At 42.3% G+C, this 72,089-nt stretch overlaps 2 pseudogenes; both read right to left on the bottom strand.

The window, feature by feature from the left end:
- Positions 1-33,707: 33,707 nt before the first annotated feature.
- On the bottom strand, positions 33,708-50,585 carry LOC147723921 (serine/threonine-protein kinase LATS1 pseudogene; annotated as a pseudogene).
- A 1,597-nt stretch (positions 50,586-52,182) lies between these two features.
- Positions 52,183-53,286, bottom strand: LOC147723922 (serine/threonine-protein kinase LATS1 pseudogene; annotated as a pseudogene).
- Positions 53,287-72,089: the final 18,803 nt, after the last annotated feature.

The raw sequence follows: 72,089 nt of genomic DNA on the forward strand, positions 1-72,089 counted from the left end.
AAATCCATTTGGCTTCCTCCCTCCTTAGGGTTAACTCCCTATTCCCACCTCTTTTGTTATTTGGGATATATTGAATCGGATGGAACCAAAAGGTGTCATCATTTACATGTTCCAAATTGTAATGTTCCATTATTGGATGTCTAGTGTCCCTATTAATGATTGCCCTACGGTGTTCTTGAATTCTTAGTTTCAATGGTCGTATACTGCTGCCCACATATATACGACCAGAGGGGCATCCTAGGACATAGACTGTGTAATGGGTATTACAGTTACAGAAATGAGTAATTCTAAACTTGCGGTCACTGTTGTATGAGAAGGCGGTGGTCTTATTCCTACCCATCTCACAAACATTGCATGTTCCACATGTAAAGAAGCCTGGCGGTTTGAGAGGTAGCCAATTTCCTTCATTGTGGGTGTAGTCACATAGCTAGGGCACAATTCATTGCTTAGAGAAACGCCCCTCTTATAGGTGATCAATGGTTTTTCGCCTATATGGTTTTCTATGCCCTCAATTCCAGCTAACAGGTGCCAATTCTTCCTGAATATGTTAAATATTTTCTCACTATAAGATGTGTACTGAGTAACAAACCTCACTCTGCTGGATCCTTTATCAAAAGCAGTTCTTTCATTCTTGTTTGTGAGGGTGGAATCCCTGTCCACTGTCTCAAATCTGGATACTGCTCTATCTACAAATTTTTTGTCATAACCGCATTTGAGGAATCTTAGTTTGGTCTCATTTATGTTTTCCCTTTATGTATCTTGTTCACTGCCGGTTCTGCGCACTCTTGTGAGTTCGCCAAACGGAATGTTTCTAATTACCGAACTAGCATGCGCTCTAGACGCATGCAGTACGGAATTACAGGAAGTTTCCTTCCGGTAGAGTTTGCTTTGAACCCAACCGTCCTGTATATAGAACGTGATGTCTAAAAAGTTAATACTGCTCCTATTATGTGACATGGTGAACTTCACATTGTAGGGATTATCGTTGAGGTAGACAAAGTAGTTGGTAAGTTTCTCAGCAGTACCTGACCAGAGACAAATCACATCATCGATGTACCTCCCCCAGAACAAAATGTGATTGGTCCAAGGGGAGGCACATCGGGCCCAGGCATGCTCCCTCTCATACCACCCCATGAAGAGGCAGGCGTACGAAGGAGCAAACCTGGAACCCATTGCGGTACCACTGGTCTTTTGGTACCAGCAACCATCAGAGAGGAAGAAGTTGTTAAGCAGAATGAGGTCTATCATTTGCATAATCATTTCAATCTGTGAGTAGAGCTGGGCATCCTCTCTATCCAGAAACGACTGGACTGCAGTTTTCCCATATACTCTGTCTATACAAGTATAGAGACTGGTGACATCCAGTGTCACAAAGCTAGGGTCATCCGACCACTCAAAACTATTAAGTTTCACCAAGACATCCTTGCTATCTCGAATATAAGAGGGGAGACCAAGGACGTATTTCTATAACTTAAGGTACACATAGTGGGAGAGCCCTTCAGTGGGTGAGCCCACCCCTGAGATAAAAGGGTCTGCCAGGTGGAAACCCCCCCTCCCCCCTTGTGAATTTTAGGGAGAATGTATATACAAGGGAAGGAAGGGTGAGACATGTGTAAAAATGTAAATTCAGCCCCTGTCAATAGGCATGAATCCTTCCATTCACACAGTCTTTCATTGATGGCATTCACTACATGTGATATCGGATTGCTCTTAATCTCCCTGTAACTGTGACGATCATCAAGTTGGCGTTTGATCTCACTAAGGTAGTCTACCCGGTTCATTACAACCACACTCCCGCCCTTATCGGCCTCCCGTATGACAATATTGGGGTCATCCTTAAGGATTTAAAGGGCTTGTCTTTCAGAGTGAGTTATATTTGCTCTAGTTCCAAAATTTAACTGGTTTGAAGTATCAAGTTTGTACAAATCTTCTGTGACCTTTTTATAAAAAACATCTATATTGGGATGATATCCAAATGTTGGAATAAATTTGGATCTGGGGTGCAAGCCACTGTCATCAGTTATTTCTTGGCTGATACCCAGTTCTGTCATTAGAGCAGGTAATTCTGTCTGTTCCTCCTCATCGATAGTCATGAGGCAATGAACAGCACGAATCGAGGCAACAGTATGTTCACTCTCACACATTCTGTTTGTTGGAGTCTCACTACACACAGCTCTGTTAGAAAAGAAATCCTTCAATTTTAAAAGTCTAGTAAATTTGAACAGGTCAACGTGTACATCAGCAAAATCTCCCAATTGAGTAGGGCAAAAATTAAATCCTTTACTCAAAACTTGCATTTCCATAGTGTCAAGATTTTTATTGGACAAATTTACAATTTTCAATTCTTGTATACCGTCAGTCACATTTAACAAATCCGCAATATTAACTATTTCTTAGCTTTTATAGACTTGTCGGTTTTTCCTACTGCCTTTCCACCTCCTGCTCCCCCTCCTGGTTTTGGCTGTTCCCTTTTCTGTTGGAGGCGGCTTGACATTCTCAACTTCGCCAGTTCCTTTTGGAACGACGAAGAGCCCTCGCCTAAAGGGACTTCAGGTGTGGTGATAGAGGAGGCAACACTACTGGTTGAAGAAATAGAGATGTTACTGACTGACTGGTTATCCTCACCATCATCTCTTTCTTCCCTGGTTCTCTTTTTATCCTCGGCCACAGAAAGATTATCAAACATTTTGGTAAAGGTGTAGATTCGACCGTCCTTATAATCACGGTCATCTCTCTTGATTTTTCGCAATTTTTTGTCCTTAAGGTAGACTTGGTGATTATCCATTACTTGTTTAAAAATCGCAAAGTTTTTCTCAGTGAGATCCTTCTCCCCCAACTCACCAATCTCTTTCTCTATCAACTCAATCTCCTCCTGTAGCTTTTCACCCTTATCTAAGGAGTGTTTAACCAAAATTTTCATCATGATACATGAGGCTCCCTCTAAATTACTCTCCCATTCCTTAAGTAAGTTTTCACTCAAATCCTCAAAGGTGGGAAATATGAGGATCCTAAGCTCCCTAGGGACTTTTCCATTCTCAAGATATTGTGTCAGGGTCACCCCATGCCACCATCTACTTAACTCCAATTTGCGTAATCTCTTTAATTTTAGGAAAAGGCTCTTAAGACTTTTTTCACTAGGTTGTTCTGGAGTAGGTGTTACCCTGGGATTGTTGGGTCCAAACAGATTGAGTGTCATCTCCTCACGTCCATCATTGTATCTGAACATGATATAGTGTCAACAAATGTCCCGGGAGGAAAGAGTGCTATACGATCCAAATATAGTCCAAAGAAAAATGTTCCACCTCGGATCAACCAGCAAGCACCTCAAATTTCCAAAGTCCCTTAGAGTATTCCGTATTGTTGTGCTGTCAACCTCCAGGACCTGCTGCGGTTCGGTCCCACTGGAATTCCAGACAGAAGATTTAACCCCTTCCATGCTCATGACAAGGTCAGCTCGTCATGAGGCACAGTGGAGCTGTACTTATGACGAGCTGACCTTGTCATGAACAATGGGGATTGATTGAATGCAGCACAGGAGGGGAAAACCCCTAGCAGCCGAGGTGTTAAAGAAGAATGGAGGCAGCACCAAGTTCGAAGTGAATCAACAGGACCAAAGTTTTGTCCAAAAATATATTTTTCTTTTTATTTTCGTATTTTCAAAGTGCACAGGACAGCAAACGCGTTTCGCTCCCCAACCATGGGAGCTTTGTCAGGGCTGAAACCAATGTGAAATATACACATATATTAATGACACATACTAACATAAAACAGTCACATTAAAAAAACACACAGGTTTTAAAAACAATGGATACAGCATTCGAAAGCCAACACCTAAATGGACACAATGACAATCCTACTAACTTGAGGGTATATTACCACAATTCCAAATGCACAGAAAATATTGTTGGTACACCACGGTAAATACAGTAACCACATTGTTAAACAGAGTCATATACAACCATAAATTACATCTAAGATTAGAAAAATGGAGTCAGTAGAAAACATGAGGGAGGGCAGGGTTGGAAAAAGTAGGGTGGAGAATGGGTAGATGTGAGAAGGAATAAGAAAAAAGAAAACAAGGGGGTAACTACTGAGGGATGAGCGAGGCACTGAGTGGTAACCCAATCTAATGAATTCTCAGTTGACTAATAACAATTATCCCGGAGAATATAGCGTAAAGTTCTCACCAATTGTAATGGATGGTTAGTCTTGCAGTAGTGCAGTCAAGGTGAATAAGGAGAAACTGGGCAATGTAATGGTACAAATACTGAAATAACAAAGGGCAAAATTTATAAATGTAAATGTAAGGACAGATTTATGTGAATAACGCTCAATAAGAGACACGTCAATTATGATAGCATCAATGTTGAAAAATAAGAAAAAACGATGTCTGTTCAAAATAGGACCATGGAAGAGACTTACAATGTGGGAAACTCTTTAACAAAGGAAACAGTCGGTACCATAGACCCTTAATAAAGTATAACTCTTAACCATAGTAGTGTTAAGGAATATAGACAATAGATGTTGACATGAGGGATAGAACTAAATTTGTAGTCTCCTCACCTAGTGCAGATATTCCAAGGTGGAAATAAAAGTATCAAAAAGCGTCGAGGGCCGTCGGGTTGTTCACATAGATCGCATAAGAGATTATCCCCGCAAGGTAAATCTGAAAAGGTGATAAATGAAGAGGTGTCACAGAGTAAAGACACACAGCTAATATAGCCCAATCGGGAAAAGCATTCCTTAAGTTGCTACTTCCCTAGAAACGCGAGCAGTACTACTGGTGCTGATGCTAATGCGCCTCCAGGACAATACACGTAGTGTTGTTTTGTGAACCAAATTAGACATTATTGTAAAGGGGAGAACAAGTCTAAAAGGTATAAAAAATATAATAGGTAACTCACATTAGTATCCTAGATATACTGGACGTGAAGCGACGTATGTGCAGTCCTTGATAAGCTGCTAACACATGTGCTATAACAAGAAATAAAGATAAAGGATATTATACACCCATTTTCGATCAACATAAGTATACACGTGTATCCTAATTCTGTAACACCTGTCCAAAGCGGTCCCCTTATTTGTATAGCCCGTCTTGCAACCTTACGCCTCTTGGAACCTTCCCCATGGCCTACGCCGCTTTTGGTTCCTCTTGAGGCAAGATCTCCTCCCTTTGAATGAATTACTAGCTAGATGGTATGGTTCCTCCGACAAATGTAACCTGTGAAATAATTTGATCCAGGATACCGCCCATGTTCTCTTCGTATGCCCTGCCCTAATGGCTCATCGCGGAAAGTGGGTGAGACGAATTTGTTTACAATTAAGCATTTTGTCTGCCAAATCTTTAATCGATGCTACCTATAACCCCCCCCAATGAAATGTTTTGCTACAGAATTTTTAACTTTTTAAAATGTTTTTTAGAATTGTATTAATGTATATGATCTCTATATTTCAGTTTCTATGTTTATAGAATGTATTTTAAGGATTTTATGCATCTGTAACTTGTTGTTTTTCATGTTTTGCTTGTATGTGGATCTCAATCGAGTTCCAAATCATATATCAATAAAATTGAATTGAATTGGATGTCACCAGTCTCTATACTTGTATAGACAGAGTATATGGGAAAACTGCAGTCCAGTCGTTTGTGGATAGAGAGGATGCCCAGCTCTACTCACAGAACGAAATGATTATGCAAATGATAGACCTCATTCTGCTTAACAACTTCTTCCTCTTTGATGGTCGCTGGTACCAATAGACCAGTGGTACCGCGATGTGTTCCAGGTTTGCTCCTTCGTACACCTGCCTCTTCATGGGGTGGTACGAGAGGGAGCATGCCTGGGCCCGATGTGCCTCCCCTTGGACCAATCACATTGTGTTCTGGGGGAGGTACATCGATGATGTGATTTGTCTCGGGTCAGGTACTGCTGAGGACTTACCAACGACTTTGTCTACTTCAACGATAATCCCTACAATGTGAAGTTCACCATGTCACATAATAGGAGCAGTATTAACTTTTTAGACATCACGTTCTATATACAGGATGGTCGGGTTCAAAGCAAACTCTACCGGAAGGAAACTTCCTGTAATTCCGTACTGCATGCGTCTAGTGCACATGCTAGTTCGGTAATTAGAAACATTCCGTTTGGCGAACTCACAAGAGTGGGCAGAACCTGCAGTGAACAAGATACATTCAGGGAAAACATAAATGAGACCAAACTAAGATTCCTCAGACGCGGTTATGACCAAAAAATCGTAGATAGAGGAGTATCCAGAATTGAGACAGTGGACAGGGATTCCACCTGCAAAAACAAGAATGAAAGAACTAAATTTGATAAAGGATCCAGCAGAGTGAGGTTTGTTACTCAGTACACATCTTATAGTGACAAAATATTTAACATATTCAGGAAGAATTGGCACCTGTTAGCTGGAATTGAGGGCATAAAAAACCATATAGGCGAAAAACCATTGATCACCTATAGGAGGGGCTTTTCTCTACGCAATGAATTGTGCCCTAGCTATGTGACTACACCCCCCAATGAAGGAAATTGGCTACCTCCCAAACCGCCAGGCTTCTTTACATGTGGAACATGCAATGTTTGTGAGATGAGTAGGAAAAAGATCACCACCTTCTCATACAACAGTGACCGCAAGTTTAGAATTACTCATTTCTGTAACTGTAATACCCCTTACACAGTCTATGTCTTAGGGTGCCCCTGTGGTCGTATATATGTGGGCAGCAGTATACGACCATTGAAACTAAGAATTCAAGAACACTGTAGGGCAATCATTAATAGGGACACTAGACACCCAATAATGGAACATTACATTTTGGAAGATATAAATGATGATACCTTTTGGTTCCATGCGATTCAATATATCCCACATAACAAAAGAGGTGGGAATAGGGAGTTAACCCTAAGGAGGGAGGAAGCCAAATGGATTTTTCATCTTCGAGCAATCAATCAGGGACACAATTCTGATAACGAAATGCACTATTTCTTACAGTGTATCCCCTGCCCTATGTCTCTGGTTTAATTGACATGGTTCAATAGTTTTCTGGCTGCAAATTCAAATTTCATGCTGTCTGTAACCGGTATATTTTTTTTAAATCTGGATATTCCTAAGCATGTGAATTTAGTCTAATTTGCTCCACTATTGGGTTCACTTGACATGTTTCAATTTTCGAGTGACCAAATGAAAGTTCTAAACCGATTCAAATAGTGTGTAATGTTATGCATACTGTATTCTGTCTCTTTACTCAATTTACCCAATCCCTTCTCCTCACTTGAATGCTTGCTCATCACTTATTTGCGCATCTGTTCATTCACCCTTTGCTGTGCTTGAGATCATGAAACTACTAGTGTAAATCCTTTTTTTATTTCATCTTGCAGATCTATCATAATCTAATATCATTACTCGAACCTCGCCGTTGTGAACCTGTTAGTCCTTCGGTCTATACACCACTGTATTTCGTGTCTACCATTATCACTTTTCATACACTGGTATTATGGCTATCATAATGGCAGTAATGAGTTAGCCGTGTTGGTCCCTTTATCGTCTTCTCTTCTACAACATTTTCTCGCTATGTGTCGGAAAACGTTCACCTTATACGTATGTTATGGCTTTCTAATGTAGTATTGACTAGTCCATCATGGCCGCCACACTTTTGCGATGTTGTTGCCTTTTTTTCACTCTCCATACATTGCAGAGTTGGATCACGTGTCGCCTTTCCTTCAAACCCTCCGTACATTGGAGTGCTGGTTCACATGATCGGCGCGCTGGCATTTAAAAACTTGGCCCGATTCCGCTGATGCCGTTCGAGAGAATCCTTCGCGGGTCGTCCTTCCGAGATACATCCTTGAAGGTAAGCGCTACCTGGAATCTGTGATTTGAAACTTTTAAACTGCCAAGTCAGTTTCCTCTCTGTTTCTAGGTCGGCTGCTTTCATATGTTTATGCAGTCTTTGACAATGCGCTAATTTTTAACAAACTTTCTAAGTGTGCCTTACACATGGGAGTGTATATGTTTACTGTGTACTATTCGGGGGTAGTGGGAAATGCAGATGTCTCCCGCATAAGTACCTATGATGCCTCATAAGAGCGAGCTTACATATGTGGCTTGAACAAGGGGGCACATGTTTCTCATTTAGATGTTTGCTGGCCTTAACCTCTTAATATAGCCAGTATGCAACTCAGGTATGTATATATATTATTTAGATGTGTGTCTCTACTACATTATATTAGCGAGCTCACCATATGCGGCCTTACATTGTGGTTCTCATTTCTACCTTGTTGTAATTGGGGTAGGAGGGTGCCGAGGTGTTTTACTTATGTGGCCTACCTGGGACCTTGTCAATGGGCACCTTCAGGGCTTATCTTCGATCTAGACGGGCTATACAAATAAGGGGACCGCTTTGGACATGTGTTACAGAATTAGGATACACGTGTATACTTATGTTGATCGAAAATGGGTGTATAATATCCTTTATCTTTAGTACTTGTTATAGCACTTGTGTTAGCAGCTTATCAAGGACTGCACATACGTCGCTTCACGTCCAGTATATCTATGATACTAATGTGAGTTACCTACTATACTTTTTATACCTTTTAGACTTGTTCTCCCCTTTACAATAATGTCTAATTTGGTTCACAAAACAACACTACGTGTATTGCCCTGGAGGCGCATTAGCATCAGCACCAGTAGTACTGCTCGCATTTCTAGGGAAGTAGCAACTGCTTCTCTCGATTGGGCTATATTAGCTGTGACACCTCTTCATTTATCACCTTTTCAGATTTACCTTGCGGGATAATCTTTTATGCGATCTTTGTGAACAACTCGACGGCCCTCAACGCTTTTTGATACTTTTATTCCCACCTTGGAATATCTGCACTAGGTGAGGAGACTACAAATTTAGTTCTATCCCTCATGTCAACATCTATTGTCTATATTCCTTAACACTACTATGGTTAAGAGTTATACTTTATTAAGGGTCTATGGTACCGACTGTTTCCTTTGTTAAAGAGTTTCCCACATCGTAAGTCTCTTCCATGGTCCAATTTTGAACAGACATCGTTTTTTCTTATTTTTCAACATTGATGCTATTGACGTGTCTCTTATTGAACGTTATTCACATAATTCCGTCCTTACTTTTACATTTATAAATTTTGCCCTTTGTTATTTCAGTATTTGTACCGATAAATTGGCCAGTTTCTCTTTATTCAACTTGACTGCACTACTGCAAGACTAACCATCCATTACAATTGGTGAGAACTTTACGCTATATTCTCCGGGATAATTTTTATTAGTCAACTGAGAATTCATTAGATTGGGTCACCGGTCAGTGCCTCGCTCGTCCCTCAGTAGTTACCCCCTTGTTTACTTTTTTCTTATTCCTTCTCACATCTACCCATTCTCCACCCTACTTTTTCCAACCCTGCCCTCCCTCATGTTTTCTACTGACTCCATTTTTCTAATCTTACATGTAATTTATGGTTGTTTTTGACTCTGTTTAACAATGTGGTTACTGTATTTACCGTGGTGTACCAACAATATTTTCTGTGCATCTGGAATTGTGGTAATATGCCCTCAAGTTAGTAGGATTGTCATAGTGTCCCGTTAGGTGTTGTGTCATCTCTTTGGCTTTCGAATGCTGTATCCATTGTTTTTAAAACCTGTGTGTTTTTTTAATGTGACTGTTTTATGTTAGAATGTGTGATTAATATATGTGTATATTTCACGTTGGTTTCAGCCCTGACGAAGCTCCCATGGTTGGGGAGCGAAACGCGTTGGCTGTCCTGTGCACTTTGAAAATACGAAAATAAAAAGAAAAATATATTTTTTGACAAAACTTTGGTCCTGTTGATCTTGGTGCTGCCTCCATTCTTCTTTAAATGTATTTAATAGTACATCCACCAGGGACCCCACCAACTCCCTGCTTCGTAAATTCACAACCACACAGTCTGACTGGCACGACTTTTTAGTGCTGCCCACCCAACTCACTCTTCTTATCTTTATAATGTTCTGATGAGGTAAATTAATGCCAAAATTAGACTTTAAATAAACACAGTGCACAACCTGATTTTTCAAAGTCTCCCAGAAGTCTGTGTTATTGTCTACAATTTTCTGGACGTTTTTCAGGATGATGACATAGGGAGTTGCCTGGGGTGGTAGATGGAGTGTGGCATTGGTAAAGTTTGTTGGTCTTAAGTTCCTGGTCACTTTATTCCATTGATTAGCACCACCAGACCGTAAGGAATTAATGCTGCTAGCCTTGCTGCCCCTGGATGCTGCCACAGGTTGTGTATTAAGGCGTTCCTGTGGTGATAATATAAGCTTCGGTTGGATATTGCCAATGGTGTCTGGGGTGCTTAATCCTTCTTTTGACCTCTTGACTGATTTTCTTGCGGGGGTTGCCTTGTGCATAGATTTTAGCGGTGATAGTTCTGTTACCAGGTTTGTTAAATAAGGGATATCCTTTTGTCGACAATTTTACAGTGCAGTCTTTTAAAAAGCTTTTAAAAAGCTTTTCAAGGTTTTGCACATTTTGCACATGGTTCACAGTTTCACAGACCGCCGTACTTTTAGCCACCCCTGTTTTTTTTTCCTTTCTTTGTCTTGGCTTTTGCATTTGCTATTGGTTTTACTAAGGGAACAGTGGATATCAATGATTATTGTTTCAACTTTTTTGCTGGTGGAGAAACCAAGTCTGAATTATTAGAAAGTACAGATACATCCAGAGGGGACGTTAATTTGCAAGGGTTTGCCACTCTCGGGACATTAACCTCATTGTTTGGACCGGATCCATGAGCCTCTAAAACAGGTTCCTTTTCAGTCCCAGTTGCCACCAATACTAGTGGGTCTGACCATTCTCTGAACCAGAATCTTTTATGGCAGCATTCCAATGCAGTCTTAGTGGCTGCCAATTGCTCCTCAACTTGAATAATCTCATTATTGATCAACCCCATGGCATTTTTCAAATGTTTAGTAATGGGAGCATTTTTCACGGTCTGCTTCTCAGTAATGGGCGGTAATTTCCTTTTGCCCATTATCCCACGTTAGGTTTATTCATAAAGTGCAGTGGAAAAAACATTTTCTTACCAGTTCTTAGCCGCTCCTGTCGAACCAAGGGCCAGCCTCGTCCTGTCATGGACGGGGGCAGATGGGCCCGCCCCAGGGCTGGTCTTTGCCTGCCTGTGTGAGTCCCATGCTGCTGGAGTCCTGTGGATGTTTTATGCTCCTCCAGTCACGTACAAACAGCAGGGATGGTGGCTGCGTTGACCTCTGGGGCTTGTGGTTGCCCTCAGCATCCTCAGCGTCCGCCTCTGCAGGCAAAAATGGGTTTCCACTCTGCGGGAGTCCTGCGTAGGTTATATGCACCTCCAGGCGCATATGAACAGCAATGATTTTGGCATGCCCGCTGCGTTGACCTCTGGGGCGTGTGGTTCCCCTCATCGTCCTCGGTGTCCTCCGGTGCAGGCAAAAACTGGCTCTCTCTGTGCATCAAACCTGCACACTGGTGCAGTTATAAAATTTCACATGTTCGAGGCAGCACAGTTTTATGAACATCTGTGTTTTCAAAAATCAACACTCTAATAAAAGAGAGAGGGACCCCAATACCAAAGGGATAGGGTTACAGACATTAATAGAAGGAAAGTTACATAAAAAAATCACAAAATTCATATTAGTAAAAAAGGAGATACAAAACAGAAAATTAATTCAGACAAAAGGTCAGAATTATCCTCAGTTCATGTACGATGTATCAACTATTGGGACGACATTATATATTATCTCCTTTTTTACTAATAGGAATTTTGTGATTTTTTGTATGTAACCTTCCTTCTATTAATGTATGTCTCCCAATTTTTAATTGAATTTTAATTGTGTATAAATAAAATGTGCAGGATTATTTTATAATAGTTTTGTTATATTTGTTGCATTGCTTTTACAGTTTTGTATAAGTGTCTGTTCGATATTTGCTTTATGTGGATGAGAGGATTGTTATTTCAAAAATCAACATACATGATCCAGCATTTTAGGACTAGAAATTTTTCTAAAAACAAGGATCAATTTCCATTACCCAACAAAGTCCCTTTACTCTGGGTTAGTGTATTTCCAAAAATTAAACCAAACTTACCAATCTCCAGTACTGTACTCTCATCTCTAATTGGCGACAGTGCACAACTACCTGAATCACGGGGAATGGCGAAGTACCACGCCTCCGCGTTATCACCTGAGATCCTCGCCCCCCCCCGGTAATGGCGGGTTGCTGATGGCGTTTCGGTCCGCTGATGCTCAAGTCCGGGTGCCGATCCTTGAGACGACGCACTGCTTCAAGTCTGCTGCTGTGTTGCACTGCTCAGCTGCAGCAGTAAAGTGGTTACTTTACTCCGATCTGAGCTCGGAGCTGCATGTTTGCTCTTGTCCGAGCTCTCCCGGTTCTCCTGGCGGGCTGGAACTGCGGCAGGTGAGAGAGGAGGGATACGTGGGAGCGAGGAGAGATGCAGAGCAGCGGCTGAGTGTGGGCTGTGGCTCCTGCGATAGCGGCTGCCTTCACGGCTGCAGTGTGCCTGGTCAGCCCTGCATTGTGATTTGAGGCATTGGGTTGGTCTTTTGGACTTTGGACTTCAGCCTCTTCGGTTCTGTGTTTGGAGGTCCACAGCCACAATCTTGACCAATAACCCACCTGAGTGTCAGAGAAACAGCCATAATCCCTGACACAGCCTTTTGAAATCTGCTGAGACATTTGATGACGGAAAAGTATTCTCTCCGTTTTTTTTCTTCGTTTTTTTTGCTGAATGATTTAGACTTGGTCACAAACTGGGGGGTTTCTGAATTTTTGCGGCCAAGAAGAATTTTTTGTTGTTCCACTTAGGCCTGCCCTTGTATTTTCGGAACCCTGATTCCTATATTCCTACAAATGCAATTCTCAGGGAGAAAAGGAATGAGATAACACCCTGACTGACTCGCTCTGAGTATTCTGAGTAACAGCTGTGGGGAAGAAAAAAGATGGACAAAAACAAAATAAAGAAATGAGTTTGGAAAGAGATATTGTCCTACAGGGGCTCTGCTGAGGGAAAGTCAATATCCTTCGGCAGTAGAATAGGAGAAAAGAAACTAATCTGGGTAGAGTACAGGATACATGAGAAAATGGGGAAATCACTAAATGCAAGGATTAAAGCCAGAGCTCGCTGGCTTCAGGCAAAGGAACTCAAAGAAGCAGACAGGCTGATGGACAAGGAATCCGCTGAGAGCTCAGATGGGCAAGAGTCATTTTCCATGGAACATTCAAACCAAACTAGTTTTGTGGCAAGTACGACACTGGAGGAGGAGATGAATGTGTCAATTGCTAGTCTAGAAGTAGCTCAGTCGGAGGAGATTGGATTTAATGTCCCTAAAAAAGAAAATCCCGCTGCTGGCAAGGGACCAAAGCAGTTTCCTCTGTTTGTAAAGAAACCTAATGCGCTACCCACTAGCAGCCCTGCTGAAATTTCGCAGCCTACAGGCGGAAACTCAGGGGTTACCCAGTTAGTGACCACCCCATTGCCTGTAAAGCTGGTTATATCTGACTCTGTTGTAGTTGATCCTGAATCGAATGGCACATCACTGCCGGGATGGATACCGTCGGGACTGATACTTCACCAAGACGAGGCATCATCGTTGTTGACTGTGCAAAAGGACTCCTGTCCTGGAAACATCAAAACAGCATAAGGCGTCAACCAGTCTAAGGGTGTTTCTGACGTCCTCACCTTTTCCAAAACGAAATCCTCTTTGACCGAGTCACAGGTACTACCACAATCCATATTACAGAAGGCGACCTTGCTAACGTCTATGGATGATTTTATAGACAGTCAGCCATCTTGTATAGTGGATCCTTTCAGTCCTATTCTCAGTCTGGATACGGAATCAGTAAGCAAGGTCCAGATGACGATGAAAGATATGGTAAACTTAATCTTGGATGAAGTACGGGAGTTGAAAAGATTTCAGGGACTGGAGCTAGCCTCTATGCATCAGCGATTGGAGAAGATTGAGGTTGCAGTTTCAAGCTTTCCACTGAGACTTCAAGAAGCTGAGACCCGAATCTCAACCCTAGAGGACCAGATGACGGAGGTCAGACAAGAGGTCAAGGTAGTAAATGAAAGTAAACGGGCTCTTGAAATAAAACTGGACGAGTTGGAAAATTATACGAGAAGATCCAATCTCCGAATAGTCGGGGTCTCTGAAGGGCAAGATGGCTCGAATACAGTCTAATGGGTGACGTTATTTATAAAACAAAAAGTAAATCCAGACTATGAAGGAGGTTTGACTATAACACGGGCGCATCGGGTACCTGCCCACCCTTTTTCTAACTCCACGCACAATTCTTCTAAATTTTTCGGACTCTCGTAAAAAAGAAACTATATTACTTAGAGCAATTCAGCAAAGACAGTTTGCAGTTAATGAGACAACTAAGTGCCGAATCAGTGATGTCATGAGTGATGTCACTGACCATGTCATGAGTGATGTAATATGTGACGTCATCAGCAGTGCATTACACGCGCAAGTTATAGTGAGTCCAACTAACTATAACGTGGATTTTCAATGGTTTTATGTAAGTAAAATTTCCAGCTAACTATAACTGGTGTGAAACCTATGATTTTTTCAGTGAATTTAATAGGTTTTTTAAATGCTAATTCCTAACTATAACTGGTGTGAAACCTATGGTTTTTTCAGTGAATTTCATAGGTTTTTTAACTGCTAATTCCTAACTATAACTGGTGTGAAACCTTTGGTTTTTTCAGTGAATTTTCAAGGTTTTGTAAATGCAAATTCCTAACTATCTATGGTCTCAAACCTATGGCTTTTTTAGTGAATTTCAAGGGTTTTTTAATAGCAAATATCTATAGCTGTAAAATATATTCTTCTTTGTAATGAATACTATATTTTCTATGCATATTTCAATGGTTTTGTGTGAGTAAAGTATCAAAAACAACATCGTGACGTGTCGCGTAAGTGTGACCTATCGCCTAGCCCCTTGATGCGTCTCATGACGCGCTGCGTTAGCGCACCCGGAAGCGCTCCGGAGCGCTACAGAGTGCGACGGGCAGCACCCCGGAAGCGCTCCGGGGCGCGGGGCGCGGGGCGCGTAACGTAAGCCTAACAGGTCATGTGACCTGAAAATAACACTTTTCATTGGTTCAGAACATTTTTTTTTTCTCAAAATTATGAAAGCCCCCACCTTTTTACCTCATTCTTACTTTCTACTTCCAGAGAGCAAGACCTGTTTTTGACAATGGCTTCTATAATAGCTGCAGCTGGTGCTTCTCAGCAACCACCACCATCACCACCACCAAAAGGACCACCTCCAACACTGGACTTTGGTAGAGAGGAAGATAATGAGGACGAAGAGGAGGAGGAGGAAGAGCAAGACAGGCAGCAGTTCCTGCCAGAAACACCAAGGCAGAGCCATATTAAAGAGCACTACATATGGCAATTTTTTAAAATTCCACCTGGACAAAAGAAGGTCAATGCACCCCACGTGTCTTGTTTGATATGTAAACATGTACTTTCTCGTGGCAACCCCAACAAGAAATACAGCTTTGGGAATCATACAATGACTCGCCACATGGAGCGGTGGCATCCTAAAAATCTTTCCCAAACACAAGTAAGGGATCTTGCTGCCAACCCCCCAAATGTCATCCCCAGCACCTCCAGTGGACAAACATAATTCGCCGGACCAGAAGGCCGAGAAATGGTCCCCAATATTCAAAGTCCTTTTGAAAACTACAAAATAGTTTGTATATATTGTGGAGGAACTATTTCTTTTGGAGAAAAGAGCATTACTTTGATTAACCGAGCTGGAGAAAATCATAAATGCAACAAGAAGAGAAAACAATGAATCCTTTTTATTTTTTTTTGCTCCTGTTGAGACATGTTAAAACCCTTCTTTTTTGTTATTTCCCCTAAAAAAACACAAAAAAAATCAAAATAATTTTCAAAAATCAAAAAATTGTTCCGAAAATTAATAAAAAAAATAAAAAAAGAAGAAAAAGAAAAAAAAAGTTATTTTCAGAACTACCTTCCATTTATAACAAAATTGCTAAAATTTTTACACCCTGTCTTTCTTTTTTTCTCCTTGTTCCGCTTCCCGGAGCGCTGCCCGGTTTGCGTACCGGGCGCGAAACCTGCAAAAATTATTATTTTTTTTTTTTGCTTTATATGGGCATTTTCAGCCACCCACTTCAAATCTAGGGGGTCAGGGGGTGTCTACCCTGCCCCCTTTTATTCATTTCCCCTTTCGTTATTGCCACCTCTTGTCTCTCGATCTTACCGAGAGACAAGAAGGCGGCCGCTCCGGACTGTTTCGAATGTTTACAGACACCCAAGAACCAATCAGCTTTCTGCGCGCAAGTCGCGTGGCGCACCCCGAGCACTCCCCGGAGCGCGTACCGGGGCGCTGCCATAGATATATATATTTTTTTGAACCTAAATTACTCAAAATCCACTGAAGCACATATCTTGAGACATAGCAAAGGCACATCGGGCTACCAGTCCCTACAATTTTGCCAAGTTTGGTGAAAATCCATTCAGCCATTCGGGCTAAAAGTGAGGTCGACCGCCCTATGGAAATTAGCATGGGGAAAACACGTTTTGGGACCCTCCTTTTATCTCGGCCCCGCTTGATGCATCCCCCCCAAACTTTCAGGGAAGGACCGGAGCTCGACGAGGCCATTTTGAGGATTCGTCAACCGGCGCCAAAGTTATTCCAAATAGAATTTTGAGATTTAACATTGAAAAAAATCCTAACTATAACTACCTACTGGCAACCGCCAGTAGGTAATATATATATATATATATATATATATATATATATATATATATATATATATATATATATATATATATATATATATATATATATATATATATTTAATTATTATTTAATTATCCACTAAATGCTGGGACCCCTACCCCCCAGTGGGGGGGTAGGGGTCCCAGGGGTGTAACAACAGGACACCCGAGGTGCTAGGGGGAAGGGTTGTGTGGCCGGCATGGGGGAGGAAGGTAGGGCCGCAACATGGGGGTAGGGGTACCGGGGTTGGCGTAGGAGCACTGTGAGGGGTGGGAAGGGGGTGGGAAGGGAGTAAAAGTGAGGAAAAAAGGACGTCCTTCATATTTTCTGTAAGGTTATTCATCGATTAAGGTTTAACTTAACGTATCAAGAGAATGGGCCAGTTAAAAAATATGGTAAATATTTAGATGTTTAGCCAGGAGCAATTGAAAGTAGTGTTGTTTAATGTTAATGGTCTAAATAATAAAAAGAAAATGCGAGCTATAGAGATGTGGATTAAAACAGAGAATCCAGCTGTAATTTTGCTACAGGAAACTCACATTCCATCCATAAAACTGCCTGAGTTCTCGATGTTTAAGGCATGGGCCTCATACCGAGGTTTATCTTCGATTTCGGAATCTCAGAGAGGGACAGCCATTTTTTTAAATAAAACTATCCATGGAGAGATAATAAATTTTGAGAGCGATGACTTAGGGCAATTAAACATAGAGAGAGACCTATAACTTTTGTAAGTTTTTATACGGCAGTTGAAGACAACTTTATGATATATGAAGAGCTGTTTCAATCTCAGTTGACGGTGATAGGAGATGTGGTTATTGGAGGAGATTTTAATATTCTTATCGACCCAATACTGGATTCCACCACTCAGACAAGAAAAAAACCTAAACCAAAATCTTTGAAAGTTCTCCAAAATTATAAAGCAACTCTGGATCTCCATGACCCGTGACGCTCGAATAATTTAGCTAAATTAGAATTCACATGTTGGTCAGGAAGATTTAAGTCTTCATCGCGTATACATTTTTTTTGGCTTCTCGGAAACTTCACTTTAATCAGCAGAAAATTTTTAACAATGGATTCTCTGACGATGCCATGTTGTTTGTAGAGTTTCTTTTAGAAAATGGGGTAAGAACTCCTAAACGGTGGGTTTTTAATAAACAGTATTTAAACGATGAAGTATGTGTCAATTCTATGAAGTTAGAGAATAAAGAATTAATCTCCCGAAATCGTGAGTCCGCTCTGATTAATATCGTTTGGGACACCCTAAAAGCCTTTATTCAGGGTATTATCATTGGCAAGGATGCAGCTAGGTTGAAGGCAGTCAGAATCAAGAAGAAGATCTTAGAACAAAGAGTACAGGCACTAATCACTATAAGGTTGCATAATCCATCTAGCACTAATCAACATCAGCTAGACCAGGCCAAACAAGAACTCAGTGCCTATTATTATGTCCAAAGTGAAGATGTCTTTCGACCACAATGTCAGAAAACATACGAAGAAAGCAACTTCACGGGGAGATTCCTAGCCTGGCAGGCCAGGGAACAAGCTGCCGCTAATCTTATCAATGTGTTAAAGTGTCCAACTACCCATTTAGAGATAGATGATCCGTTTAAAATAGGTGATATAATGCTTAATCACTATGGCTCTATTTATAGCCAGCACCATAGTGTTGACAGCCGAAAGCTGGAAACTTTTTTACATAATCATATATTGCCCTCGCTTTCTGAAGTTGAACAACTAACTATGGCTAGTCCATTCTCAATGGAGGAACTAGAGACAGGTATTAAGAATCTCCCTAGTGGTAAGGCCTGTGGCCCAGAAGGGTTTCCCTCCGAATTTTTAAAGGTATTTTTTTGGGCCTTTGCTGATTTTTTTCTTATCTTAATAAATTCTATTTTAGAGGGAGGTGCAGTACCGGAATCCTTTAGACAGGGTAATGTGGTGAGCTTTCTGAAGAAGGGGAGGAACGCTAAAGACCCAAATTCCTATCGTCCAATAACTTTATTAAATTCAGACTACAAAATAGTAACAAACTTCTTTCACTACGTTTTAACCAGTACACAGCAGCATTGCGAGCAGGCAACTCGTTACAGACACTCATTATTATAATTGAAGCTTTGGATAATTTAGGAGACAAGAAGGATTTCTGCCTTGGTTCCGGTATTGGATGCTGAAAAAGCCTTTCATTTGGTGGTTTGGGAGAGGCTGTTTATTATTTTGGAAAACTTTGGTATCCCCGCTAAAATTATATCTTTGATTCGTAACTTGTATACCAATGCTAAAGCTAATGTCATCATAAATAGCTCGATGGTTGAGTCAGTTTCTGTTAAACAAGGCACGAGGCAAGGGTGCCCCTTATCGCCAGTCCTCTTTGCTTTTTTTATCGAGCCTCTGGCAGTAGCATTGAGGAACTGTGCTGAAATTCTTCCCGCGATTCCATCAATGACTAAAGTGAAATTGTATGCAGATGACATCATGCTTATTATTAATCCCGAATTTCGAACTCAAGCTAAAGTATTCCAGCTTTTTGAGGAGTTTGAAGCCTTGGGGGGATATCGCATAAATAAAAAGAAAACAGAAATTTTACTTTGCAGGGCTAAAGCTTTGGAATTGCATCCCTGTATATGCAGTTGTATTATTACTAAGCCCAAGAGATTTCTTGGAGTCTTTTTCTCAGCATCGGTTAGAGATTTGTATGTCCTGAATTTTGATCCCCTTCTATTTCATGTTTTTTACCGGGTTCTTTTTTTACTCAGGTCGAATCTATGTTCACAGCCTTCATTTGGGCAAAGAAGACTCCTCGCATTGCACTAAGCACCTTATATGAGGATCTAGATCAGGGAGGGCTTGCCCTGCCAAATCTCAGGGACTATTATATTGCATACTTTGCACAGTATCTATCAAGATTTAAGTGTCAAACTTTTAGTAAAAAACTATATATTCATTTCTTTTTTGATTTAATGTGTAAAGAAGCTCAGATACCGGCCCCTTTACATGTGCTCAAATCCCCCAAATTAGTTCATTATATGTCTCTATTATGTTTTTTTTAAAAATGCCAGTCTTTGTTTGGAAGATATTCAGTTCCCGTTATTAATGCAACAACTTTACTGTCTAGCATTTTTTGTTTGACTCGGGTTATACAAGGCTCAGATCTAGCTGGGAACTGGGCTGATGCAGGATTTGTTAAAGTGTCAGACTTCCTGAGATATGGGGTTTGGATTACTTTGGCAGGAAATTTCATAATTCATCCCTAGGAATTTTATTCTTTTAGCGTCTTACAATATTCTGCATAAGTTCTTTGCCCAATTGGACATTACCCAGCTGTTTCAACCAAGTCAGTTGATTAATGAACTCTTAATTATCGAATCCGATAAAAAACCTGGGGATTGGAAGCATTGTCTTGCCCAGAATAGGAGGGCTGAGATAAGTCAGAAGGCAATTAAAAAATGGCAGGATCTGGAGAACCACGCAATGACCTTGAATACTCAGTCATGAATAGATTTAATTTTAGTACACTGCGTGGGGCTAATTGGAGGAGAATGTTATTTTTTAGTAAATGGTTACACTATCGTACACCTGCTTCGATCTCTAAAATGTATTCTAATCATTTAGCACACTGTTTCAGATGTACTCATCATTCACCAGCCAACTGGTCATGGCTCAATGCGTTAAGATTGGGACATTTTGGGAAGAAATTTTTACTTATTGTCAGATCGAATGTAATATCACGATTTCAGTGAATGAGGGACTAATCCTATATGGTTTTGACCCTGATCTTTTCTTTTCCGATCAGATGGCTAAATTATTATATATTGCTATGGCAGTGGCCAGATCTCTCCTGCTACAGCAATGGCGTACAGAACAAATTCCATCCATGTATGAATGGCTACAAAAGATGAGACGAGTGAAAGCTAGTGAGCAGATGTTTGCACTGCGGGTAGGGGGGATTGAAAGATTTCATAGGATCTCCGGACCATTTTTTGATTAGATTTGAGAGGAATTATTGTCTTTCTGTTTGAGAGATTTTTTTCTTTATGAGTATATTGTAATTAAGTCCTGTGCAATAATGTTTTGTTTTGTGTATAGACCTTGCTTTATCCAAAAAAAAGGCTCACGTAAATTTTTCAAGTTTAAGAAATGACGGTGGAATGTATATTGCTATTCATTTGTGATGATGTTAAAGGACTTCAATAAAAAAACTTTATTAAAAATAAAAAATAGATCTCTAATTGGCGATGCAATCTTTGAATAGTTGATTACATTTGGCAAATCAATACTCTGGAACGAATCGCTTCTAATAAAGACAGGCTCACTTGTAAATTAATAATGTTTATCTAGATAATGTGAAATAAATGCTCTTTGGTGCTAACATATAGCATAATCATAGAGAAAACAACAAATTTGTATCAATGACTATGCATAAAGGAGTGGAAAGGTGAACAGACAAAAGATTCAGAGGCAAAATACATTTGCAAATGATTATGCAAATTCAGATTTCAATCTATACTAACCAATATAGAAATAATAAATCTATTCTATGGCCATGAGAGCAGCAAGGCCCCTCAAGAAAATTTGAAGAGGCAAAAACTAAGTCAGGAATCTATAGACAGGAAACAGGACAGCAAAACCAACAACAGCGACGATTTCTCAACAGTCTCACGAGTCAGTATACAACCCCTTCCACCAGGCACCACAATTATACCCTAAAACCCAAATGTCCAACCCACACTTGTATCCAGCTAAAAGTTTTCTTCACATTTGATTGGTTAAGGAAGGGGGTGTATAGTCACACCACTCTCATCAAGTCCGCCTTACTAAATGTCCAATTGTTTCATTTATTCAATGACATAAACCTCAGGAAATATAAATTGGAGCCATAGTCACTTTTCTCTTCCTCTACTCAATCAATGGTTGCACGTTTTGTATATCTTTCTTTGCTGAGCGCCTCTCTGCAGAGGGAGCTTCCCTCTGTTTTTCGTATTGTTCTGTCATACAAGTCTTGGCATGCACTGAGGATATGAAGGACAGAATAATGTTTTTAATTTCTGATGACTCCTTGACCCATTATTTGCCATGCAGAATGGAAAACCATACTCCTATAAGACAACACAGGCATTTATAAGTCACTTCTAATGCTTTTCCTCTACTAGCCATCCCAATGCTGCTTTTATCCCTGAGCAACCCATATTAATTATTACCTATTCTGTAGCAGACATTAATAACATGCTCAAAAGCAGCATTAGTCCTTTTTATTTTTGTCAGTCAAAAAGCATTTGCGGCCTACTTTTAGTGCTTTAGTACTCACTTGCGCAGTAGCATTTTTCCTCATGTTAGGCCTTTTCCCGCATCACTGCACATGGTTAGTAAATGTTACTGAGGGTTCAATCGGAGCAGGTTTTATTTTCACCAAAAACCTGGTCCATCACACACAATAACACAAAACACACACACACAACACACACACACTGTTTGCCTTCCCAAATGTCTGGTCTGGCAAAGTATAGCCTAGATGACACACACTCACGGTTTGCCTTCCCACATGTCTGGTCTGGCCAGATGCAGCCTAGATGAAGGCCAGCAAAATTAGCAGGCTACACAAATGGACATTCTCCTAAGCATGCCTAAGGCTAAAACATCATTAACAAAAACCTAGACAACGAGGGCAGAACTATCCTGAAGGTCGAATGCAATAGTTTGATGATAATTTGTGCGGCTTCCGAGCAGACTAAGTTGAAAAAGAGAACAAGGCAACCCTACTCACAACGGAACAAGGGTGATTAAGTATTTTAAGAAAAACAATGGTTCCTGTGGAAAGGATACTTAATATTGATTGGTAAGACAAAGCGACAATCGCATGTATAGACAGGGATTAGATGGGATGTCAGGTAGAAAGAGAACAGACTAAGGGCCAGATGCACGACCATTCACTTTTGCGAGTCACAAATTGTGTCGAATTGCGACTCGCAATTTGCGACTCGCAAAAGTGAATGTACAACAGTGTCTCAGACACTGTTAGTGATTCCCAAAAGTGTCGCAAAGTACATGCCTCATTAATATTTATGAGGCAAGCCCAATTTGCAACCCCATTGGGAATGGCTAGCACTCACAGGGATGGTGGCCTGCTGGGATCAGCAGACCATCATGTCTGTTTTTCTATAAAGCAGTTTAAAAAAAAATGCAGCCCCTTTTCCTTAAAGAAAAACGGAATCAATTTTAAAAGAAAAACAAAACTTTTGGGTTTCAATTTCTAAGGGCAGGCAGTGACCCGTCCTTTGCAGGCAATATTGTTTTTGTGCAGGAAGGGGCACTGTTTTCTGCCCCAAAACAATCCAGATAGGCATTTTCCTCTTTACATGTGTGCTGAAGAATGCATCACAGATGAAAAGCGGAAAAAAGTAGAAGAAATGCAAATACTTCTCCTTGTTATGCCTGCTCTGGGGAGGCGTAAGATTTTGGCACTGCCCCAGGTTTACGTGATTAACAAAATCTGGGGCAGTGTCAAAATTCATGGATGATGTCTGGGAAAACCCGTAACAACAATTTGAGAGAGAGGGAATTGTAAAGGACACTCTCGGTCCCCCTGGTCAATCTTTTCAAACAACAAAAGAGTGTTGTGAAAAACAAATGTATGAGCACAGAAAGCAGAGAAGGAAAAATGAACCTGAATGAGTCACATTGGAAATCATTAGGGATTTCTTAGGAAGCCCTCACTCACCACCCTGGGTGGTATCATGCTTCATCATCAGGCCCACCAGAAGAAGACGAATGCCTCCCTGGTGTGCTACAACGCCAGATTACTGCGGAGCTGGTTATTTGTGGCAATAGTGTCAAAAAATGTGATTTAAAAATCTCAAAGGCTGTACTATACAAAAGTTTTATTCAATGGTCAGCCTGACATAAATGAAAATATATGTTTAGGAAATCTACCAAATAATGGTTTGGTTATTTCCACTTAGAGTGTGGTCGACAGGTTTCTGCCCATCTATGTGTAATTTTACTAGGCTTTCATCAGGACCGTAAGTAGTGTACCTCGGCGGTATGGGCGCGCTAAGGCCCACCCTTACAAGAGGACGTGAAAGTTAAAATCAGGTGTGAAAATTAAAGGGTGCAAAAAACAAACCATCAAGTTGTGGGTTTTCCCTCAGTTTAGAGGAACCTGTATAGTTTGTAAGTTAAAAGATCCACACCCCATAGGTCTCGGGGGGGGGATTGGAGGCGACAATGGCACACCGCCTGCAATGCCTGACACCCGCTCGGCACCTAGCGTCTCCTACAACCGTCAATTTAGATGATCTCTTTCCATTTCTCAGCCTTTAAAGGTGTTACTGGGATTTCTTACAAACTTTATGTCCTACTGATCATATTCTGTTTGTAATCACAAAATTGTGGCTTTCTCATTTTGACTCAAAAAATCTTTCATAGATAAATCTTTTAAAACTTCTTCCTGAGTTTGTAGTTTATTACAGGAAAGGTAAATGTGTTTAAATACTACCGGTTTAAAAACGAACTCCCTTTTCGATCCCCAGGACTTATAGAAAGGGTGACAAGTATTTGAAAGTCATGGTTTACAGCTATATGTCCTGAAAGGACTCAAAGTACTGATAGGGTGATTAAATTAGTAAATCAATTAGGCAGGACTACTAGTTAAAAGTGTGAATGTTTTATATGCCCAGGTGAGTATGGTAAAACTGAGCTAGTTTGTCCCTGCGCACTCTATCAGCATACTTTTCTGGTAGCAGTATGATGGTTAGGGATTAGTTAAAATAGGTAGTTAGTTGTGTATCGAATATTATTGATTATTGATTGAATATTGATTTTTATATACTAACCAATATCCGCTTGTGTTGTTTGTTGTCTGGAATATCCTGGGATAAAGAAAGCGGTTGGTAAATAGAAGCCATACTGCTGTGAGGTTACTTACCTTGAGGAATAGGTGCGTAAAGTTAGGCAAAACTTGAAGCACTAGTTAGAGTTTATTTTTCTAGTATAAAAGTTAGAGTGATTGGTAGCAAAGGAGTTCGCTGGTGAAACTTTGGTCGTATATCACTTAGAAAGGGTAATTCTGAAGGACTAGCAGGTTCTTAGTTTTTTTTTGCTTAAGTGAAGAGTCAAAGAGAGATTGTTTTACTCGCAGTGTTTCAAGAGTAGACTGAGTTAGGTTTACTCGTTGTTAAAGAAATTGTCTTTTCTTTTGAATTTAGTCAATCAGGCACAGTAGCGAATGTTTTCATGTTGTCAATTAATGAAATGTGTAATTAAAATTTGAAAGAAATTGAATTGTCGTATTACCTTACAAAGGAGGGAGTTAGTCGCGGGTGTTGCTCTGACGTCACGGAGAGTCGCCCTGGGATTGGTAGAAACAGCGGGTGTGTAGCCGTAACAGAAAAGCCGCGCAATCATTAGTTAACACTGCTTGTAAGTCTAAACCTCATTGGTCATTTAAAATTAAGAGAAATATTTCTGCAAAATAAACAAACTAAATTAATTGAATTTATTGACATTACATACAAATTTAAATAGCAGTATATATGGCATTTAGATCCAGCATTTATATGAAATCGTCCTGATAGAAAATATTTAGGATTTGCTAGAGAACAACAAATTAGAGGAAGACCTTATATCATGCACGGAGCAAAAAGAAAGATGTCGCTTTTCAGCAGAATAAAGAATTAATTTAAAAAAAAAACAAAGCTAATAAAACCAGAGAAGGAATTATTATTCCACCACCTAATATGCCTGCATCATACATGATGGTAGAAAGGGGCTATCACACATATGTGTGGTTAGAATACTGGATAGAGTACACTAAAGAAGATGGTATTTTTACATTTCCCAGAACATGGTACCTTTAATGGAAGAATTTTGTATAACTTAAGAAATTGTATGAATAAGCTAGATCCCAGACCAAGATTAACACAATATGAAGCTCTAGAGGAGTGGGAGACAGAGGCGTTTGAGTAAGACAGGTCCAGAAGTGACAGAAATTGGAGTAAGTTTTACCCTAAATTTTCAAAAGAGACAAGAGATAAGCAAATTAAAGGTGGAGACAAACGATGTTAGTAGAATGATTATATCCTGTTTTTACCACAGCAGAACCATCAGGAAGTAAAAGTACAGGGCAAACAAAAAATGTAATGACTAGTGGTGATTCGGATGATGATTTTTTAGATGACTTGTTAATGAAAAAGAAGAAACTCAGAGGGTTACTCCTAGTGCTCCATTCTTACAACCACCTTTAGTTCCGCAGATTATACATGAAATCTCATTAGAAAAGGTACTCCAAGAAAGAGAAAAGGAAGCTTTATATAAACAGCTTAGTGAATTAATTCAGAAAATTTCCCAATTAAATACAAGTCCAGAAGCTTTGTCAATACCTGTAACAATGGGTCCTGTAGTTCCTTTATATGGAGATAAGCAAGCTAATCCTAAAGCTCCCGTTCTGACTAGACCCTAGTTCCGCCGAGAAAAGAAACCCTAATAGTTAATGATCAAGCAAGTGAATGTGTGTCAGTAATTTCCCTAATGGATTTACCTATACGAGAACCAGTAGCTGACTTGATCAGGAAAATTACATCCCATGTTCAAAAGAGGTACAGATTGAAATATCCTCAGGAACAAGGCATGCAACTGTAGTAAGTCCAGAAGAATTAGATAGATAGACCCGAAATATAGAGAAGCCAAAATCACAGTCGAAAGTATTGGACATATTCAAATTAAGGGTGGAATTAGAAGAAATAGTAGCGGGAAATGTGGGACTGGACAGACTGAACTCATTTGATGAAGATGAATTATTGTTCATATGCAGAAGTATAACTCGAAATGCAAAAATATACCATGAAAAGTTAATGAATTTGGCTTTGGAAATGGTAATTGACATTGGCAAATCCAAGGTATTACAGAAACCATATAGAGCTGAATTTTCTTATAAAGACTTAGAAAACATAACTGTGACAGGATGAAAAATGTATATAAAGGAATTGTTGTCGTTGTTGCAAAAATGGAGAGATTTAGACAAATGAAAAGTTAGATGGACAAAGAAAAGGGAAGAAGGCACAGGCAAATAAAACATCTTCTGAGTATTTACTAAAAGAAGCTAAAGGTTGTGTCCGATGAGAGAAGTGCCAGGAGGAGGTTATGTACATGTCCCATGGTCCCAACAGGATATTTTATCATTTACTAATGATTTTCAAAAGCTTCGAGAAAAACCTGTAGAATGGTACCGACAAGTTGAAAGGTTTGTGAAGGTGTCGAAAGTACTGTTAAAAGATTTAGATGATTTTTTTGACATTGTTGTTTCAACTAATTTATGGACCGAGTGTAAAATTACAGTAGATTGGCCAAATGATGAATACCCTAGAAACCCTAAAACAGGTGCACCATCAGATTATATGATGAAAAAATACAATCAGGTTATAACTTACTTAAAGGGAAAGATTCCTCCAAAAGAAACCGATTGGACTAAAATAGATAGAACCACCCAAAATAAAGATGAATCTGTACATGCATATTATGAATGCCTCTTGCAGGTATTTAAACAGTACAGTCGTTTAGAAAACATTGATAATAAGGACATGACGCATTTTATTTATCGGTTTGTGTCTGGACTAAAACCCGAAATCGCCCAAACAAATAAAGAGCGTAAACTGTGTTGGCAAGCGAAGCCTGTCAACGAAATTCTCAAGTATGCAAAATACTGTGCGGATGAAATTGATAATAAATAAAAGAAATTAGAAGAAAAGGTAATGTGGACTCAAGTAAAAATGGCAGAACAACAGGAACTTCAGTTAAGTCAGCAAGCAAATAGTTAGAAAAAAGGGGAAGGCCAAGGTGAAGGAAGTGGGGGCAAACACAGAGGGAAAATGAGTAAAGAAGAGGCAAAGAATAAGTTTCCTTGTCATGGGTGCGGAAAATTGGGACATTGGAGAAACAAGTGTAAATTAATACAGAATATTAATGTCCAAAATCAAAATTTGTATCCACAGTTGCAGAATGAGGTGTCAATGAGACAGCCGCAACATGTAATACAGAATCAATTACCTCAAGCCCCAATGCCAGATTTTGTGAATCAACCCAAAGACAGTGTGGACATCAGATTTCGGGAGGGAAGTGGTAAGAAAAATATGGTAACACCACAGTTTCTTTTGCAGGACACATTTTTTAATCAGACGAGTACTGACGGTGCCTGAGAGGGGGAGAAGAGGATTGCGTACTTGGTACATCCTTACCGGTAGATCTGTCAGTCCTTACATTGAAGGGTAAGAGGAGGGAAATGATGTTACCTTTTTGTTGGACACTGGTGCTACCCATTCTACTGTGAGAACATCAGACATCTCAAACCTCCCCCTCTTGGGAAAAACTATCCAAGTAGTGGGAGTTTCTAATAAAAAAATTAGGACCCCTGTCACAGAACCTATGGAAGTCTGTATTGGCAACTTCTGAGAAATGCATAAATGTGTAGTGTGCGATCTAGCCCTGTAAACTTGCTAGGAAGGGACCTATTGTGCAAAATGAACTGCACAATCTGTTGAAATTCAGACTCCAGATAAAGACGGAGTGTATAAACTTATGCTAGCCAGACAATAAACAGTAGGTAAAAAGATGTGCCTAGAAGACTTACCAAGAGAGCTAAAAACTTTTGTGAATCCTGATGAATGGGATTTTACAGGTAAAGAACAAGTAGGCTTAATGGCAGATGTCGATCTTATAAAAGTGACAGTAAAAGAAGGTGCAGTTTACCCAAATATTCGACAGTACAAAATGAGTCCTGAAATAAAAGCAGGAGTTGAACAAGAAATAGGGCGTTTTGTTGAACAAGGCAATCTGAAAGAAATAATGAGCAGTCCTTGTAATTCACCTATAATTGGCATAAAGAAACCAAACGGAAAGTACAGGGTGGTCCAAGACCTGCATAAAATGAATAAGATTGTAGTCCAATGTTGCCCAGTAGTACCAAATCCACAAATCCAGCTGTGATACTGTATCAAATACCCTGGGGAGCCGGATGGTTTACTGTAATTGATTTATGCCATGCTTTCTTTTCCATCCTGCTGCATCCAGATAGAAACTTTTTATTTTCGTTCAAGTGGACGAAAAATGTTACGTTTTGGAATCATTTTGCTCAGGGGTACATGGAAAGTCCATCGATCGTTAATCAGATTTTCAAAAAGTGCCTTTAATCACTGGTGCTGCCCAGAAAATCTGTCCTGGTGCAGTATATTGATGACCTATTGTTGGCATCGAGAACACAAAATGTCTGTGTGATTGATTCAATTGCATTGATGAATCATTTAGTAAAAGGTGGACATAAAGTATCCCCAGAGACATTGCAATACTGTACAACCTCAGTAAAGTATCTGGGAAACCAGATAGAAAGAGGGGCCTGGAGAGTGACATCTGAAAGAATCAGAATAATTCAAAACATGAAATTACCCAAAACTCAGAAATAAATCATAATGTTTCTCTGAGTTGTAGGTTACTGCAGGCAGTTGATTGTGGGATTTGCAGTGCTTGCAAAGCCATTGATTCAAATGACAAAGAAACGAGCAAAAGACCCAGTCGAGTGGGATGATGACAGCATGACTGCTTTCTTGAAACTGCGTAACAGTCTGTGTGAAGATCCAGCATTAGGGATGCCTGATTATTCAAAGGAGTTCACACTATTATGTGACACAAGAGACAATTGTGCTCTTTCAGTTCTAACCCAGACCCATGGATTGATGCGACAACCTGTAGCATATTTTTCGGCTACATTGGACCCAGTGGCATAAGCACTGCCAGGTTGTCTGAAAGCGGTTTCTGCAACGTGCATGAGTCTTGAGCAAAGTGAATCTATTGTCATGGGACATCCTATAACAGTGTATGTTCCACATTCAGTCGTGATTCTGTTAGCTAGAACACATACTCAGCACCTAACACCTAGTCGGATGACTAGATATGAAAGAATTGTTCTTGGTTCAGAAAATGTGTCAATAGTGAGATGCACTATTCTAAATCCAACAACCTTATTGACAGATTCTCACTTTGAGGAAGTGATAGAAGAAGTCGAACATGATTGTGTCGGCTTCACTGAATTCAGTACTAAACCTCGCGCAGACATACAGGAAGAACCTTTAAAAGACACAGAGGATCAGTTATTTGTAGATGGCTTGTGTATGCACCATGTGGAAGGAGGACTAAGCACTCCTTTTGCTGTATGCACACTATTGAATATAGTCAAAGCATCCTATTTACCAGGAGTCAAGTCCGCAGAAGTAGCTGAATTGATTGCTTTAATAAAAGCGTGCAAAATTGGGAAACATTGGAGAGTAACAATTTACACTGATAGTCGGTATGGTTACGGGGTTGTGCTTGGCTATGGCCAGCTATGGATGCAAAGGGAGTTCATTACTTCTTCAGGAAATCTTATTAAAAATGGACAATATGTAAAAGAATTACTTGAAGCGATCAAATTGCCCAAATATTTGGCCGTGGTCGTGTGCTGCTCACCAATCTGGAACTGACAGAGTGACAGCCGGTAACCAATATGCTGGCCAAGTGGCTCAACATTGTGCCAAGTATAAGATGGCAATAAACAAGAAAATGTAAGCATGTGGAAACAGCTGCCATCTTATGCTATTGAGTGGTGTGAATACATGGGAGGAAGTGAGAGATTTGCAAGGTGAGGCAAATCCCAAAGAAAAGGAAGACTGGCAGAAAATAGGATATCAAATGAGACCTGATGATGGCATAATAGTCTACCTAGATGGGAGACCAGTGTTACATGACTGTATGCTTGCACCAATGGCCAGAATGTACCATGGGGACAAACACATAGGGAGAGATGCAATGGTGAGGTTGTTTAGAAGGGATTGGTTCAATGCGAAGTTCAGGAATGTAGCAGAGAGTCTTTGTCAGAGAGGCCTAACACGTCAGCGATTAAACCCTGGTAAGAAAACTGTAGTGTGCCCTGGGAAAATTGGGAAAGCAGAAGGCCCTTTTATTAGATTACAAATTGACTTCATTCATTTACCTGCTTGTCGAGGATTGAAGCATATTTTGGTCATTGTCTGTCTATTTTCAAAATGGCTGGAGACATACCCTACCCGCAGGAATGACAGCTTAACTGTAGCCAAACTCTTTTTAAGAGAACTCATTCCTATGTTCGGTTTTCCAGTAACAATGAGTCAGAACAAGAAAGACATTTTAATAATGCAATAATTAGTCTGATCTGAGAAGCATTCAAAATTGAGCAAAAACTGCACTGTGCATACCGCCCAGAGGCTTCTGGAGTGGTAGAACATTTGAATGGCACAATTAAAGCAAGATTGGGAAAGATGTGCAAATCTACCAATTAAAATGGCCTGATGCTTTACCTCTGGTTCTGATAGAACTCAGAAGCATTCCAGACAAGAAAACAGGCTTGAGTCCCCATTCGATATTCATGGGAAGGGCAATGAGGCAAGCATGTTTGCCAGGACATCAGCTGTTAACTATATCGGATGATTTAGTGTTGGAGTACTGCAAAGAGTTGGCTGACCAAGTGCGTTCTATCTCTTACCAGGTTGGGGAAGATGCTGAAGCCAGCCATTCAACTCCAGCACATGATTTGAACCCAGGAGATTGGGTAGTGATAAAGAATCACACCCGGGAATCTTGCCTAGCACCAAGGTGGGGAAAACCACAACAAGTAATATTGGTCACCACCACAGCTGAAAAGCACAAGGGAATCCCCAACTGGATCCATGCCAGCCACACTAAACGGATACCAGAACCTGACGAAGTTGAGGCTGAAGGTTGTCCAGCTGAAGGGTCTCAAGAAGTTGATCCTGAAGTAGTTGACAAAGAGCAACCAATCACCAGTCAGGATGAATGAAACCCAGAGGTTGACATACCTGAAATAAGAGTGAGAGCAAGAAGCCAGACATATTTAGATAGTCCGACTGATAGTGAGGATGAGATAGGTATAGAAGAACGTACTCAGATTAAAGAAATACACGCTAATGGTAATCATGAGGAGGACCAGTTAAGGAAAGAGCAATATACTCAGACCAACAAAACCCCTATCAGAACTCCATTATCTGAGGAGGGACCGATAGGTACTAGTCAAAAGCACAGGCGGAAGACAATCAAGAATCTGCAAGACCTGTGCAGGACCAGACAGGATTATTAAAACGGGTTCAGGATGAAGAAAAAATTCCAGGCCCAACAAAGTCATATCCTGGATCAGGTCAGATCAGTCTAAAAGAATCCATCCAGGCGGAACAGTCAACAGTAATAAGCCCTGAACAAGGTAAGTTAGAAAGGAAACCTGAAGTTGAAGAAAATCAAGTTGTGCCACAACTTAAAGAAAACAAAACAACATTTGAAGAATCAGAAAGCACAGTGCCAGCTAAAAGACTCGGAAAAGGTGCTAGAAGGCCTGGTTTTGTTAAAAGACTGAAATATCGCCTAGTCACAATAGATGAAGAGCCAGAACAAGCAGATGAAGTGACAAGTCAAACTGAACCGTCTACAAGCAATCAAAGAAGGAGAAGTCCACGCCTGAAAAAGCTGAACAATAAATTCAAAGGCCCTGAATTGACAAACGTCTAATACAAGGAACTAAACATATGAACGGATAATTCAGTAAGAGGGCCTGCCCTCGGGTAGTGTCATTCTATCACGGATTAGGACGGACTATTTCCAGAAACAGTAAATGTCTATAGGCACAGTTTATAAATACAATATTTGCATAAATCAGAGAGATTTCAAGGACGGAAATACTTGTTGGGTACGATTAGCAAAAAACCTTTGAAACAGGTTGGACTGACTAAGATTTGATAAAAGCAGGAAAGAAGTTTTATTCAGAAAAAATAGGATCAATTGATTTTACATATGTACAAAAAGCAAAAAAGAAAAAAAACTTATTTTAGCAATCTTACTATAGTACACTCTATTTTAGGTCTTCCAAACAAAAGCATAGCAATATAAAGTTGTAATATACAGTTCATTCTGTTTTGTCTTTAAAAAGAGTATTAAATATTTCTAAATTTCTAATTAGGAAAAATGGAAACCATGAATATTTGTAACTATGTTCCACGCTTTCGGAAGCTGACAAATAATGTACTGGAGCCAAAAATATTTGAATGTACTTATTTCTTTGCACAGTGACTTAAAACCATTGCAATAATAACACCAACGGTACAACCTTAAGTACATTAGTAGTACTGGACTTCACATGTATTAGTATAAAATTGTTACTCATAAAAGGCAGTCTTACGGAATATCCCTACTAAAAATAAAACCACTGAATCAAGGTTAAAATGTAAATTACACCAGCAGCTATTGTTTGTCTTGTCAAAATGTCAGTGCCAAGGTTTGAACAGTGTCCGGTCAGCCCCTAGGAGACAGAATGGCAAGTTCAAGTTTGTGGTGGGAGATGCCAAGTGTGAAGCTGGGCTGAGGGTGGAGTAGGCCTGATTGAGGGCTGCTCCTAATCGGTGAGGACCAGAATCCCTTGGCTATATACAGAAGGTGCTGTTGGTCGGGGGCCGAAGGTGAATTGGAGCCTGTCGTTACTTCTGTGTTGGCCAGCCTGCCCTAGTTTGTCAGAACCAAAAATATATAGGAGGACTGAGGGTCATATTATCAAAAACGACAATAACATTATTGCCGCTTTAGTGGCAGGAAACTGCTGCTAAAGCGGCGATTAGGGGCTTGATAATATGCCCTAGAAAATTCCAAAAGAAGCCCAGGTTTGTGGTCTTTCACACTAGAACATGGACTTCTATTGGAATTCTCTAGGGCATATTATCAAGCCCCTTATCGCCCCATTAGCGGCAGTTTGCTGCCGTTAAAGCGGCGATAATATTATTGCCGTTCTTGATAATATGGCCCCTGAGTTTTTCTTTATCGGAAGGCTGCATTATTGTAACAGTATAATTTCTTTTCCACTCCTTGACCTATCACTCCACAGCTTTTCTGGATCCACCGGGTCAAAAGTCGAGGTGTTTGTTGAATAGGATATTTTCAGAATGTACAAAGCTTGTTGTTGTTGGATGTCACTAGAAAAGTGGATACTTTAAAAAAATAGATGCACTAATATTTCATCTGCACCAGTACTTAATTTGTGCCAGAGCTTTCCGGTGCTCAGCACCAGTACTTATTTTGCAGGGTCGGGTCTATTTCATTTTCCCTCCCTGGGAGTTGTGCCAACTGAAACTTAAAATTAAATGTATCTGTTCTTGTTCTCCTTCGGTTCCAATGTCTGTCTGGTGTGTCTGCATGAGAATGATAACTACATCACATTAGTGATGTCACCCGTGCATGCCTGCCTTTCACCAAGGCACGTTCTCATTTCCATATTCCATTGGATAATTGTGGTTCAGGGTGGGTGATGGCTGAGCTGGCGTCGGGGAGGCAGGCTGGGAAAGTGCAGGACTACGTTGAGAAAATGATAAGTGCATCACTGTAAAACTACGGTGTGCAGAGATAAGAGTTGAAATGACACAAACGTTTTGTTCCCTTCTGGGCTTCTGGAGTTCGGAAAGGTCAAGATCAAGAAACGGGCATGTGTTGAACTTAAGGTGAGTGTGATATGAAGATAATGATAGTTTGGTTGAAAGATTCCAGTTTTTCACTGCCTGTCTCCCCTCTCCGTGCTCTTGGGCTCACTTCTCCAAAAGAAATGTTTACTTAATGTTCACACAATGGCACATACAAAACATTGCATGAAATGCAGCATAAAATAGAACAGTGTAAAGCAAAGTTATCATTTAAAAAAGTTCCTTACAATGTTGCCTGCCCCTTCCATTTTATTTTCTTGCATTTCTTTAATCCTTTTCTGATAATAATGTGCTCGCTTAGTGCCAAGAGGCCTTTTTTAATGAGAACACAAATTATTTTATTTTGTGTTGCTATAGTTTATATTCAAATCACTTTGTTGTGTATGGGATGCTTTGCTAAGAAGTCCTTACATGTCAGAAAACAGCAAATAAAACGAGGTGTGCAAAAAGCACGATTTTAACACTGTGTGCTGATAAGCAGTGCATTCACATCTTAGTGCCAGATGTAGGTAAATGGCATTTACCGATTCGTAAATACCTAATTTTACCGATTCGGTATTTACAAATCGGTAAATGCCATATTCGGTAACATTTACCGAATCGTTAGGATTCGGTAATTACCGAATCGGTATTTACCCCATATGAATCAATGGCAATTACCAAATTGGTAAATACTGATTCGGTAAAATTACCGAATTCTCATGGGGGACAGGGGGTCACTTTGACACCCTGTTGCACCCCTGATTCTGGCTTGTGTGCCATGTGATACACATGCATGCCCTTAGGGCATGTTGAGGAACCAAAATCTGAATTAGGCCTAGTAAAACACATAAATACGGTTAGAAATTAGCGTGATGTACCTATTAAACTAATTTAGGTGTTCGAGTATTAATAAGCTCACATATGTAATATCATTGGGATTAACGTACAACTTTTTTAGCTTTTCGTCTTCTCACTAGCAATATAGTTTGATCCGACGGGGGCCATCTTGGGGCCTAGTTCGCTTGCAGCTTTAGTGGAAACCTAACATTACACTTAGTAAGAGTCGTTCTCCTGAGAAATAGTCTGACAAATGTAACAAGCTGCTGCAACTGCACGTCAGGCCTGTCAAGGTTGTAGGTGGGAGTAGGCTGGATAAGCACATTGCAGGAGGCGCTGTGCGGACTCTCCTAGAACTGGCAGAAGGAAGTCACCCTCCTCGACCTTGCTATACCGAGCTGAGCTAAAACTAAGGATGCTCTGTGTGCCATATATGGTCTTTTCTTTGCACCAACCTGTACCAACTTGGATTTTTCCTTCTTAGCTAACGGTTTTGAAATGTAACAGTATATATGTGATCTGTTGATAATGTGCCAGCAGTCTTCTCGGCGGACCTCGACGGGTTAGGTTGCGAGAGGCTCCTCTGGCAGATTTTGTTTGTATAATAAACGATTGGACCTTCTGCACTGCCAACTGACTGATTATTAGTAAATGGTATTAGGGCTATTTGTAAGTATAGCTCTATTGGGTTGTAATACATTTTCAGTACTTCAGTTGGGGACTCCGCGTTGGGGTCATCCCTCTGTAATCAGAAAGGAACGGTACATTGGGAAGGGTGATCTTGATCGGGGCGAAGGATTGACCGAAATGTTTGAGGGTTGCTCCGCTCTCCCGATCGAGAGAGCCCCAGCTGCTAGTGGCCTCACGCCGGAATCCTACGGGTGTAACCCGGGAACAGACCACGTTGGTCTACTGGAGTTGGTAGTGGAGAATGCGCAATCAAACCTGAGTGCACCAGGTGAGTGACTTGTTTTGTTTTGTGTTGGATATCCTTTGGATTTGGAATTTGGTGGTTTCAGGCCACTGAGAACTCAGAAGGGGGTTTGACGGGGCAGTATTGAGACTGCACGGGCAGACACTCCTGTCTTGGAATATTTTGGAGCGTAATAGAGATTGGAACCAGACGCCTTGGTGTAACTTGCGAAGTGTACACCCAGCCGGACTGCTCTCGGAAAGGCTGACAGCTGAGATTGGGTAGCCCTCGGACAGATCTGGAGCGGCACTTGGAAAAGCGGGCTCAGCCAGATTAGTCTGGGAGGTGAACCATGAAGGTTGCCGGATGGTCCGTAGGTCGGTCAAAGGTTTGAAGAAACCTGTGTGGCTATCTCTAGACAGTCTAAGGACAAGACTGTTTGATTCTGATGCTTGATTTGGGTCTTTTCGTTGTGGAAATATTGGAAAGAGTTCTCCATAGGTAGGAGTCGAAGGGCTCCACCTTCTGTCTGATATACGTTTGCTTGTCTTTTTATGTCGATGTAAAGGTTGTGGTCGATCTATATGTGTGTAATTGAATTTGATTGTAAACATGGCCATGTGTGTGAGAGTGTTGTACACTAACCGTTTCCTTTTCAGCTAGAAGTAGTTAGATTCTAGAGAAGGGGCAATGCTGTGTATTTGTAAGTTATGCTTCGGCTGCATTTGCCAGAGGGGTACGAGACTGGATGAAAGCCAACCAGCCCCTCCAGAGGGAAATCCCAGTCATGATATGTATTGTAAACATGGGATTGGCCCACTCCTATTTAATACTTTATGGAATAAGTACACCAAAGATAATGTAGAACTACAGTGGCCGCTGACAGGATCTTTTGATGAGAAAAAGATCCAATATTTGCAAGACCGTCTGTTTGCTAAACGCAGCAGACAGGCCATGTTCGATACTCTCAATACATGGCAAAAGGAGGCAAAGCGGATACGTATCAGGGCAGAGAAATTAATAAAGATAAAGCAAGGACAAACTGTGACTCAGAAAGCCATTGCTCATGATAAAAATCAGACCGAGCAAAATATTGAATGTTTAGATAGACAGTTCAGGTTACAGGTAGACAAGAGTTATGTGACTCGAAATGAAGCGGAAGATGAGATAGAGGATTTATTGAATGTTCGGCCTCCGCCACCGTATGCGCCTCAGCGCATATACCCCGCTGTGCCTCTTCATCTGGCTATTGCCTCTTTAGCCTCCGCCCCGGAGGCAGGCGTGTCTCTCACCCCCGTAGGTCCTACTTGTGCCACCACTACCAGATTGAGAGACACGGCTACCCTTATCCCTGACACACGGCAACCCCCGGAAACTTCCTGTATAGTTCTGGCAACCCCGAGTCCCATATGGACATCTCAATCAGCTAGTGCGACCCCTGAGGAGAGGGAGCTTACTCCATTGGCGGATCCAGGTGGAATGAACGCTAGGCGACTGTTTACGAGAGCCTCTTTGGGCTATAGTGATAAGGAGGCTATAGAAGAACAGGCTGTCAAATGGATGCGGAAGGATGTATATACAGTGGCCGATTTATGGAGTACCATAAGAGACCTCGAACCGGTTATGCAGCAACATGCATTGCATCAAATGTCCCGTTACCTTATTGACGCATGGGAACAATTCTTTCAGGACGGATTAGCCCCTCAAATATTGTATGACATCTTGGACCGAGCTCATAAGTTTGATCTGAGTCCGGTGGAAGTGTACAAAAACGTAGAAACCTTGGTGAAATACCGGGGAAGAATGTTCGTGAAATGTCCCAACTGGGATTTCCAATATCCCATGAGGGAAGTGCATCCTATTTTCCATCCTGAAGTGCCTGAAGCACGTGATGATAACAATCAAGTTACAAGAGCTCGAGTAGATGCACGGTTTCAGGAACAATGGGTATATACACCATGGAAATGAAGCGAGGTCCTTGCTTTAAAATCACAACTGCCTGACCCTCGTAAGAACCCCACCGCTTACTATAAAGAACTAACTGAAGCTGCGGCATTGGCTGTAATGACTTTAGCAGATGTCGAACTGTTTTTCGGGTTGCTGGTTCCTGTAGACATATGGTGACAGGTTCATGACACTGATCACGTAGCTGAACTAGGGGGGGACTTGGAATCAGTTAAAAGACTGGGACCGAGACCGCAAACCTGGGGACAAGCCCAGAGATGAAATTACTACCCTCCCCGCAAAAATAATTGCCTACATGCACACGCTGATTCCCCCATGTAAAGTTTATTGGGATAAAATGACTGCTTGTAAACAGAAGAAAGACGAAAGTGTTTCCGATTTCTTCACTCGGTTTGAGGGTACTTTCATCGACTTTAGCGGGCAGGACCTAGTCACGGAGAGCGGGGTGCGGTTGTTTGTAAACCGTTTTGTGACTAACTTGATACCTGAAATCTCTGCTGGGCTGCAGGCCACCGAGAGTACTTGGACTACCTCTACTCCCTCTGTGATATTAAGTATGGCCCAATACTATGAACAAAGGGAAAATGAGAGCAATGATAAAGTGGAGAAAAAGGCAAAGGATCTTAAGACTCGAGTATTGCTGCAGCAAGTAATTCGAGGACAAGGAGGAGGGAGAGGACTGATTTATCCCTAACGGCGCGGCCCCGCAGTTAGGGCTAAATCAGTGTGCTTATTGTAAACAGGAAGGACATTGGAAGGACATTGGAGAGCTCAACGTCCGTTACTGCTTGCCCAGAACGGAGCTGTCCGGGGGGGGGACGTGGGCGAGGCGGCCCAGACCAGAGCGATATGAGTAGGGAAGAAGTTGCTCAAGGCAAGCGTGAACAGAGACATTTTGATAACCCTTAAGATAGGCAATACTATAATGAGGATTACGCATTTGGAGAACAGGATGGACATGATCATCCACAGGACAGCCAAGGACAGAGTAGGGGCCAAGTGTCGATCCCAGTCAATCAACAAGGACCCTATGTGAAAGGGGAATTGATGGGGACTTCCGAGAATTTTCTAATTGACACAGGAGCAATGAATAGTTCTGTTGCTCGATCATTGGTCACAGGGCAAAATAATGTATCAGTGGGATTTTCAGGAGTTCCGTGGTAAGCCCCATCTCTAAACCCCTCCCATTCACTATTGGTCCTGCAACTATTGATTCCCCCTTTCTGTTGACCTCACATTGTGGTGAGAACTTGTTAGGTTTAGATATGTTGAAGAAGTTGAATGCGAAAATCTATTGTTCCCCCGATGGTGTTTACTTAACGATACAGCCCCACACTGATAACATGAAACAGTGCTTTGCCAAAAATGAACCTCTTCCCTCTGAGTTTGATGCCATCCCTACTACATTATGGGCAACAGGGGATGCGGATGTCGGTAAATTAGACATCCCTCCAGTCCATATCATACTGAAACCTGGTGCGAAATTAACACGTATACCCCATTACAAAATTTCGCCTGCTGGCGAACGAGCCTTACTCTCAATTATTCAGGACTTTATTGATAAAGGGGTTGTTGAGGAAACAGCTGCTAATATTTGTAACAGTCCTATTCTCCCGATTTTGAAGAAATGCTTCGTTTCTGGATCCCCTGTGAATATTGATGCATATCGTTTTGTGATAGACCTGCGGGAGGTTAAAAAGATTGTAGCACCACAGTACCCTTTAGTGATTGATATCACCACTATACTAACAATGATCCCACCAACTGCCCAATATTTTTCAGTCATTGATCTGAAGAATGCCTTCTTCAGCATCCCGATTCATCCAGACAGCCGGCAGATCTTCGGCTTCTCGTTATCTGGCCGAAGCTTTAGATTCTGTCGTGCACCTCAAGGCTATACTGAAAGTCAGAGCATCTATAGTCAGGCCCTTAAGGCCCTGTTGGACGATTTAGTGTTACCCTCAGGCAATGTGCTCTTGCAATATGTGATGACCTGTTGATAGCGTCCGACACTGAGGAGGGTTGTAAGGATGCCACTGTTAAATTAATGCACCATCTGGCAGCGAAAGGCAATAAGGTGTCCCTGTCTAAGTTTCAATACTATCGACATGAGGTGACCTAATTAGGTCATCTACTTTCGAAGAAGGGTAGACGTTTGACTCCTGAACGAATTACTACTATTTCTAACATGTCTGTCCCTTGCACCCAACGTAAAGTTTGTGCTTTTCTTGGCATCACTGTCGCCAAAGGATGCCTAATTTTTCTCTCCTTGCTAAACCTTTGTTACATTTAACCCCTAAAGATATGCATGAACTTCTTCCATGGACTGATGAATGTCAGCATTCTTTTGATTCTTTGAAATCTGCTCTTTGTTCTGCACCCATCTTGGGTACTCCTAATTACCCTAAACCCTTTGTACTATACGTGCATGAGGTCAACGGTTGCTCACTTTCAGTGTTAACGCAAGGATTTGGTGGTAACCAAAGACCTTGCGCTTACTTCTCGGCCACATTGGATAATGTTGCCAGAGCGCTTCCTAGCTGTCTGAGGGCCACTGCAGCTGTTGCGGTGGCCATCTGGCAGTCGGAGGGGCTCGTTCTAAATTCTAGCCTAACAGTGATGGTCCGACATGCTGTGGATGCATTGCTAAATAAAACCAAAACACAGCATCTTACAAGCGCTCGCCTCACTGGTTATGAATTGACACTATTTGCTCCACATATTACGATTATGCGATGTGCCACGTTAAATTCTGCCACATTGCTACCTCTCCCTTCAAGTGAAACTACAAATGATGTACATGATTGCATATTTCGAACTGACGAAGAAACGGAGGGGGGGATTGACCTCACTGACATTCCTCTATCTGACCCCCAAGGGGAATTATATGTGGACGGGTCTTGTTTCAAGTTAGAAGATGGCACAACAACAGCTGCATATGCAATCACCACACTGAAAACGGTAGTTGAGACTTCTCGAGTTCCCTATCGATCAGCCCAAGCAGCTGAACTGGTGGCATTATTACGAGCCAGTGAATTGAGTGAGGGACTCAAGGTTAACATCTATACAGACAGCCAATACGCCTTCGGCGTGGCCCATAGCTTTGGGCGGCTGTGGAGGGAGCGGGGTTTCCTCACCTCTCACTGTCAGAAAATACAGAATGGCCCCTTGGTGTTACGATTACTTGCTGCCCTAACCCTACCCAAGAAACTAGCCATAATCAAATGCAGTGCCCATAAGGCGGTGGTAAATGAAGTAGGGGAGGGGAATGCCTTTGCTGACCAGGTTGCTAAACAGACGGCTCAGTCCACATTATCGACTATGTTTGTAACCTCTTCTGCAAGATGGGTGGAAGAATCTGATTTGTTCAATAATACCATAGTGTGAAAGATATACAGAAGGAAGCCACTCCAGTTGAATTGGTGCGATGGGAGCAGGAAGTGGGAAGGTTGGACGAAAATAACTGTTGGGTTGATTTGACGGAAAAACAAAGATGGCTGTTACCCAATGCTTTGGTTCAAGCCGTCGTAACTATGGCTCACGGTCCAGCTCATATTGGAGCTAAAGGTATTTGTGCTTTGTTGGACCCAGTATGGAAAAATCCCAACATTCAAAAGATGGCTGTCCATTTGGTCCAATATTGTATGGTCTGTTTACAACACAATCTGGGAAAGGGAGAAAGTGTTTTGAGTGGGAATTTTGCACCTCCTATTTTACCGTTTGAAGTACTCCAGATGGATTACATCCATATGGAGCGCGTCAACAACTTAAAATATGTTCTGGTAGTGGTTTGTGCCTTTAGTAAATGGGTTGAGGCTTACCCAACTAAGGAGAACACTGCTTTGGCTACAGCAAAAGCCCTTACCAAAGATTTCATCCCTAGATACGGGCTGCCCCATTTGATTTGGTCAGATAACAGGGGGCATTTTCCTGGGGCCCTTGTTAGACATATCTGTGACGGACTGCAGATACAACAGAAGTTTCAAGCAGCTCGGTACCCTCAGTCGGCAGGATTAGTGGAAAAGTATACTGGGATTCTGAAACCAAAAATGGCTAAGATTCAGGAAAGTACTGGTTTAAAGTGGCCTGATACCTTGCCCCTGGCCCTCATGTCATTACTTGTTATCCCTCATTCACGTTCTGGTCTGTCTCCCTCCGAAGTAATCTTTGGGCGACCTGCTAATGTATGGGGAGTGCCCAGACCACGGTCCTTTACCGATGTAGAATATCCTATGTTAATTGATTATCTATATACTTTGACTAAAGACCTCCGTTCTATTCATCAGCAGGTAGCATCTATACTGCAGTCCCTGCCAGAGGGTCGTGGACATCGATTGGAACATGGCCATTGGGTACTGGTCAAGAAGTACGAACGAGACACCAGCCTGGCTCCGAGGTGGTCTAAGCCATATCAAATCCTTCTTGCCACGCAAACGGCTGTAAAGGTGGAGGGGAAGAAACACTGGATCCACATTTCTCATCTCAAACAGTTACCACTCCAGCTTCCTTATGATCAGCAGCATCCAGTTGGAATTTTGACCCAGGAAAGTGAGAGAGTCACTGCATTTGTTCCTTTTTCCGACGCCTGTGAAATAGAACAAAGGCAAGAAGAAGGAGTGACAGGATCGGGCCGAACGGTCCCAAGTGAATCCGCAATTGCCCTTCATCCTGTCACCGATATCCCAGTAAGCAGGGGCTCTGATGAAGGAAACGTACCTTCGGTGCTGTTCTCTGATCAGGAGGTGCCAGGTCATGTATGTTACAACCTGCGGCCAAGAAAACATCACAGTACCTCAGATGCCACGGTTAGGAGATAAGGAAAGACTTGAATAAGTAGGGTTTGTTAGAATTCAAGTCTGAGGTACTGAGCGAGACACTGGACTGAACTAGTTGAGAGCTGGAACTTTGGTCTTGCGCTCTGCTCAGAAAGAAAGACTGTCACGTGTAAACGGCCAGGTTGTACATTGGATTTCCTTGATGACAACGTTTTGCTTTCTTGAGATGAACGATAGGAGTCTGCCTGTGAGACTCTAGACGGACACAGGGAGACCCATAGTACTACTATTATGACCGATTGTTGGGTTTGTGGACTTTTGCCATCAGTTATGCATAAACACGACTTATTCCGCTCTCTGCCCTTATCATACTTAGGTAGCTGTGAAGCATGGTTCCAAATATTCTCCGCCATGTACAACCATTATGTGGAAAACCCCAAACAGTACTCGGAAAAAGATTATAATATGATTCTATCTTACATTGAAACACACCAGGGATTCGATCCAGCGGGAAATGGGGGAAAGGGGTCACTGGACCAAGATGCTTGCATGAATTTGTATACTACTAATGAGAACAGTACTTGGTTGAAAGATGAACTTTATGATTTTGCAAATTTTTATCAATCTCAGTATTTCCAGCAGTTTGTCACCAGGAATGTTACAAGTGAACGCATTATGCCAGTCCCTATCTTGAATACTTCCTCTGCTTTCTGTGTACAATGAATTGGGCATGTACAAGTTGGGAATAGTGTTTGTAATTACACATATAGAATGAAAATATTTAGCAGTCCTCCACTGTTGACACCACCAAATGTGTATTTTGTATGCAGGGAAAATGCTTACACCTGGTTACCACGGGGATGGGCTGGGCAATGTTACCTGTCTTTCCTGTACCCCCCGTATACATAGCATCATCAGATTATCACAAAACTCTTCAACTTCATAACACAAAAATAGTTTCCAATAGACAGCGAAGGCAGCTCGGAATGACTGAGGTTGATAACACTGATACTTCCTTGCAACAGTTTACGGATTTTACAAAGGGATTGGTCCCTTTTTGGGGACCGATATTCAATAGTAGAGAAATAAGACGATTGTCCAGGATAGTGGAGAATGTCATAAATATCACTACTGAGATTATGACAAATATTACAGTAGAGCTTCAGGCTACGAGGCTCGTTTCTCTTTAGAACCGGATGGTTCTTGACGGTATCTTGGCTGATCGGGGAGGAGCATGTCGGGTGATCAGCAGTTCCTGCTGTGTTTACATTCCAGACTCCGCCCCCACGGTTCACTTGGCTATTCACTCAGAAATTGCATAGCATTATGGCTGAAATGCACACAGAGAATGGATCCTGGTCACTCTCTAGTTGGTTTTGGGGGCTTCTATCTACTTGGGGTTGGAAATTATTGATGATAGTTGCTGGAGCTGAAGGCATCCTCTTCACTTGCTGCCTTTGTATGCAATGTGGTCCAGCCTGTTGCTCCTGTTGTGCCACCAAATTGACAGCCATGCTTGTCCCCTCTCCTACCCTTTCTAAGCCTCAGATGCTCCAACAAGAGATTTGTGAGTTAATGGCCATTGATGAGGAAGTTTTTCAGGATTAGTATTTCTCTTAGTTAGCTACATCACGCTAAAAGCAGGGTTTGTTGAACCAAAATCTGAATTAGGCCTAGTAAAACACATAAATACGGTTAGAAATTAGCGTGATGTACCTATTAGACTAATGTAGGTGTTCTAGTATCAATAAGCTCACATATGTAATATCATTGAGATTAACGTACACCTTATTTAGCTTTTTGTCTTCTCACTAGCAATATAGTTTGATCCGACGGGCGCCATCTTGGGGCCTAGTTCGCTTGCAGCATTAGTGGAAACCTACCATTACACTTAGCAAGAGTTGTTCTCCTGAGAAATAGTCTGACAAATGTAACAAGCTGCTGCTTCACCACGTCAGGCCTGTCAAGGTTGTAGGTGGGGGTAGGCTGGATAAGCACATTCCAGGAGGCACTGTGTGGACTCTCCTAGAACTGGCAGAAGGGAGTCACCCTCCTCGACCTTGCTATAACGAGCTGAGCTAAAACTAAGGATGCTTTGTGTGCCATATATGGTCTTTCCTTTGCGCCAACCTGTACCAACTTGTATTTTTCCTTCTTAGGTAACGGTTTCGAAATGTAACAGTATATATGTGATCTGTTGATAATGTGTCAGCAGTCTTCTCTGCGGACCTCGAGGGGTTAGGTCGCGAGAGGCTCCTCTGGCAGAGTTTGTTTGTATAATAAACGATTGGACCTTCTGCACTGCTAACTGACTGATTATTGGTAAATGGTATTAGGGCTATTTGTAAGTATAGCTCTATTGGGTTGTAATACATTTTCAGTACTTCAATGTATGTGTGCCACATGGCACAGGTGTACATGCACATATGTGCATGTACACTAGAATTCGTTATTTACCACAAACTATTATTTCGTGGTAAATAACAAATTCTTTTAAGGGCCTGTGGCACTGTTTTCAGTGCCACCTACATCTAGATTTACCAATTCGGTAAATTTACCGATTTGGTATTTTACAAAATCTGTACATTTACCGATTCAGTAAATTTACCGATTCAGTATTTTACTGAATCTGTAACTTTACCGAATCGGTACATTTACAGAATCTGTAATATTTAGGCCCCCTACATCTCAAACTCCAAATACCGGTCGGTAACGGCCAAAATCGGCCGTTACCTACCGGTATTTGGCCACCGACATCTGGCCCTTAGTGGTATTTGATACCTAGGTTCCTACACATCTTGTGCTTGGAGGACATGTGTAACAAATTCAGGCACACAAACGCCCGCTTCAGCCCAAGCTACAAGGTGTGAGTAGGCGTCCCATTGTGAAATGCCCTTTCACTTTCACCAGCCGTCCTGAAGCAATTTGATCTGCATGTGCCCTGGCAACTGATGATTGCTGAAAAGGCACTTGGAGTGATGCATTCTTCTGCTAATTTGTCCGTCAATAAAGACAAAAATCACTTGAGCAAACACTTCTGTGTTCTCCTCATGCCGAGCAAGAGACAGCAGGAACTGAGGAAGATATAGGGCAGCAGCAAATATGTGGACGAAGGGCAGTGTAGCTGATCAGAGAGATGCTGCTATTGTCTAATGGAAACTATTTTCTGACCTGGCTGGGAGCACAAGCAAAAGTTGTGATGATGTAAGTTTCAGGTGGGACCAATTACACATTTCGACACAGAAAAGACAATGAAAGAAAGAAACACCTGTTTAATATTCAAACTTTTGGTGACTCCCTCTTTTGTCTTTTAATATCTCAGGATGAGAAGGGGAAGGGCAGAGAAGGTGAGATGCGTGCCCCAGTGTGAGAGTCAGGCCCTGACTGATTTCCAATCCCTCCCCAGCAATGTCTGCTCTCTCAGCCTTCCCCACTCTACTCCGTCTCTCCCCAGCAGAGCTGGACCTCACTCTCTCCATACCCTTCCTGCCTGGTTATTCTTTCCTCAGAGGTCATTGCTCTTCCTCTTTCTTCCAAACCTCTTGCCTGCAAACATTTTGCTCTAATCCCTTTTCCTACTTTTGCCCTCTCTCTCTTCAGCTACACCTGCTCTCTCGCTCCCCCTGCCTGCTTTGTTATCTGTATTGCCTTCTTTTATATCCTCCCTCTCCTTTGCCCCTTTCTTCAGCAGTACCTTCTTTCTAGCCTGTCCCTTCTCCTCGCACTGTAGTTTTTCTCTGCTTTGTAAAAACGGTGTTTCACTTTCCCTGATGAGACTTACCACAGTCACAGCCAAATCATGGTGCAGTGTATGCACAAGATGAAAGTTATATGGCTGTAGAGAGAAATTGGGCAGTTGATTGAGGGAGGAGGCCATGAGCCCTTCAGAAGCAACGGTCACAATCCAAGTCAGGGTTAACCTTAAAAGTTACTAATTTAATATGTGCCTAACCCTCTGATAGCTTGGCACAAAAGCAGTCAGGCTTAAATTAGAGGCAATGTGTAAAGTATTTAAGGAACACACAAATAGCTATATTTGAAAACACAACACAAAAAAATTCCGCACCAATTTAGAAAAAGAGTAAAGTCTAATAAATTATTTGACACTAAAAGGCCAAAAATCAAATTAGTAGAACCGGAGATGTGCAGTTTAAAAGATTTAAGGTAGGTATTGGACCTTAAAGCACAACGCTCCACAAGTAGTCATCTAGTAGTCAAGACCAGGGGAAATTCACAAGTTCAGGCTGACTTCTATGTTACGGGGACCAGGACACAACCCAGTATTCTCTTTTCCTCAAATCAGCACATAGAGCACCAGAAAATTTCATGTATTGCCTTTCAGTGCATTACTAATTTTAGAAAATATATGTCAAAATTGTCCCTCAAATGCACTTTTAGATTTCATTGTGTTTCAAAACTTTCTCTTTTCTCTGTGAAGTAGGTCTCATATCGAAACATTACTTGGGGAACGCTGGCTGTCTATCTGAAATTCAGATCAGGTATTAAATCTGGCATTCAGCAGTGCCAGTTGTGGGTGTGTTCGGAGCATATTGAAAATTAGGTGGAGCCAATGGATGGATTAGGTGGAGCTGGTGAAACAGGGTGTGGCATCCTAAACACATTGGAGCACCTGCACTAAATATTTTTCAAATTAAGCACTGATCTGCTCCATCCACGACTAGTTTGATAATAAGATTAAAAGCTTCTAGGATCAGCTTGGCATGAGGATGCTTACCAATTTATCACCTTTATTTGGGTTTCTGGGGGTGTCTGAGCAATAAACTGAGGATGTCCAACTAGCATTTCATTAAGAATAACACCTACACTCTACCAGTTGCAAAGGTACATATAACCTGTTGCTAACAATACTTATGGTGCAATTTAGTTTGGTGTCGCAATCAATAAATGTATCAGGCAGCATTGATGCCGGAAGGTTGCCCTCCGCTCAAGTGTCTTGGGCCAGTCTCCACAATGACAGTTAGAAGGGTCTCCCAAGTCATTGTTGAAATCCATGCTGCCTTGTTGAGGATGGTCACTACTTTGGTAATATTTGGAATCATGAGACTATCAAAATCCTGGCCAAAGCCTAAAGTCTCTCAGTTACTCCGGCCATCGCAATCAATCAGAATGTTATCAGGTTTGACGTTCCAGGGAATGAAATCCAATTTATCAACAGCACATGTAAGTTCAGCGATAAAGAAATGTGTCAGATTCTCAGGAAAGATGCCCATTCTTATAAGCAAGCTCATCATGTCTCCCCAATGAATGTAGTCCATCACAAAGTAAAAATTATCCTTGTCTTGGAATATATATTACAGGCGGACTACCACTCAATGACAGCCTGCAATGATGTTGCTCTGCTTTAATATGGGCAACCTGATTTTGCAGAAGCACGTCTTTCTTTCTGAGCGTTTTTGTGGCAAGAAAACATTTGTTTACGTTTTTCTTGCCAGACAGACATCACTAAATGCCCCAATGCTCAGTGTTTTGATTTTTCCAAACATGATTTTAACCATCTTGGCTCGCCTGGGGAAGATGTAGTTCCATTCTTTCTGGCACAGCATCTTTCTCAACTGATCCTGTACATCTTGGGATAAACCTAACCACATCCTTTCATTCTCCAGCTGTTTATTCAAATGCGTTCTAAGGTAGTGAGACGTTAGGATGTCCTGCACATGCTATTCCATGAAACATTTGAAGGCCTGGGGTGAGTAGCTCTAGATGCCAGGCTCCGTACGCTGTTCATCTCTCTTGCTTCTCGTCAGTAGAACAGGATAAGTAGCTATCTGCTTCATTTCTTTGTCTATACTAACAAGACACTCAGAACTCATTTCCCCCTTCTCCTCTTTATTCAAAGGCAAGGCTAAACAAAGTTGTTCCACTTTTCTAGGTTGTGTTAATAAGGTATCATATGAAAATACAAAGAGGTTCTTAAGTAATCAATCAAACAGTACTTGTATAGGTGGCTAATCACCCGTTAGGCTATCCAGGCCCAGATCCAGGCCCTGCATAGATGGTCTTGTTAAAAAAGCCAGGTCTTGAGTCTCTGCCTGGTCTGTCAATGTTCGGGATGTTCGGAGGCGGAGGCATTCCAGGACTTGACGGTGAGGTGTGGGAAGGAACAGCATACACTGTGGCTATGATGGATGTACAGGGTCTGTGCAAGTGCGAGGGAGGCAAAGTGGTATCTGGATGGTTAGTGGAAGCTCAGTCTGTGGTTCATGTATTCTGGTCCTTGGTCATGGAGGGCTTTGTATGCATGTCTGTAGTTTGAACTGGTATCTTTTCTGAATGGGGAGCCAGTGGAGTTTCCTAAGGTATTGAGAGATGTGGGTCCATTTGAGTAGGTTGAGGATTAGACTGGCCACTGAGTTCTGTATTGCCTGGAGTCTTCCTATGAGTTCAGGGGTGGTTCCTGCATACAGTGCGTTGCTGTAGTGCAGATGGTTGGGGATCGGGGCTTGTATGACTGTTTTCATTGTGCTCTGTGGGGAGCCATTTAATGTTTCTTCCTAGCATGCAAAGAGTGTGGAAGCAGGCAGAGGATACTGTGTTGACTTGTTGTTTCATGTAGAGTTTGCTGTCAAGAACAAAGTTGAGGTTGCAGATGTGGTCTTTTGATGAAGGGCTGGGTCCGAGCTCTGTGCGTGACCAGATGTCATTCCAGAGGGAGGCCTGGTTGCCAAAGATCAGTACTTCGGCCTTGTACCTTTTGAGCTGCAGACTGTTGTCCTTCATCCAGGCTGAGACGTTCTACATAAAGTTGTGGAAGTAGGTCTTTGTGGTGGCGGGGTCTGCTGAAAGCAAGAGGATGAGCTGGGTGTTATCTGAATATTATATGATGTTGATATTGCGGGTTTTGATGATGTTGGCTAGAGGCATCATGGAGGTGTGGAAGAGGGTAGGGCTGATTGATGAGCCTTGAAAGACACAGCAAATGGTGCTCGTGTGTTTCAAGGTGAAGAAGGGCAGGCAGATTTTCTGCGTTTGTCCCGTAATGAATGATGCAATCTATCTGCAATCTATCTGAGTGCATCTCCTTTTTTTTCTGATATGGTGAAGTCTCTTGATGAGTGTGTGGTGGGAAATGGTTTTGAAGCTGCAGAGAAGTCATGCAGGATCAGGCAGCCAATTCTCCTCTGTCGAATAGGGCACAGATATCATCTGTGGCGGCAAGCAGGGAGGTCTCTGTGCTGTGGTTGACTCGGAAACTGGATTGAGAAGTGTCTAGCAGGTTGTTTCTCTTTAGGTGTGCAGTGAGCTGGTGGTTGATGGCCTTCTCAGGGACTTTGGCGGGAAACTGGAGCAGTGAGATGAGGCAGTAGTTTTGGGGTTCATTACGTTCTGCAGAGGTTTTCTTGAAGATAGGTCTGACCTCTATATGTTTCCATGCATTGGGGGAAGGTGGCTGCGGTGATAGATGCGTTATGGATGGTGGTGAGTTGGTTGCTGATATTGTTGATTCCTAGGTTGAAAAGGCAGTGAAGGTAGGGATCCATGGGTGTTCCCCAGTGGATGGAGTTCATGATGGCTGTGGTGTATGGTGCAGTGAACTCTTTCCGTGCAGTGAGTAGTTGGTCAGGGGAGGCTTCTGTTGGAGGGAGGAGGCAAAGGAGGCTGGTAATTTGGGGTTTGAAGTTCCTGTAGGTGGTGGATATCTTGTGAAAGTGATTTGCTGCTAAGTCACAGAATCCTTGCGATGGAGGGGTCATGTTCTCTGTGGCTGTAGGGCTGGAGTACTCTCTGATGATGGTGAAGATTTCCATGGTGTGGTTGGTGCTAGCCTCAATGCGGACTGCTATTGTGTCCTTTATTGCATATTTGAGTCGGTTGTGGTATCTGTTGAGTACTGACTTGAAGGTGGCTTAGCCTGATCAGCTCTGCTAGTATGCCATCTTCACTCCAGTTGTTTGCAGCTACATTTCATTGTGATGAGTTCTGGGGCTGTATTACAGAAGGTGCCCTTGGGGCTCAATGGGCGTTTGCACTATAGACAGGGATGCAGACGCTTGTGCATCCCCTTCTATAATATTGATAGCGCTGGTGCACTTAAAGCACCAGTGCCATCAACACAGAGAATTCCCTCATTTGCATAGGGGCGTGCCCTAGGCAAATGAGGGAATTCCTTTGACTCTGTGACAACGCCATATTAAGGACACAGGCGATGAGTCAAAGAAGCCCTCAGGAGGCACACTGACAGTGTGTCATTTAAAAGGTGGCACTTAAAAACTGTCAGTGCACCTCTTGACAGCACCCTCTGCGAGGGTAAAGGGGATCCAATGGGTCCTTGCAGGCTGATGCAGTCACTGACTGCACCCGTCTGCAAGGGGATCTCAAAACCCCACCTGCAGTATGAAAACACGGAGCGGCTGCTCTGTGTTTTAACATGAATGTGCTACCCAGAGGGCAGTGCGAGGTCTCAGCTGCCCTTGAGGCAGTGCATACACCATAATGAGGGGCATTATCATTGTTTGCCCCCGGCGCACCTATTGCACGGTGCACTGGACGCAAACAGTGATAATGTGTAATACGGCCCCTGGTGTGTTTCAGCTAACTTGTTTGGTGGCTCTGTGGCTTTTGACTGGTTTGATAGGTTGGGGGTTGTTGATCCAGGTGTTGAAGTTTTTGACTGCCTGTTCCAGGTTGGTTGCAACGTGGGGTTGGGTGGTGTTGAGTGGGTCCATCCATTGGGTCAGTGTCACTTTCCTCCAACTGCAAAAGGAGGTGCTTGGAGGATTGGAGTGGTGCGAGGTGCTCATGTGATAGTGAAGAGGATGATGGAGTGGTTAGTCCAGGTGTTTTCAAAATTATGGCTGTATTTGATTTGTTGCTGGATGTGAAGAAAGGGCCCATTGCGTGTCCTGCCCTGTGTGTGGGATCTGTGACAGCTAGGCGAGGCCGAAGCTGTCCATTAGTTACAAGAGGCTTGCAGCATTGCTGTCTGTGGAGTTTCCACATGAAAGTTGGGGTCGGTGAGGAAGATGTAGTGCTTGGTTTCAATAGCGAGATGGGCGATGATGTCTGTGATGGCATCACAGAGGCTGGCACGAGGTCCATGGGGTCAGTAGGCGAGGGTGCCTTTGATTATAGTTTTGCCATCGTGTGGATTTGGATGTTCAAGTGCTCCATGTTCGGAGTGGTGCAGTGATCGGTGGTGGTGCAGTGGGTTTATTCTTTTTGGATGATGGTGATGCCACCTTTGTGTTTGTTGGCGTTGCCCAGTTGTGTCGTCTTATAGCCATGGAGTGTGGTAGTGGCAATGTAGGGGGCAGAGGAAGGGTTCAGCCAAGTTTCTGTTGAGAAGGTTACGTTAGGGTCGAGCATGGAGATTGTGTCCCAGCCTTTGATGGTGTGTTTGCAGAGCTATTTGGAATTGATCAGGAGGCAATGGAGAAGTTGAAGGGAGGTGTTGGTCGGCGTGGTGTGTGTGTTGCAGGTTTTTGTTAGGGCGATTGGTCCTAGGTTGTAGGAGAAGAGACAACATTTGCAGGAGAAATGTTCAGCTGTGGAGTGAGGCGATGCGCGGCAGCAGTTGTTGTAGTATCCCGGGTCCAGGGCTGAGAGACCTGCAGTGGAGTACCTGTGGGTTCCGGAGGGCCAGGGTTCTGGGCACTGGGTGTGGTCTAGTAATAAGTACTTTGGATAAGGTGGTGGAGGGCCCTGGTCATTTTGATCCTCCAAAACAGGTGACATAGGAGTCACATTTGTAGCTGTACACTTTGTGAAGGGTGCAGGATGGACCGTCTGCATTGGGTGGAGCATCTATGAAGGATGAGAAGAGCTAAAGCAGTGTGGAGCTATGATCATTACACCAGCATGCTTTTCACAGGTTGTTGAATGGGAGCTGGTGTCATTGCTGTTGCTGTAGTAACAAAGGACTGCCTGTTGTTAATAAGGCCATGACAATTTCCAAGGGGGTTATTAAAGCAGTTTGATCTAAGTAGATTATTCTGTTTTCTGGAAGGCATCTCATGCCCACTTACATGGGCTGACTGAGGTTGGGCATAGAAGGCTGTGGTCAAGATGTTGCCAGGCCAGGCAAAGTGATATTGTAAAGTTCCATGCTGTGCATGTTTCAGGTTGGCACCTATAGAGAGAGAGGTAGAATGTCATTGGTATACCCATAGGTTACAGCAGTTCCTTTTGCTTGCATTCATAGGACTGTAGCACTCTGTTGATTTGCAAGCTATTTGGTGAGCAGCTTGATGATTCACCAAATTACTTCTTTCTTGATGTGCCATAAAGTCTGACTGACCATTGCCACTGCCATTCTCCAGGTCTCCCAGAAGAATAATGGAACTTGTTGGAGGAGCTCTGCATTATGATGGCTTGCCTGCCTACTGGAACACGATTTATGGCTCTTGAAACCTGCGTAAGATGATTCATCGATAGTGCTTGGGATTTTGTGTACCCATCTGCCCATCCTCCATATAGAACAGGAGAAATCTAAGAGATCATGCACTCCATATTTCCATAATAATGTTTAGCTTGTGAGCTTGAGTCCCAGGAAGATGGTGTTGGAGTGGTTCCCTTAGGTGGTGGAGCTTGTCCTCTCGGAAGTGGGGTCACACTTCTTACTTGGGGTGGAGGAAGTGGGTTCACTCTCTCTCCATTCACAGGATATCGTTCGAGCCGTCGGCAATACGGAATGTAGGTGTTCTGCAGGGAGCCGTGCGCGTTGAATCTGGACACGGCGTGAAGATTACCCGTGCTGTTTTGTGTTCAGGATGAGGGTACTGGTCCTCTACCAAGCATTTAGCTCCTGAGAAGTTCAGTGAGCCGCCACGGGTAATAGCCGTGAGTAACACTATAGTACGATAATCTTTTTCACACTGAGAGCCTCACAGGAGGGTGCACCTTAGCGAGTGCATACCACCGGAGGACTACTTTTTTATATTTATAGGTCCTGACGAATGCTGAGCGAATTAGCTATCATAAAAGCAGAAACATGTTGACCACTTGCTATTAAGGACACAGGTTTCATAAAATAGAGCCCTGTTTTGTCCACCTTGCACTGTTTTTAATCCAATACTGGTTGGCCTTTATTAAAAAAAATTCTATAGGTTATAACCATGTATTTTTTTATTTCACTCACAGTTTGAAGCACATATTAGTTGTAGCTGTGAGTGAAGGTCCTTTTAAAAGAGAAAGATTCCTTCCTCTTTTAGTGTTCATATAAGGGCAAGGTTTGCCCCCATTTTTTTGGTGTTTTTTCACTAATTCTACTTCGCCTTTTTAGGGGGATAGGATAACACAGAAATATAAAATAATAATTTTTTTGGTTTCATACTTTTTCACCTAGTCACTCTTCAGTTGTTTAAAAAAACATTCACAGAATAAGCCTGCACAAATGCAGCTATTTCAGATCCTGACATGGGTCTTCATTTCCTGTTTAATATTGGTTTTTTCTTGAAGATATAAACCATCAGAAAGTGAAGGACTTTGTTGTTGATGGTGTAAGGATTCTCTAGAACCTTTCCAACTCTGTCTCTGAGAAACTGATTGCTGTGCATTCCCAACAAGTGTTGTGTAGTTCCTATAACAACTTATACAGGATCTGTGCATCCAGACATCATACACTGTAGGATTGGTGTCAGACTGACTCTAAACACACCCACCGGGTATGTCGGGTTCTGTATCAGCTAGCTCACAGTGCCACTAGAATCTCCTCTTACCAAGGAGGGAATAGTTCTTGGCAACCATCCAACATGAGAACCCTGATCCCTCAGGATTGTGGATACAGTGGACTACTTTTTGCTCAGTCACTCATGCTCACTTAGTCTCAGGAAGATACAAAGAATAAACGGTCTGGACTTTTTTCAATAAGCATTTCTTAATCAATCATTATTCTAGTGTAAAGTAGATGAGCTGCAACCACTTCTAGACAGTAACAGATATAAATAATTAGAAGCACTGTGAAAGTAAAAGGATGATAGAGTGCTACCATCTTGCAAGAATCATGAATACATACGAGTATATAAAATAAATGACTATGAAAATGCGTACTTCTACGATGCCTCCCTAACTAGATGTACCTAAGTGTACCTAGCATGTGTGCAGGTGTTAAGTCAAGAATCCCTCTACGATAAATTCAACCCCTTTACCTGGATTAAGAGACTGTGGAACTCTGTCCTGATCTTGGGTTGGACACCCCGCAAGGGAAGTTAGACCACAGCGAGCTAGAGTATCTGCATGCAGGAACGTCAGCATCTCTGGTCAGTGTGTTGGGTGGGAAGTCCTTGTCTCCTCTGTCTATCTTAGCAATATGTGAAGTATATACATTCATAGGTCTCCCCGGGGTTCTACCTCACTGTATTACTTTGTCAGACTTAGGATGACATCGGGAATGAACTTTGTACATAGATATTATACAGGAAATGTTAGCCCTGCTGTGCTTCCAAGAATCCTCATGCATAATGTATGAAGTTTCTACCAGGGAAAATCCTGCGTTCTGAATACAGTGTTGTATGTATGTAAAAGGTCAGTCCCTACGAATCGGTATGTTTGTAATGCAGGGAAGAATATAAGTGAAGGGTACAATGTTACCTGAGCCTATATTAGGGTACCCATATGGAATATAGCACTAGTTTTATCCCTCCGTTGGTCGGTTGAGTTTCTGAAGCAATCATTTGATCCTTCTATGACTCTTGGAAATGTATGCATTAAATCGGTGCCTACATACTACTGCTGTTAGGTTGCCTGAGAGGTTGTGTAACCGTATTAGCTTCAAACCCAGCTTCGAACAGTTCTAGATACATTTGCTGGTTGATATCGGAGTCCCCATGAGTTGAGGGACTTGATTTATTTGCAAAGGGACGCAGGGAATTCTGGATATGTTGTAGGGCATTATGATGCGTCAAAAAGGTTGATGGGATGTGTCCTTGTCGAGGGACTTCAGCAGAAATGTTTCCTATCTTCTGCTTAACCTTGACATTTTTCGATAGCTTCAGCAGTTGCCAAAGGCTTTCCCTTATTTCCTGCAACATCTGTCAACTTCTGCCAGGAAAGTTACTGGCAGGAAATGTTTTAGACTTCATTTGTGGATGGCCTTCCAGTTTCTCTCCCCTCTTCACGAAAACATGTAAATTATGTAGACCCTGCCTGGGATTTCAGCACACAAATCCTCAATGAAAGGTGCATGGCTTCCTGATTCGCGACTATGCATGGATTCAACCAACTGTCTTTCTTCTGTTCTCATAATGTTGCACATCGGAGAGTTCCCCTTCAATTGGCTAGACACTACCTACTTTTATATTAACTTACCACTTATGATTTCTTTTTATTTTCTGAACTATGTTTTTGTTTTGATAAGCTGCAGCATGCCGACATGCTTTTCTTTATGGAAGCATATATGCTTGAAATAGCTGCCATGAGTAATACAGGTGATCCTCACAGGAATTGCTTTACAAAATACAATCCTGATTGTTTGGACTCTCAGGAAGGTTAATCATAGCTCCCACAGAGACCCACAATATCAAGTTAAAAAAAAAGCCAACATTGGAGAAGCTTAAAAGCAAGCTAGATTCTCCTGAAGTCACAAATTTTCCCTCCTGGGAGATTTAAGTTAGTTCTTTTTCCTCTGCAGAGGAGCAATTAAGGGTCCACAATTGCTCCAGATAACCAAGCAAAATAATAGTGAAATGATGTGAGTGCCCCTTGTCCCCCTCAAGGGAGCACCACAACGGAATATGCCAACTTTTAATGGCCCCTGGTGCTTATGGGTTCCTTCTTAGACTGGAGCCTTTCCTTTCAAGGCCTCGATTGAAGCCACAGGGGAAACATAATTTACTACACAGTCTGAACCATGCAGTGCCTTTACAACTCAAGCTGAACAACAACTACGGCTTTACCATGTGTTCCTTTAGCACACAAGTTGTTACAACTTTCTTTAGGAAACACACTGTTGGACTGGTGTGGGATTTTAACACCTTCCCTACTGATAAACAGACTGGAGTTGGAATAGTAAATTATACTATTCCAAAGTTTAACTCTCCCCTGAGGCAAGTTAGTGTAACAAATTGTGTGCTGAGGGAATGCTTGGTAAATGCACAGTCATTGTAGTTTAGGCACGCATGGTTCTGTCATACAACCCAGCCACAGATGATTCAGTAAATATTTTTTTCCCTTTTCAAGCCTGTTTTTCAAATGATTATGTGTATAATGGGTGTCCTTGTCTCTGAATACAAGCCCACACAACCAGCCTTCTTCAAGAAAGCTGGGTCTGTACAGTAAACCTTCCAGAGCTGCATGGGCCCTTGGTCTCTCTCAACCCCAGCACTCTCTTGCTTGTGTCACCATAAATCTCACACAATTCTGTAGGTGCTGTACATCGAATTGCTGATGCTACTGCTGTGCCCTGGGGCCCTCTACCATACTCAGAGAGGCTACAGAAAGATCCAAGGACTTAACAGTTGAATATTAGCAGTTGTTGTAAGTGTCCACATCTCTTATAGGGAATACATTTCAGTATGCAAAGCTACATGGCATCCATGGTGCATCAAAATACTACCTTTGAGTGGCAAAACATTTTTAAGATATCTTGGGCCTCACTTGACCAATTTAAAGAAGAATTATTTCATTGTTCTTCCAGTGGAATGGTAAATCCACCAACAGTAATATTCAGACGGCCTTCTGACCCCAAACATTTTCAGCTTAGGATTCTTGCAGCCTTTCTGCAACGTTTGACATTTCTACTTTCTCTACCTTATCAGCAGCTTGGCTTTTAGGTGCCTGAATCCTCCCTCCTGTTCAGTGCTGGTGTTCTCCAGACCTGGAGTTTGCCTGGAAATCCAATCTATTTGACAGCGCTCTCAAGGTACCCAACCTTTAATCACTTGAAAGGTGTGTGTCTATCTATCCAAAGCTGATAGTGTACTCTCCAGGCTAAACAACCGCAGAACCAGACCACACCTGACATGGGTGCATTAACTCTGAGTGTTTTTTCCTCTGTCTTTGCTGTCCTTTTCCAGACCTCTGATGCTGTGCCTTGATTGTAGTGAAAGAGTCACTCTTGTGGTTTGGCACCCTATGATGACATTCGACTTTCAGCATTTTAATTGAATGTAATGTGTTATTTTACCCTTGCCTTAATGTAAGACAGTTCTGTATATGCCTGCTTCTGTTTTGTCTTGTAATCTTGCCATCTTTTAGTGGGAGCTCTCACGGAGTAGAACAGTACTATTTGCTTTGACATGGCCTCATGTCAACTTGTTTCCTGACTTTGCCTTGCTTCTGCTTGCACAGCAGTGCTTGCAAGTTGTCTGGGTTTATTATGAGTTATTACTATTGGCTTTGACATGGCCACATGTCATCTTGTTTTCTGGCTTTGCCTTGCTGCTCGCAGGTAGCTGCAAAGTGGGATGGGGCATGCTTCTGCTCCTCACTTGTTTTTCACTTTTCACTAACCAGAGTGAACTGGATGTTATCTGAAGAATGTGCAACTCTGCCTCAAAGTCAAAACACAGGAGCTTGGCCATCCTCTGTCTTGGCCTTGATGCAGGCTGGTATAGCCAGCTCTGTTATTTCTCATGAGAAGGGGGCAAGGTTTTCTAGAAGCTTCATCTCACGTTGACTAATGGTATTAAAGTTGGGCGCCTTCGGGGGCCAGGTGGAAGTTCACCACAATATAGACGTATTGTTGTGTAGGTGACGGAACTTGAGTCCTGATTGAATTACTTCCTGGGCTGTTGAAGGGCTTCCCCAGCTTGAGTTGGCAAGGATGATGCAAATTCAATCGGTGAGGTGTTCCTAACCATTTTGTATATATTTTCTACTCTTTGCTACTTGTATATACTGCATTTTATTTCAATTCTTCATTTAATTGTTCACTTGATATTTGGGAGTCTGCATTTACTGATATATTTGGCGTACTGTTCTTATTAAAACATTGTTATGTTATTTTAAATGCACCTGGATTTGTTTTCTTGCCTCGCCTACAGGGAGTCGTGCGTCTTTTCTGTATCTTTAGGTGGTGCTGCTCAAAGTGTATTATTTAAAGGTACAGTGCTTTTTTAAATGTGCCTGGATTTATTTTCTTGCCTCGCCTCAAGGGAGTGCTGTGTCTTTTCCTCATCTTTAGGGGTTGCTGCTCAAAGTGTATTATTTAAAGGTGTAGTGGTATTTTTGCCTTTCAAAGTGGGAGTGCAGAGTTTGGGTGTGTCCTTTTAGTAAAAGCACGTTCACTACACTTGATCTGAAAGTTCTTTATTTTTTATGTCACTCAAAAGACCCAACCTAATGCCACTAACACCCCTTTATGCACTCTGGGAAGGCTGAAGATAGTAACTCCCTCTGAAATCCTAGTACATGTACCCCCTGTGCAAACCTCCACTAACCCAGGCTTTGTTTTATTGCTTTCTAACTACAAGGGAACCCCCTTAACTGACTGGCATCAGAGGCCTGACATTTTTCTCTTTGCTCAATTGGAACATCCTTCCTTCTAGCCACTCAGGTTGAGGTGCTATTAACATCTTTGAAGATTCCACCTGCCCCATTCTTGCACTAGGCGGAACCAAGTTTCCTTAGAATGGGCCTACCAAATTGTATTTATGGGACAGTTGTTAATGTTATGTGATGAGAAGATGTTGTGTTTGTAACGTAAATGTGTTTTTCTTGGAGATATAAGATGTTGTGATTGCAATGATTTTAGGTAATCAAGCAATAAATATTATATATATATATATACTGGGGCCCACCATAGTCAGGGGCTTTGAACTGCCAGCTGCAGCATCAGAGCATTCAACTCTCTCATAACGGTAGCTCAAAACAGGAATGTCATTGACAATTGGCCAAATAAATGTGTCCAAATATTACACATGTGAAGGAATTCAAATATTTCAAATCTGACACCAAATGTAATTTCTGGGGTTACTGATTTACATACAAGTAAGGACCAATATACAATAAGCCAATTTGGGGACATTAAAAAATGTACACATATAGTGCAGGTTGTACTATAAACAAAATGGGATGGACCATTCCATTTTGTTTCCAATTTAGACCAATGCAACCATTACACAAATGCAAAGTTGAATCAAACAACTATCTTTCTCACTCTGACTGCACACATGTGCAACTTACGTTATTTTAAAAGTTGGGCACTGGAGGTTACAGCTCAAACCATGCAACCAGAGAACATACAGTACTTGAGGATCTATTAAAGTGTTCCACAACAAAGCAAACATTAAAAAACTTGAGGTCCAACATTGAAATGACCTGGGTGTTTTCACAGGCTATAACCCACTTCATACAGAAGCGCTATAAAGTTGCAGAATTTCGGGGCATATTATCAAGGGATTTATCTCTGCTTTTTTGGCTTTAAAAGCCAAGAAAGCGGAGATAAAATGATCTCCCTATCAGCAACAGGGTGCTAACATGCAAATTTGCATATTAGCACCCTTTTTCACTTTGCTTCCCTTTGCATCTCTAATGAGATGCAAAAGTGGGCGTTCCAGAGCAAAATAATAGGAGAAATGTCGCTAAACGACATTTCTCCTATTATCAAGCTTTACGCTAACCCTGTTAGAGACAAAAAAAGTAGTGCTAACCAGGGTTAGTGCTGCTTTTTTTACACCTGGTATTTTCCTGACTTAGCCATGATATCCTATGGAAGGTGGATATCGTGGCTTAGTTTGTGAGCCCCTATCATCAAGCTAACACCAAACTTCGAGAGATTATCGTTGGTTTTCCAGCGATAATCTCTCATTTAGCAGTTAGCGTGAGGATTTTTATCACTTCTGAGATAAACTTTGCTAATAGCAAGTTATCTCAGCGATAATTTCCGGCGATGCGTAGCGATAAAAAAATCATTGCAAAGCCTAGTTAGCGATAAATATCTCTACTCGTTGGTAATATGCCCCTTTGTGTTTCCCCTCTGTCACTTGAGTGATATTTGAAAAACAAAACTGACATCGCTGGGCCATGTCATTTCTTTTGTTCTTTCCAAAAAGTCATACATTGGGTATTTCCACAGTGGGAAAAGATGACAGAGTAAGGCACTGCTGAAAAAAGGATCAATGGCTGTCTGTAACAGTCCGTGCAGCCACAGCTAAGCCGCCCCTGATGGACAGGGCCCATTCCATGTCCTACATTTATAAAACTGATATGTGTACCTACAGAAATGTATGTGGGGCTAGGATTAAAAAAAATATATTGGATCCCCCACTATGTCTCCATTCTCCTCAATTTATGTATTACTAAATTTGAAATAGTAAATTTAACCTATTTCAGATATCTACACTTTGCCCAACTTTGTGGGACTGGAGCAGTTAGTAAGACTACCTCCTACAGTAGTTGCACTTTCTCCAAAGTTTACTGGGTTGGAGTTGAGGCAATAATTCTGCCTCATTTAAAAAAAAAAAAGGTACATGGAATTTGTGTTGGAATAGTAAATCATATCACCTATATGAGTATTCTCCCCAATATTTGTAGAACTAGGATTCAAATGGAGATTATGCCTCCTTCCCAATGAATAGGCAATTTCCAAGATGCATGCAGGACTAGAGTTAGAAAATGATATCCCAACCTCACCTTTATCTATAAGTTTCCATATATTATTTTTAGGGGAATTAGAATTCTCATTCTGACCTCCTACACTATTTTCATTCTCCCCAGTTTTTAAGCTATTGAACTTAGAATAGTAGATATGACTACCCCGTCAATAATTAATATAAATGGTTGTGTGGTCAGGATAGAAAATCTGACCACCCATCATATCACCAATTTCACCAAATTATATGTAATTTTAGCATTCTCCCCAATAAATGTGACTTAAGTTAGAATACTAACTCTCTCCCCATGCCGCCTGTACTGCCCAAATGTTTTTGGGATTGGAGTTATAACTGTTAATTGGAACCTCTCTAATACATTTGCATTTTCCACGCTTTCTTAGATTTGGGTATAGAAAAGTAGTCTGTTCCTACACCCAATGTTCACACTTTCCTCTATTCCTCATTGCACATGGAATTTGAGTTAAAATAGTATATATTATTTAACTAAAATATATATTTACCATATATTTTTGAACTTCTATTACACCACCATTTTCCTTTTACATTAACTCCTTTGCTGATTCTTTGTTCAATGTTATCTAGCAGCGAGTGTCAAGGATGGTGGATGCATATTCAAGTAAGAAAACATAAATTGTATATCCATTCAATGGGCCCGATTCACAGAACTATCTTAAGACAAAATCCTAAACTTAATACTTTTGGTATTCACAGAAGTTAGGATTTTGTCTTAAGTTAGTCTTAAGACAGACTTATGACAGACTTAAGTTAGGAGTTCTTTGGGTCAATTGCACTATATTTTAGATGGGTTTGGTAGAAATGAATGTCTTGATTAGTGTAGGTTAATTCTTTGTTACTGCATTTTTGTTATTAGTGTGAGAGTAATTTAAAAATGTGTTGTTAGTTTTTTCTGAGTATTAAAAGAAATGACAAATATTGGAATGTATACTGAATTAATTTTGGTATTTGCAAATTTATCAAGTGAACAGGGGATCAAGATGAAATGTACTCTTCAATTTCCAAATAAAAATGAGCATCCCTGAATAATGATTTCTGTGAAGTTTAAATTATTTTTTGATTGTCCTTGTTTGGTAGAGACAATTGGAAAGAGGTTTCTAGTTTTCAATTATGTTTTAACATTTTCTTTGATTTTCTGACTTTTTAAAGAAATTTGTTGAGCTTGATATGGAATATTTTGCATTTTTGAGGATTCTTTTTTTATTCTGAGCAAATGCGATGGAATAATTTGATTTGATTTGATTTGATTTGATTTAGATTTGTAGAGCGCATAGCTGCCCTAGAGCGTCCCAGCGCTAATCCTAATCTGAACCAGGTGAACTCAAGCGAAAGAAAGATTAGAAGGTGGTAGGGAACAAAAAGGTTTTAAGTGCTCTTCTGAATTTCAGATGATCCGGTTCCATTCGGAGTTCTCTAGGGAGGGCATTCCATTTGTTTGACACATTCAGAGAAAACCGTCGGCCTCCTGTTCTCGCTTTCCTCACTCGTGGGACAATGGCAAGATTTTCTCTATCCGAGCGGAGGGCCCTGGACGACTTATAAGGTCGGATCAATCCTCTCAGGGCTGGAGGGCCTTTGCCTTGCAGGGTCTTGTGTGCAATACAGAGGGATTTGAAAAAGACCCGCTCTTGGATGGGGAGCCAATGCAGGGCTTTCAGCAATGGTTTGGCTGAGGCCCTTCTCGGCGCCCCCATCAGCAGCCTAGCTGCGGCGTTCTGCGCTCGCTGAAGAGTCTTGATTGTGGCAAGAGGGGCTGCGAGGAAAAGGGAGTTACCGTAATCCAGTTTGGACAAAATCAAACCCTGGATTAACAGCTTTCTAGATTGAAAGGGAAGGAGAGGAAGTACCTTCCGGGCTGCCCGAAGCAGGCCGAAGCAGCCTCCAACCACTTTCTGCGCATGGGTCTTAAATGTAAGTTGGGGTTCGAACCAAATCCCTAGGCTTTTTATTTGCTGCTTAGGGGGTGGAAGATCTCCCATACAAGCAGGCCACATTTCAGGGGGCAAAGAGGTAAATTGATTGCCTAGGAGCATGATCTCCGTCTTCGATCCATTTAATTTAAGTTTAGAGCTGGACATCCAGGAGGAAATGGCTGTAAGACAGTCTGGGAGATCAACCGAGCTGCCCTCCTGTTGCGACAGCGAGACGACAAGCTGCGTGTCGTCGGCGTAACTTATAGCTTTAACCCCAAATGGTGCAATCACCTTCTCCAACGGGGCCATGTAGACATTGAACAGTGTGGGGCTGAGGGAGGAACCCTGCGGCACCCCACACTGAAGAGGGAAGGGCTCTGACATGGACCCATTCTCCCAAATCCTAAAGGATCTCTCCTCCAGGTAGGACTGCAGCCATTTGAGGGCTGATCCTGTAATGCCCAGCAGGGCCAGTCGTTGGGCCAGGACAGTATGATCCACAGTATCGAATGCAGCGCTCAGATCCAGGAGGATCAGAGCAACTGATCCTCCTGCATCCAAGATGCATCTTACCTCTTCAGTCACCGCCAGAAGGGCGGTGTCTGTGCCCTGACCCGGGCGAAAACCAGTCTGAGAGTCACTGAGGAGATGGTTAACCTCTAGGTACTCGGAGATCTGTTTATTCACCACTTTTTCGGCCACTTTGCTCAGACCAGGTAAAAGCGAGATCGGGCGAAAATTGGCCAGATCGGAGATATCTAGTCCTGGTTTCTTTAAGAGAGTTTTGACCCTAGCCTGTTTCCAGCTCGGGGCACTATGCCTGAGGACAGCGACGAATTGAGTAATTCCGTGGCTACCGGGGCCATGATATTCAAAGTTTGCTTTAAAATGTGCATCGGAGCTGGGTCTGAGGGAGAGCCGCTTTTAATAGTAGAGAAGATATTACAAAAATCTTCTTTAGAAATGGGGCTAAAAGCCTCCAGTTGAGGACAGGTAGGGTCTGAGGCTGGGATCTCGACGGGTTCGAAGATGGAAGATTGAGGAAGGCTGTCTAGAATTTTCCGGATTTTGAGGTCGAAAAATTCTGCTAGCTGATTGCATCTCAGTACTGGGTCATTCTGAACCAAAGAGGGAGCTGGGACCTTAAGGAGCATGTTTACAATTTTGAATGTTTCTCTGGAAGAATTTGAGGAGAGACGAATTTTTTCTTCAAAAAAAGCAGCTTTAGATTTTTGTCGTCCTAGTTTGTATAGTTTAAGGGCTTCTTTATATGCAGTTTTATTAATAGGTGCCCAGTCTTTGCGCCAAGTGCGCTCAGCTCTTTTGCACTCCTTCCTGAGTTCTCTTAGTTCAGGCGAGAACCAGGGAGATTTAAACGTATTGCTCTTTTTTGTACAGGGCTTAGGCGGCAGAACCGAATCCAGGGAATTAGAGAGCCAATCTCGAAAGTTTATGTCTGCCTGTAGAACATCCACTTCTGTAGGGGGAACAGTTTTTTCAAGAACAGTTGACCAATTGTCTACTGACAACCTTGGCCATGGCCTTTGAAGCGTGCGGGGACAAGGGGCGTTAATTCCTACTTGATGAAATTCCCATGAGAAAGGCACTAAGAAGTGGTCTGACCATAGTAGGGGCAAGGGGGGTTTAGCCATAATCTGGGGGATGTTGGAAAAGATCGGGTCCAACAAGTGACCTTTATTATGGGTGGCTTCTTTGTTTGTAAGTTCAAGATCAAAGGATCTAAGGTTGGTAATCAGTTCCGCCCCAGCGTTGTCCTTGGGGTCGTCGAAGTGTATATTCAAGTCGCCCAGGATCAAAAAATTCGAGGCCTGAGAGGCAGCTGATAGAGAAATTTCCAACAGGGAGTCAGGGAAGTGTTTTAGGCTCCCCGGGGGTCTATAGATGAGAAGACCTGATAGGGAATGGGTGGGTGTAAGCTGAATGTTAAAACAAGCGCTTTCTGCATCCAAGATTCCGCCCTCCTGCAGTCTGCAGGTCAGGGCCTCCCGATGGATTATGGCAAGTCCCCCCCCCATACCTTTGTCACGGTTCACACATTGGATATTAAAGCCACTGGGGAGCGCCGAAACAATATCAAAGTCTGAGTGAGGGGATAGCCATGTCTCCGTCAGGAAGAGCAGGTCGAGCTTGCAGTCTTCTAACAGCAGGTGAATCTCGACCGCATGCTTCGGAAGCGATCTACAGTTCAGGAGAGCCATCTGCAACGTTCTGCCCGCCTTCTTATCGACCGACTCCCCACTATGAGGGGCCGGACAGGCAGGGCATCGGCAGAAGGGAGGGCTAGAACCCACCCAGTTCGGGCAACCAGGGTGGGCCATGAGTCGAAATGACAGAAGCTCCTCCTTAGAGTACCTTCTGGGTCCATGGGGAATCACGGGTATAGTGGCTGGCCCTAGGCCCGGTCTGGCCCGGACGGGCCCAGACGGGCTTGCCTCTGGCGCGCCTCCGGCGCGCCATCGGCGCGCCCGCTGCGCCCGCCCGCTGCGCGGACGGAAGTCAGGCTTCATAAGTAGCGCCCGGGCTGTGATTCGCCCGACCGCTAGAGCGCTGCCCGCGTTTTTCCAATTGCAAATGGCGGCCAAAGTCGTCGCCCTTTGCAAGACAGTTGTTCTGCCGTGAAGACCCTTAAATCGGCCCCCGGTTTGTGAAGTGGAGAGGGAGGAAGCGCCCTGCTGTGACAAACAGCGTGAGCGCGAAGCACAATTACCAGGTAAATTACGTGGCTGACACAGTTAAGGATTAAAAACGCGATAGTATTACAAGGATTAAAAACGCGCTAGTATTTCATACAAGAAAAGAATAAAACAAGTAAAGTGCCTAGCTCCCGGCTTTCCGCCTCAGGAGCGCTTATGTTCAGCGGTGCAAATTAGCAAGACGAAATGCTGACAGATTATTGCAAATTATTTACAGTGACAGAAGTGGAGTATTCTTTTCACAATTATTCAAATGGGAGGGAATGTAAGGTGAGTAATGCTTTGCTTTTGTACTATTTCTAATTTTGTGTATAGTGTTTTCATCAATGTAATCTATTTTACGCTATAATGTGTATACTCTTTAATATGAATGTTGCTGCCAATAAGTTATTGAATTGATTGTAATTATTCAAAATTATTGTTGTTTTTTTGTGTTGTTATGAAATATGCTCATTGTATATTTATGTTATGCTTTCTGTGAAGGGAAACTCTCCCTACTATCATAGGCATAAAGCCTAATGAGCCTCAATGTCCGGGTATAGTGAAACACATTTTTTTATTTTCGGGGCTTCTTCGGCCCCTCCTGTCCCTCTGTACCCCCTACTCCTCTGTGTACCTGCTGCCTTCTTGATTTCCACAATCAGATCATCCGCCTCCACCACTGAGGGATGTACGTACATATGGTTGTTCCATATTGTAGGGAGCGAGGCCGGGAATTTTAACTGCGCCTTAGTTCCCTGTTTGTTCAGCTCCTCCAGCCGCTTGCCCATTTCCCATTGTTTCTGGGCAGTAGTTTGACACCCGTCTGATCTAATTGAAAAAGAGAATGATCCGGTCGACAGTAAACCTTCCTTAAGTGCCATAGATAAAATAGCCTCATTCGTGGTATACGTGAGAAAGTTTATTAGGAATTTTTCTGCTTCTATCTCCCAGGGTTTCTCTTGTAGGGGTCCAGATGAACCCGCTTTATCTCCAAGAAGAGGTATATGTCTGATCTATTTTTGAGAACCGTATCTCTCAACAGTGGGATCACAAAGGCCCTGATGTCAGACCCTTCTAAGGCTTCTGGGACATTATTCAATCTTACATTGTTCTTTCTTGAGTGAGTCTCAAGACGTTCTAAGTCATCCATCATTTCTTTTTTTTGCCTCATTAACCTGTTCATCTCTACTGAGGATAAATCAAGTGCCTCCTTTATTTTAGAGATTTCCCGCTCCAAGGTATCAGTTCTTAAAGATATTTCTTCCAGCTTCAGTGCTAGAACTGCACAGGATGCCTGGCCATTTTGTTCTTCTTAGAAACTGTGAACTTGTTCCCCATCTCTTCCTTGAGAGCTAAGTGAATGTCGGCCAAGGTCTCTGGGGCAGTCTTGGATACTTGGCTTGACCCCAGGACAGGCTTGATTATCCACCTCTTTTGGCTCCAATACAGTAAACCTATTTGTGGTGGGGAATGAAGGATGCGTAGTCATTCCAGGGCTGCTGCATTCCACTGAGGACAAAAGTGGAGAAGCTAAGTGGGGAGGGAGGGAGGTAGGGAGAAAAGGTAACCTTCTGAGGCTGACTGCCATTCGCCTCCATCCTGGAGCGCCTTCTTCAATGGGGATGGAGACTGGAGCAGAGAGGACCTCGTAGTAAGATTTTAGTGAAGGTGTGATCTTCACTTTTGGTGGAGAAGCATTCTTTCCTCTACCCCTGCTTCTAGGACTCTTAACAGCTACAGAGAACACCGCCCTCTGCCCTTCTCCCCAACCCTCTCCATTTTTTTAACCCTCAGGCGACCTTGATAGATTTTTATTGATATTGTCCATGCTACTCATGGGGGGGCTCCTGAGTGACAAACTCTGGAAGAGAGATAGATTGTGCATCCCAGGTGCGAAGCTTTTGTATACCTGCAAATTTTTCCTATGTAGAGAGAAGTTCTTGTTTACTGATTCCTACCTCTCTCCATAGGATATCAGGCCTCCACTCCTCCTAGCTCCTCCACTCACTGGTTACCACCTACAATTTCCAAGGAAGCCACTGAAGGTGTAGGGAAAAAAGGAACCATTAAATGGGACCAGAGCCGAAGACAACAATCCCCGTATGGCCCCGAACGCCCCCAGAATCATCCTACTGCCTTTAGCTACCCTGTCACCGGGACCTGTCTCTGCCATGTCACCCTCTGCCGCAAAGATCCTTGATGGGGAGCACAATCCACAAGCCTGCCTCAGAACGCCTCCTGGATCTGAATGTTAGCAACACGACAACAATGCCACTCTCGAGCCATGCCTTCCAACCACGGGGCTCACAGAGCATCGGATACCTCCTGTAGATCCGGGGTCATTGCACGAGAAGTAGAGAGGCAAGAGATCAGAAAGCAGGCCGATGGCAGACAAGGTGAGACCACAGGGAGTAACACAGAGGAAGCGGAGAGACTGAGGTGGAGTCTCTTCACCCTACATTACGGGACACAGAGGATTGCTGACTCGCGGCCTCTTAGCTGGCGGTCGCCATGTTCCCCAACTGATGTAATACACATTAGGCTTTATGCCTAGGATCGTAGGGAGGGTTCACTGGGGGGGCAGATGGGAACAGGGGTTGGGCAGGTGGAGGGGTGAGGGTGAAGCATTAAATAGGGGGTAGTGGGAAAAATTTTTTAAAAAATATTCCTCTAACACGTCAGCAAGTCTGTTGTATGGCCATAATAGTAGTTTTTGTCCTAGTTAGGATGGCACCTGGATGGAAGTTTTTAACAATGGGATACAGTGATTTAAGACTCCTTTCATGAAATGTCAATGGCCTCAGATGTATGAACAGGCGGAGATTGATTATGAAATATTTAGAGCAGAGCACAGCACAAATATGCTTGATCCAGGAGACTCCCCTGGATATCTCGGAGAGTTAAGGTACTTTTCACTGTATCCTTTGATAGAATCCTTTTATGCTTCAGAGCGGACTGTTCACTAAATGGGGATAGCTATCCTGATTAAACAAGGTGCAGGCTGTGTTATAAAATCTTTCAAGACAGATAATACAGGGAGGTGGCTTATCGCTCTCCTAGAATTCTGAGGGACGGAGTCAGCCTATGAATCATTTTATTGCCCCATTATTGACGATCTTAATTACTTATGTAATCTACAATAGAACCTGATGGAAGTCACTCCTCCTTTGATAATTGGAGGGGATTTTAACGTTCTGCTTGATCCCCTGCTTGATAGATCGAATCAGAATTGAAATGTGGGTGCTTCTTGAGTCCTTCAGGCCCTAAATATTATGATGCATGATCTGTTACTTTTAGATGTATGGAGGGATACGAAGGGTAATACTCATGCATTTACCTTCCAGAGTAAAAAACACAAACACTTCTCAAGAATAGACTATTTGTTAGCAGATAGATCTATTACAGAATCCATAACATCTATTATTATTCACGCAAGTCATATTTCGGACCATACTACACTCAGCATCCCTCTAGTAGGCTGTAGTTAACGATCAAGACCATGGTGGACTCTAAAGAGAGTAATGTTGACTGAGCCAGAGATAGCAGAAGCACTTAAACAAGCATGTGATGACTACTTTACACTAATATGGGGTCTTCTTTTTCCCTAGGCACTGTATGGTATGCTTTTAAGGCCTATATAAGGGGCACTTTACACAGCCTTACATGTACTAAAATAGAGCGGAATGTCAAAAACTAAATGGAGGACAAAGTAGGCTCACTAGAGACAGATCTCTCCCAGATTAATCTGGTGATGGTTGAAGCAAAGGCACAGGTGCATAAGTTGTTGGACAAGGTCCGTCAGGACTAAAGGGTCAAGTTAGACCAGAAGTGTAAAGCACAATGGTATGCAAAATCAATGCAGAATTTTGAGTATGGTGAAAAATCGTGCGCGTTGCTGGCTTGGAAGGCTAGAGTAGATCGGTCTAGGAACTTTATAAACCAACTAGTTGCAAATAAAAACGGGTATATCTCCAATAAAATGGAGTATATGCAAACCTGTTTAGTCTCACTATTCTCTGCGTTATATAAGGAAGAAAATGTCCCAATTCCGGAGACCCTCAAAGCCTGTCTAAGGGAGATACCCCTACCAAGTCTAACATCATATAGCTGTGAACTAGTAGATGCTACAATAACAAGGGAAGAGATTTGCCTAAATCTTGGTAAATGAAAGAGTGGCAAAGCCGCAGGCATGGATGCACTTCCCAATGAGTTGTATAAACTCTTGATGGAGGAGCAGTTCCCGATCCTGGAAACTCTGTTCAATTTGATCTTTCAGCCAGGGTGCCAAGTTCCTAGGTCCTGGAAAGAGGCAACAATTGTACTCATCCTGAAACCCTCTAAAGATCCCTTGAGAGCAGATTCCTAAAGACCAATCTTCCTGTTGAATGCAGACTATAAGATCTTTATGAGCATTTTAGCAGGGAGATTGGCCAAACTCGGTCCACAACTAAAACACTCTGACCAGAAGGGTTTCATCCCCAAGATGTATATCCAGGAGCAGGCCCAGCAGAGGATCTGTACTATAAATCTTGCCACTGACTATGTCAATCCCTTGGCTGTGATGGCCCTAGATGCAGCCAACGGAGTACCTGTGGGAGGTGATGAGAACAATGGGCTTTGGATCCACTTGTCTAAATACTCTGAACAGGAGTTATTCGGCGGCCTCATCTAGGATTTTGTTAAATAAGGCTTTAACATCTAGCTTTAATATATCGAGAGGGACATGACAGGGCTGTCTCCCTCTCACCTTTGTTGTTTGATATTTATATATATAGAGCCACTGTTTTTTTTTTTTTTTTTTTTTATTTCTTGTATCGCGCAGGAATCAATCTCATAAGGGTATCTCCGCGCTTTGCTAGCCAGGACGTTGTCGTAATCTTCAGGTGTATTAATGGGACTGTTCCGAGTGTTGAGATCTGATGTCTCTGTAACTCCCTTTAGATCTCAATCCTACAGCTGCAAGGTTGCACTTTATGGGGATGATCTGCTGTTGAATGAGGCCGACCCGGTCGTTGCAATTCCGAGGGTTGAATATCTTTTAGAGAAATTTGCATCCGTATCAGGATACTCTGCCAACTCATCAATACCCACGGTGATCTGCTGGAACATCAAAGACTGGGATGGGAAAGTCAGCAATGATTTTAAGTATCTGGGTATTATATTTGTCAAGGAGATAGATAGGATCCCACAGATTAATCTAGATAGGGTAGCAAGAGAAATAGACCCAATTGCTAGCAGGGTGGAAAAATCTCTCTTTAACCATTTTTGAATGGGTCAATCTAATCAAAAAGGTTATACTCCCCAAATTTCCCTACCCTTTTAATGCCAACCCCCTCAGTTTCCTAAGTTAGGTATCGATAACATACAGGGGAAGATCGTAAGCTTTATATGGGCCTATAAGGGTGCAAGGTTTCCATGGAAAAAAGTAGACCATGGCTTAATATAGGGCGATTCGCTCTTCCAGATGTTGGTAATGTACCACCTTTAAATTCAAAAACATCTGGATGCTGCTTGGGAAGGTAGATGACTCTATTTGGGGTGGCTCCTGGGTGAAATGGTGAGGATTGGAGGAGAGGATGGGTTCTTTTATAAATTTAGAGCCTCCAGCTACTTCAAGAAAGTCTGCCTGAAAATATTGAGGTTGGCCCTTCGCTTGTGGTATAAGGTTAGGAGTAGGTGAGGTCTAGGTTGCTATTCTGAACTAGCACCAATTTGGGAATCCACTTTGTTTAAAAGATAAATTCAGTGTACCAATTAGAAGGACAGGCATTACAAAATGGTCAGACCTGATGTAAACCGAGGGCGTGCATCTTTGGGAGGCTCTAAATGCAAAGATCGAGAATGAATTCTCCAAGTTTAAGTTTATTCAACTTACTTCCTGGTTTATAGCCATCAGAAAGGAAGTGTGTGGGGACTGGGAAACGGAGGTACTTCTTCAAGATGTTAATCTTAAGAACAAGGAAGTCTCTAAGTGGTATGAAAATTTCTTGGAGGCAGACGAAAAGGAGTGTGCACCACCACATTTAGTCTGGAATGTGGCTTCCCTGGACTGTGACAGCAAGACAGTTTGGAACCACTCCTTGAGGCTCCTCATCAACTTTGTGAAACCAGCTAACTTGAAAAAAAAAACACTTCTT

This window comes from Lissotriton vulgaris, chromosome 4_1 (genome assembly GCF_964263255.1).
Source record: "Lissotriton vulgaris chromosome 4_1, aLisVul1.2, whole genome shotgun sequence".
NCBI classification, from domain to species: domain Eukaryota; kingdom Metazoa; phylum Chordata; class Amphibia; order Caudata; family Salamandridae; genus Lissotriton; species Lissotriton vulgaris.